This window comes from Candoia aspera, chromosome 1 (assembly GCF_035149785.1).
Source record: "Candoia aspera isolate rCanAsp1 chromosome 1, rCanAsp1.hap2, whole genome shotgun sequence".
Taxonomy (NCBI): Eukaryota; Metazoa; Chordata; class Lepidosauria; order Squamata; family Boidae; genus Candoia; species Candoia aspera.
Window position 1 is genome coordinate 76601581 of NC_086153.1, and position 72089 is coordinate 76673669.

The 72089-nt window shown below is 40.4% G+C and overlaps 1 protein-coding gene across 1 annotated transcript; it reads left to right on the forward strand.

The window, feature by feature from the left end:
• The first annotated feature begins 20722 nt into the window (after positions 1 to 20722).
• On the forward strand, positions 20723 to 39152 carry DACT2 (dishevelled binding antagonist of beta catenin 2). Its single transcript, XM_063307468.1, has 4 exons — positions 20723 to 21022; positions 31370 to 31502; positions 34132 to 34416; positions 36540 to 39152. The coding sequence occupies exons 1-4, from the start codon at positions 20792 to 20794 to the stop codon at positions 38360 to 38362; spliced, it is 2472 nt and encodes an 823-aa protein (XP_063163538.1). The 5' UTR covers positions 20723 to 20791; the 3' UTR covers positions 38363 to 39152.
• The last annotated feature ends 32937 nt before the right edge of the window (positions 39153 to 72089 follow it).

Here is a 72089-nt window from a genome sequence, read left to right on the forward strand (position 1 = left end):
ACCATTGCACTGGGGGTGGAGAGAGAGAGCACTGGATGCACTTGGATCCCAGATGGTCCCCCCTCCCACAAATTACATATCACTACCTCCAAACAAAAAGGGACGCAGTGGCGCTGTGGGTTAAACCACTGAGCTGCTGAGCTTGCTGATCGGAAGGTCGGTGGCTCAAATCCGCGTGACGGGGTGAGCTCCTGTTGCTAGTCCCAGCTCCTGCCAACCTAGCAGTTCGAAAACATGCAAATGTGAGTAGATTAATAGGTACCGCTTCGGCGGGCAGGTAACAGCGTTCCGTGTAGTCATGCTGGCCACATGACCACGGAAGTGTCTACGGACAAACGCCGGCTCTTCAGCTTTGAAATGGAGATGAGCACCGCCCCCTAGAGTCGGACACGACTGGACTTAATGTCAAGGGAAACCTTTACCTTTACTACCTCCAAACAAGCAGATCTTTTTAAAGCAGAGGCTCATTCACTCCTGGGTCCCTACGTGACCCATACCCTTTTTTGTATTAATCGGTTCGCGCACATTTTGGCCAGTGTGCCAGAAGCCTAACCAAAGCCCAGGTTTACCCCAAGCATGCAAACTGGATGAGACTGCCTGAAACAATTACACTACAAATGTACTGGAAATTTTTGAATTCACAAGTACACAATCAGTGAAAAATAACACACGGTCTGAAAAAAATAGGAATGCAGCATTTCAAGAGAAGTATCTGGACTCTGCAAGGGGAAAAAAATCTAGCAGTTCACTGCCTTGTTGGTAATTTTTGTAGAATTCTACATGGTATGCCACTTATTTACTGAATCCAAATCCAGTATAGGTAAGATTTGAATTATACTGCTTATAAAATTCTTCTGGATCAATTCAGTATCTTATTACCACATTAACCAATCAAATAGCTCTGAGTAGTTGGTTTAATCTGAAATCATTCTAAATTTGAAAGGGTTTACTTGAAGCTACCCATTTAGGCATGTTGCAGGGAGTTGAATGGGGAAATTCATTTTCAAGTTCATATTTTAAGGCAGCCATTCTCAAACTTTTGTCTCTGGAAGAACCCTTGAAATATTTTCCAGACCTCGGGGAACCTCTGCACATTCAGGCTCAAATACAGGCCAGAAGTTACATTATTATTATATTTGTTTCATGGGTAGGCCTGTATAATGCATTAACAGTGTTGATAAATAAAAATAAAGAATGAAACTTACATCTTTAATGTGAAATTGCCCAAATTTGAAATAATTTTTTAAATAAATTGTGATCTCCCAGGGAACCCCTAGTGATCTCTCGCGGAACCCTAGGGTTGCAAGGAACCCAGGTTGAGAAACCCTGTTTTAAGGTGAACAAAGGCACTGATATGAAAACCATGACTCCAGTTGCCAGTGATCATTAACTATTTGTTATCAATATATAACATGAGATAAATTTGACTTACACAGCCTTAGCTGGGAAGATTTACACAAGGCAATCTTTTTTGCCATTTGCTCATTAATCAGTGAGCTAAAAACTTTCTTTTCCTTTCCTCCAATTGCTTTGCTTTTGTGTTTCTAATAAGAATGGCTGTGGCAACCCTTCAGTGACAAAGACCTCTATCTGCTTCCTTTCCCCTTGGTTAAAGGCCCCCCGGGGTTTTCATTACAGTATTACAGAATTGCAATACAAATCCATGTGCTGCTCTTACCTGGCAAGGGCTCACAGTTCCCTTATCTAGCCTGACCACTCTGCAATCCCACCCACCCCCACCACTAGAAATGCAAATCCAGGCAAGGACCACCTAGCTGTGCTTGCCACGCTGCACCCTGTCACCTGGAATTGGGAGAGGCTGAAAACGGTGGGCTGAGCAGCGTACAAGAAGACCAAGAGACAGGAAAGGAGAGCAGGCGTTTTGCAGATAACAACCATTTTGCATGCATCAGTCAGACCCTGCTTCTGCAAATGTGAAGACGTTCAGCAAAGAAGATCAGACTCAGGCAAACATGTCTACAGCAAGTGCCAGGCAAGCTTTTCCTTCCTGGCACAAAGGGACCCATCAGTCAAAACTTCAATCAAAGTGAAGTATCTCTTTGATGTTTGGGTGTTTTTGTCTTTTGGCATCCATATTTGCCTCTCCCCCTTGTTTATATTCTACCACAGGGATGCAGTCCTCCAGATATTGCTGAGTGATATCTCCCAGAATCCTTCCCCATTGGAGAGGCTGGCTGTGAGGAAATGTTGAGAATTGCAATTTAGCTACATCTAGATGGTTCCTCCTGGTTTTTACTTCTACTGGTTGCTTTGGTGATGTCCATGGTAAAGTACCCAATACCTTGCCATATTAAAAAAGAGTTCCATTTAAGGTCATGTGTAGTAATATGAAAATTATGGTTATGATACTTGATCTACAACCATGACTTTATACCCACAAGGCATCTTTCAGTCCTAGGGCTTATCTTCACATTCTCCTGGCTTCAGCACAAGCATGCTCCCGGAAACAGATTTTTTTATGCCAGTCCTCACGACATTGCCTTCGTCTCAATTCCAGCCCATCACTTAAGGCAGCATCAAGTCTTATTTCACTGTTCCACTAATACTTTCCCTGTTTCTTGACACAATTTTTGTCAAGAAAAAAATAAGGCGATTTCTTCAGCAATGTCAGGTTCTGCCTACCTCCTCTTTAAAAAAAAAGAAGTTAAATAGTGATTATACAGTGAATAAAAACTAAATACTGTTATAGGGATTGAAATGAACTAAACATAATAAAAAGAAAGAATTAACAGAAAGAATGGTAAGTATAGATACCTATATAAATAAATTCAATCATTAGGCTTATTGTTAAATAGAACACAAACTAGTATCTTGGATCTATTCCTCAAAATCTTTCCAATTACATAGAATTGCCATACTCAATACAGCCAGAGCTTCAAGAGATGACAAATTCCATGTTTTAAGAATATTAATTCAGCATCACACTGAGATCCTTAACTATGATATTTCTTCCCAAAATTAAATTAACATATGTATTGATTTGAAACCAAAACAAAGCTACAGCAGAACAGAATCAAATCATGTTAAGTTAAAGAGCTTTCAAATTTCTTATGCTACCAACACAAGAAAGCTAATCTTCATCCCTCCACATTTTCTGAGGGATCTAATAGATCCCAAATAATATTTTCTGATAAATTAATTTTATTTTTAAATTACAGTGTACTTCACATTTTAACACCATTTTTCAACACCAGTTGATTTTCCAAAATTGGATATTTTAATTTTTCCTTCCACAGATTATATATCTATCTGATGCTAACTTTCATTTCACATTTTATTACCTTATAAAATTGAATTGTTGTATTGGTTGTATTGGTATATTATGGACAGTATTACATAAGAACAGAAGGAGTGCCTTGCTGGATTGGACCCCTGGCCCATCTAGTCTGTTCTCACAGTGCCCAACCAACTGCACAAGGAAGCCCGCTAGTTTCCCAGCAGATGGCAGGCACACTGCCACCAAGACATTGATCCCCATGATTTCCATGAATTGGTTCAACTCTTTTTTGAAGCCAGCCAAGCTAGTACCACATCTTGTGGTAGTGAATTCCAGAGTTGAATTACTCATTACATATTAAAAAATTTCCTTTCGTCTGTCCTGATTCTTCCAGAATTCAATTTTACTGGGTGACCTCTGGTTCTAGCATTTTGGAAAGAGGAAAATAGCTTCTCCTTGTCTACTTTATCTACACCAAGCATAATTCTGTGCACCTTAATCACATCCCCTTTCACTCACCTCCTTTATAGACTAAAAATCCCCAAAGATCGCAACCTTTCCTCATAGGGAAGCTGATCCAGCCCCTTGATCATCTTAGTTACCTTCTTCTAAACCTCCTCTAGCTCCACTATATCCTTTTTGAGATGCCATGACCAGAACTGCACACAATATCCCAGATGCAGGTGCACCATTGATTTATATAAGGGCCTTAATAATATTGGAATCTCTATTTTCAATACCATTTTTGTATTGTATTGCCGTAATGTGCAGAGATCCCTCTGGAGCTCTTCACAATCTCTTACTGTTTTTACCACTCTGAACAATTTAGTGTCATCAGCAAACCTGGCTATTCCACTAGTCACACCCGATTCCAGATCATTTATAAATATGTTAAGAATCACCAGTCCTAGGACAGAACCCTGGGGGACCCCGCTAGTTATCTCCCTCCATTGTGAGAAATGACCATTTACTCCCACTCTTTGTTTTCTATTTTTTTTAACCAGTTGCTTATAAACAAGAGGACCTACCCTTTATTCCATGGTTATTAAGCTTACTGAGAAGTCTTTGATGAGGGGCTTTATCAAAGGCTTTTTGAAATTCTAAGTAGATGATGTCTATTGGCTTGCCCTTATCCACATGTTTATTAACGTCCTCAAAAAAACTCTAGTAGATTAGTTAGACAGGACCTTCCCTTATTAAAACCATGTTGAGTATCCTTGAGCAAGGCCTGTGTCTCCATCAATCAATGAAAGCTGGCCTATTTTTATTCAGTGTTACTGCTTAACATCCACTGATGTTGTTACTGTTTTATTAGACAGCCAGAAGTTAAATCATCCAACTGCAGTTTTACTGTACTACCAAGGTTTGTTTTCTATTTTATAAAGTCTGTTTAATGTAATGCAGTGTTTAATATAAATGTGCAGTTACACATGTATTTATATTTATAATAAGAAAGAAGGTTAAAAATGCAGCTATATATGAAAATGATTCCATATGTTAGTTTTATGAACCAATCAAATTAAAATCCTGTAAAAAGGAAATGAAAATTATTAGGAAGCAGATGGATATCTTTTAATCTTCCCTAAAAGCATGAGGGATTTGCTCATGTTTTTTCACAATATTCTTCATTAAGTAAAATATGTTTTCCTAACGGGCACTGCAGCTGTCTGTCAGCTATTTGTGGATTTCTTCATTTTTTTTCTCCATGATTGTGCCATGTCATCTTTGCCTGTAACATCCCCACTGCAGTTTTAGATGCCATTTGGAAGGCTGTGTCATTTTTTTAACCCTAACAGGGAACTCATAAATCCTTGAGACACCAGTGTTTTCTAGAACTGCTATAAAATACTCAGCGGAGATTATAAGGCTTCCTTAACAGTCATTCTGTAATGCAATAAGTGGCTAGATATGACACATCTGAAAGATCCAGATATCTTTCAGATATCAGGACAGCATGACACCCCTGAAGTTCTTTGTGCAGACATTCTGCTGGTGGAAATCCAGCTTCATCTACTGAGGTCACTTCCCTACCACCAGCTTTTCTATCCTCCCCACCCCAATCTTTTACAAAATGATTTAAAACTGAGTTACACTTGTCTTCACAGATTTCTGCCAACTTTGAAACACAGAGGACACCGTAAGCCAATCAGCACGCATCCTTTCCCTCCAGTAAACAACAAGAGATTGCAAAGAATGTATCTTACCACCTGAGCTATCAATAGTTATGGAGTAATTAAAAATCTCTTCACCCACATTCTGCACAAAAAAGAAATACTATAAATTAACCCAGTACAGGTATTTATATGTGTTGATCAGATGGTTTATAAAATAAATCTGAGACTGCTATAAAGGGGAAGCTATGTATAGGGAGGGCAGTTGTAAAAAATGCAAACAAAAGCATCAAAATCCCCCAGAATCTTCCTGGCCACCATGAGAACTTTCTTCTTTTTCATTAAGAAGCCCCTGTGACTTGGAAAGGTAAAATGACAACATGTTAATAATGTTGCCATTGGATACTTTTTCCAATAGTTGAGACTGCGGCTTTATATTGCTACAGCAGCAGGATGCTAAACCTATCCTAGGATTTATTTATTTATTTTATCTATCTGGTCAGTTTCTAAGGCCACTGAATTGCCAATGACTCTAAGCAGCCTACAGAGGATTAAAAACAATAAAAAGTAAAAACTACAAAATAACAACAGACCGACCACGCTTGGTAGGCAAAACAACCTCCGTGTTAGCCCTGAGAGGTAGTCCAGAGAAGAAGCACAACCAGAAGTACTAGCTCTATCTTTATTGTAAGGTTACATTAACAGAATCTTGCAAGACTGAAAGTATTTCTCCCCTCCTTTGCTTTTACTCTCTGGAAAACTAGGGAGGCTCCCTCCTGAAACCTTTCCAATGCCCTCCCTCCTTCTGTGGGCTGAGATATCTCTTACACACCAGTCATCCAGTCTGCAGCTCTCCCTCCTGTCTCTCAGGATCATTCTCACATAACCGTTACACTCCATTACATCACACTAATTATCTGGATGGCACTTGGTCCCTAACCTAATGCTTGTGGGAAGAGCCTGGTTTTTAATGCCGTTAAAATTCTAGAGCAGGGTCAGATCTGTGGGGACTTTGGGGGCAGATGCTGTCCCAATGGGCAAGCATGGCCTCAGAGAAGGCATGCCTCCAGGATCCCATAATGTGACACTACTTTATTAATGGGACCTGAAACATGCCAACCCTGTCTGATTTTTCAGGAAAGGCAGAGGCAGGTAGAGAAAGGCTATCTTCATAGACCCTGCACTATGAAGGGCTTTATAGATGACCACCAGAATCTTGAATTGCACCCAGAAGCCCACTGATTACTAGTGCAGCTTGTGAAGTAGAAGTATTACATGGATGTACTCATAATTACTTTTGCTGCTGCATTCTGTGCCAGCTACAGTTTCTGAGTGGTCTTCAAGGGCACCCCCATGTAGAGCACATTGCAGTAATCCAAATGAAAGGTAACTGAGGTATAGATGATCATGAGAAAGGCTTTCCAATTTAGAAATGGTTGCAATTGGTGCATAAAACAATTCTGTGAAAAGACCCTCTTCACCACCACTGCCACCTGTTCCTTGAGCAGAAACTGTGAGTCTAGAAGGAGCCCCAAATTGTGTACCAGGTCCATCTAGGGAAATGCAACCACATCTGGAACTGAAATTGGGAAATCCCTAGAAATGGTTGGTCCATGAACCCACAGCCACCCAGTCTTGTTAGGGTTCAAGCTAAACCTGTTCCTCCCCATCCAGACCCCAACAGTCTCCAGGCACTATGACAGAATCTTGACAGGATTACTTAGTCAGCCCAAAATCATGATATGCAACCGGTATCATCAGCATATTAGTGATAGCTGACTCCATGCCATTGGATGAACTTGGCAGCTGCTTCATGTTGATGTTGAACCAGAGTGGTGAAAGTGTCAGTCCCTGTGGTTTTATCTCTCCTCCTGTCATGAGTACGGATGGTGAGCAGGAGGTGACCCCTATCCAGGGGGGAAAATGCATGCGTTGTTTAGAGGCTTTGAACTGTCCTTCAAAGAAACTCAGAAGAGAACCACCTTGAGTTTTGGGGTTTATCTGTCTGGGTTTCCCATGCTCCTTCAGTTTGGTAGGATTTTCTGTCTACCAGAGCACTTAATAAACACTAGTAATAAACACCAATTCTTTGTCTCAGCATGGGTTTTTGCTTAAGCCAGGACACCTCCTACTAACATTGACTGAAACCATTAGGGATGGGGGAGTTGGGGGAGAAACAATAGTGGCTTGGATCCTGGAGCTAAGTAGTGGAGTGTAACAAGAATTCCCATCAATAGGAAGACAGCATATCTGTAAGGGATGCAGTACTATAGTAATCTAACTTTGCTATGGTTTCCAATAAACTGGAGCAAAGTCAGAAATAAATCAATTCTTTTCTTCAAAACAAGTAATATCATGATACATCAAATTTAGAACCTGTCCTCTTTCTCTTTCTCAAAGTATCTTTCTAAAATTAAAAACAAAGCACTGAACCAGAAAATATGGGGAAAAATAGAGACAGGATACAAAGATTTATATGAGAGGTGGTCTGGATATGGAGTACCTGTAGTGGTCAGATCTCTGTCTGGTCTAGCAGTGGATCATAAGCATCCTGGGCCTCTGCAGGGGTCCAATTAGGGTGGTCTGCTCCAAGCATTTGATGGATGCTGAGGCTTTTCTGAGGATGCACAGGAATTTTCTCAATGATCTGGAAGGCAGTCATGAAATATACCTGGCAGATCTCTGGGAGAAACAGAAAACCTGAGCACTGAACAAGATTGTTCCTGCAATGCTTCTTTCCAATTACTAATCCCAAGCATCTCTTAGGTTTTCAAAGGAGTTTTGGGAAATGAAGTGAGTGAAAACATGCCTAGAAGAACAGCGGTGTAAGGTGAATCTGTATGAACGCATGTTTGTACTTACACAGTTGTAATAAAAGCAATCTCTCTCTCTCTCTCTCTCACACACACACACACTTTTCTGTACTTATTGCATCTGCAGATTGCCACCCAGAAACCTTGTTTGGTGTAACCGTTTAAGGAAGGTCAGGTAGAATCAGGTAGTTTGTGGCCAGCTGGATGAGTGTGAACTTCTTTGAGGATAAAATCACTTAGGTTTGCATGCCAGTTGAGCAGGCCAAGCAAGGTAAGTGGGCAATAACTTTCATGGCAACCTGAAATTCTTCTGAGCTTGTGAAACCTGAGGAGGTGGCTTCTATAGAGCGTGCTATATATCAGGAACACCATATTTGTGGGTTGGGTCCATGCCTTGCCTGGCTCCTTCAGGCAGCTGAGCAGGGTGTGTGATGCTGTGTTTATGAGGTGGTTAATGTCTCTCTGTGGGAGGGCATGATGCCTCCTGCCTCAAAATAGGCAGTGGTGTGCCTTGACTTGAAGACACCATCTCTTGATCCCTCTGCATTGTGATCGGGAATCATCTGTATCCCAGTCAGGTTTCAGATCTGGGACATCAAACAACTTTGGTTGCTCTGGTTGATAACTTTTGTTTTGCCATGGATATAAGCAGCATGGCCCTCCAGATCCTATTAGACTCTTGATGGTGGCTGATAAACCAATGCCATGGAATCCTTCAGGACTGCCTTCAAGGGTTGGAGGTTGTGACACTGTTTTGCAGTGATTCCACTCCACCATGAATATGTGGTTTCAGCTGATAAACATGGGGGGTGAACAATTGAGTCTGTTGTTGATCCAGTGTGGAGTACCCCAGGATTTGTTCCTCTCCCTATGTTGTTTAATGTCTATATGAAACTCTTAGGAGATGCAATCTGTAAATTTGGGGTAGATATCATCAGTATGCTTATGATACTAAATAGTATATTATCACCCCAGGCTGGACCAGAAATCCTATTAACCCTGACTGATATACCTGGCCCTTATACTTCTGGCATTTGAGAAAGTCATGAAAACCATAACTTTTAATGGGCTTTTAACAGCTAGCAGTTTTTCATGGGTGATCTTTGATTGATTGATTGATCAATTGTGTGCCATCAAGTCAGTGTCAATTCTTAGCAGCTCCATAGATAGCCATTTTTCCAGGATGATCTGTTTCCAGTTTGGCTCTTCAGGTGTTCCAGTGAGAAACTCATTGCCACTGTAATTGAGTTAATTCAACTTGCTACTGGTTGTCCTCTCCTTGTCTTTCCTTCCACCTTTCCCAGTATTATGGACTTCTCAGGTGAGCAGTGTCTTCATATAATGTGTCCAAAATATGATAGTTTGATTATTTATACCAAGACTGAGAACTCTTGGCTGATTTGTTCTATGATCCATTTGTTTGTGCTTTTGACTCTCCATGGTATTCTCAGGAGTCTTCTCCAATACCCAACTTCAAAAACATCAATACTCTTTCTTCAAAGTCCAACTTTCACTTCCATACAGTGTCAGGGTGAAAACCATTGCCTGATCTTTGTAGGTATACACACATCATGGCATCTGCATATATTTTCCAAGTCCTTGACGGCTAGTCTATGGCATATTTCTTGACTGCTGGTTCCATTACTGTTGATAGTTGATTCTAAAAGGCAGAAGCTATCCATGACTTCAATAGTTTCATTCTCAGTTCTAAGGCTGATTGTTGTGTTGTCATTATTTTGGTCTTCTTTATATTCAATCTTTGTCTCATTTTTTCAATGTGTTCCTTGACTTTAATTACTAGAGCTTCCAGATTACCTGCATTTTCAGCTATGAAAGTAGTGCCATCAGCATAGCACAAGTTATTAATGTTTCTTTCTCCAGTTTTAAATTCATGCTCATCTGCTTCCAATCCAGCCTCCCCCAATATAAAGTCAGTATATCAGTTGAATAAATAAGAGTATACAATCTTTTTTTAACTTTGTTGGCAACTAGGAGGCAGCCTATTTTGCCATGTTCTTTCTGGATTGTGGGCTTCCTGTTTCATGTATAGGATTCTCATGAGCACAAGATTTTTCTGGGATTCCCACTTTGCATAGCTTGCCATGATCAACACAACTGAAGGCCTTTCCATACTCAATGAAACACCTACTGGCTTCTTTTTGATGTTCTTTGGCTTCTTAAATTACCTAGCACAAATTAGCAATAATGTTTTCTGTTTTTTGGGCTTTTCTAAAGCTAGCTTGAACATCTGGCTTCTCTCTTTCCTTGTAGGGCTCTAATCTGCAGTGGATAATCCTAAGAATTATTTTGCTAGCATGTGAAATTAAATATATTATAGTTTGTGCAATCTGTTAAGTCTGCTTTCTTTAATATGGGTCTGTAGACTGACCTCTTCCAAACTGTCAGCCACAGCATGCATCTCCATATCTGCTGGCATAGTTGGTTAGAACCTTTACTGGTTCTTCTGTTGCTTGCCATATTTCTATAGATTTTTCATCAATTCCTGTAGCCCTCCAACTCGGTAATAACTGGAATTCTGATCTAACTTCATCTTCTAGTATTAGATTTTCTTGCAAATAGGCAAAATTTTCTAAAATGCTCACATTTCTATTGTGCAGAATTTCAGTATACTCCTTCCATCTTCATTTGATCTTCTTTGAATCAGTTACTATTTGTCAATTGGTGTCCTTTAGCATACCAATTTAAGGTTGGAACCTCTTTCTGGTTTCAGACATCTTTTGGAAGACTTTCCTTGTTTTTTCCATTTTAGATTCCATCATCAATAACTTTACAGATGCTATTGTAATACATCTTGTTTAACAGCTTTCTGAAATACTTTGTTAAGTACCTTCCTGAAATCTTTGTCTTTCTTGGCTTCAGCTTCTCCTTTCTCCTAGGGTTATAGTCCAACTACATTTTCCTCCTTCATATTCCCAACTTTGGCATTCCACTCTCCAGAGACAAGCAGCACATCTTGCTTACATGTTCTGCCAATTTCAAACTGAACTTGACCATAAAACTCATAAAACCTTCTTCTGCATCAGTGGTTGGAGCATAAACTTAGATAATCTTCATATTAAAAGATTATCTGTGAAGTTTAATTGATATTATTTGGTCATTGATTGCATAGTACCCGAGTACTATCTTTGCTACATCCTTCCTGATTATGAAAATGGTGTTGCTTTTTGTTTTTCATGTCCTGGATATTAAACAGTATGATCTTCTGACTGAAAGTATCCAATTCTAGTCCATTTCAATTTGCTGATCTCAGTGATCTTTAGCAATATCTTTTATGAGTATTATGAATATTATGCTGTTTTACCAGATAAAGCTGTTAGGGATTGAAGGCTATATCTTTTGTTATTGTACTGCTTTGAACACCACCCTGAATCTTTTGAGAGGATGGTATAAACATTGAATTAATAAAACAATGAATAAATATTTAAGCACATAAAAATATAAAACCAGCCCTTTTCTTCCATCCCCAAATGATACAGCTTTTCTTCCCTTTGCTGATCAATAGCATGAGATTAATTAATATTAATTTATAGCTAACAATACTACATAGGAGTATATATCAAGGATGTGCAACTTATCAGGGCCTACCCCAGGTTTTGCATAGAATGCCAAGGGCTAAACTAAAAAAAGGGCTTAAACCAGTCAGGATCTCAACTTTTAAAGTTTCAGAGTTCTGAAATGGTGCCCCAGGTCTTGACATTCTGCTCCTTAATCTTCCCCAAACTCCCCAAAACAAAATAAAAGAGTGCTGCTAGGCCACAAGAAACCCACCAGCCGCACTTCTAGCACCCCTCATAATACATTGTTATGCAGGTAAGAATATTCTGCATCCCAGTATACATGAATTTGAGCTATAGTTGACCCATAGTTGTCAGGCTGGGAATATAGACCAGAAATAAACAAAGGAAGCAAATAAGTACATAGACAGATAAATAAATAAATAAATTGAAGCAGTGCGGATTTGTGGAAAGTAAAGCAGGTCAGTGATTGATCAAGGCACCTAGGCATCTCTTGGACACTGCGTAACTAATATATAGAAATCAAACAAACAAACAAACAAACAAATAAGGCTGCTGGGTAAATAACAATGCCCACCGTAGTCATGGATCTCTGTTGGAAGATACTGGAGCTTGTAACAACAAACATTGCATCTTCTCTCCTTCACATAATGAGAGTGTTTTATAACTTGTTTATTTAACTTCTGTAATGGCACTGCAATTCAGGCACTGGAATCTTCATGTACAAAGGGAGGTAGAACTGAAACAGCACCAATAAATATCACCAAGAGAACAAGTTCTCTCAGAGAATATTCACAAATCAGCATTTCTATTCTTGAGACTAAGGCCTTATTTGGACATCTTGGGGGCTATCAGATGGGGGTTTTGATGTAATGCACTAACACATAGCAGCCCTAAATCTGTATAATAAAAGCTCAATGAACTTAGTTAGTTTGCAAGTTCTGTTCTGCAGCCAACATTTGAAAAGATCTTTTGTTATTTATTCTATTCTTTACAGAACCTGCAACTCAACATATACTGAAATATGGAGCAGCCTTGATCAAAACTTGATTTTTTAGCTTATACTTACAATATTAATCTCAATTTTTGCACTGGACACAGTCCATTTAACAATGGGTAAATTGAATCTTCTCATCTTTGCATCAGTGAGTTTTCCTTCTAGTCTCTCCTTAATGTTTATTGCATATTAGCTACTACCTAAAATAGTTTCATCTATATTTTCCATTTGGCCACTCAGTTTTCTTTGGGGACTCTACTTTTTTTTCCTTGTAACATCTTTATAAGATATAAAATTATCTTAACAAACCAATTAACTCCATACAGAAGAATAGCTACTTATAAAGTCATGGACCAAGATGAGGTAAGAATGAATCTGTTTTAAGATATCTGTTCTCCTGCATCTGTATCACCAAAGCATTTCCAAGAGAAGCTGCAAGGTTCAGGAGTTGTTGGACTTTAAAATTTGTTAATTTAAAGCATTTTTAAATGAAGGAAGATATTACCCAAGTCCTTTGGAAGTAAGCAATGGATTTCCTTGCTCATATAATCAAGAAGTTTCTCTTGACATCTAGCCTAAAAGTACTTCCTAGTAGTTTTAATCAACTGGTTCTCATCCTGCCTTCTGGAGCAATAGAGAATAAGTACACTTCCTCTTCTATGTGAAACCCCTCCAGATATTTGAAGATCACTGTTACATCTCCTTGTGGTTGTCTCTCCTAAATGTATGTAGTACCTTTATCTGTTCCTCATATGATTGGGTTTTCAGTCCTTCACTTTTCTGGTAGCCCTTCTCTGAACTTCAATTTGTTACTGTCTTTTTGAACAGTGGTGCTCTGAATAGGAGATAGTCCCCAGTGCAGCCTGACCAGGGCAGAGTCAGGTAGAACAATTACTTCCCTCTGCTCCTGCTGATGCACCCAGGACAGCATTTGCCTTTAGTCCATTTTCACTCAACACTGGTGCCATCTAGATATGTTGGGTTACTGTTCCCTTTATTCTCCACTCCCCACCTAATGAAAGGAAAAGTGACTATATGGCTTCAGAAAAAACCTAGTACAGAGGAGAATTGATAGAGGTGTATAAATTCACCTATGTGGTTCATACGGGTTTATCTAATAAAACTGTACAGTAGGAAATCTAGACTTACTCATTTATACAATACACATTTAAACTATAGATCCCCTACCACAAGGTGTATTGATGACCATCAAAGAGGATTAAGCATATTTATGAAGGTAAGATTATGAATGTCTGCTTGTTATGATAATTGTACATTGCCTTGTATGGATTTTTTTCGATGCCAGTGCATGGGGAAAACAAGCAAGCAAGATGCCTTGCTCACAGGATTCCTAAAACCATCTGCTAGTGCATAGTAAGAGCTGAATTCCAATGACCTTTGCTCTGATTTAGCAGGTTTCTCCCTATCTTCTTAGGTTCATCTTCATAGCACATAACTTTCTGACTAGCATATTTGGCTACTATTTCTATGGTGGGTTTAATCATCTTCTTTGATAACTACACCTGTCATGAGCATAGTACATTCTTTTCCATTCTTGGAAATATGCTACTCAGCTCAACCAACTTGACATGAACTTTTGTCCCTAACAAACAAATGCTGCTTGTTTGGGGCTGCTTGCATCTGAAGCATCTTTCCTTTCTCTTCTACATTTTGTAGCCCCCTATTTGACAGACAACTACATTCTCTTTCCTAATGTTGGAATGCCAGATCATGAGATCCATTGCATATCTACTATAAAGCCAAGTGTTTTGAAGCTCTAGAGGACAAGACCAGGGCATTTATTCCATTATGTAGACCATTCTTTTTTTAGAGCTTCATACCAGTCAAGATGGACACCAAAAAAAGTCTTTCCACATTTCTTAGGAATTAGATTTTTGGCATGTCTTTCATTTATATTTACATCCCAATTACATCAACCCCTCCCACCCTATCTGGCAGCAAGGGCATGTTACAGACCCTATCAGCTAAAGCATTCCAGTTGGTGGGGTCGAGGAGGAGAGCCTTTTCTGCTGTTGCCCCTGCCCTGTGGAACATGCTGCCCCCTGAGGTGAGGTTGGCCCCCACTCTTCTGGCCTTCAGGAAGAGCGTCAAGACCTGGCTCTGCCAATTAGCTTGGGGATCCAAGAGTAATAGGCAGCCCTGTGGGTGGTTGCTAGTTTAAAGATGCTCTCTCCGCCTTTTAGTTTCCCTCTTTTATCATCTTCTATTTTTGTACTTTTTCTAGTTTTATAATGGTTTTATAACTTTTATTTGTAAGCTGCCCAAAGTCACTTTTATAGTGAGATGGGCAGTGTATAAATTTAATAATAAATAAATAATAAAATTTGCTGTTCACAAATAAGGACAAAGCCACAAGTATCTCTCCACATGGCTTCCACTAGAACTGGAAATTAAGTTCATAGCTTTTGCAGATATTTGTCGTCTGTCCACTAAGGTTCTCATTCTATGCTAGACATCAGTTCTGCAACTACGATTTTAAGCAGGACTTATGCAGAAGTGCTATTCACCCAACCAAGCTAAGGAGGAGAGAACTACAAAATAGCCAGATGTTTTAACACAAGAGGCAGGAATCAGTGGCATACAAAAACTCAAATAAAATAACAATGAATATGCTGCCCTTTCATGACCCCCAAATCTGCAGCACAAGGCAGCTATCTTTCACTGCCTATGGGCCAAGCTGGTGCTGATCTTTACTGTGCTGCCAAGCTGTTCAAGTTAAAAAGTTATTTGCTTACAACAACTTATGACTAATTTAGGGCAGCTTAAAGAATGGTGCTTTAAAAAACAGGAAGAATGAGCTGAAATCAAACACTCAATGGAAGTGCGAAGAAGAGCTTACATCTCAACCAAGACACTGAATCAGGTCTGCACAAATTTACTTGTGGGCTCCCAGCCTAACCTCAGAATTGTTGGGAGTGACCTCTCAGACAGTTTCCAGATGGTCAAGCAGAGTCTAGTAGGAGAAAAGGGACTTGCTATTGATGAAGATGCTCCTGCAATGTTTTTTGTGGATTCTACCAGCAGACTTGAGTGCAGCACCGTTGATTAAGAACCAGCTTGAACATCAGACTGAATGGTAGCAAATAGCAATGACTGTATTCATTGTCATTCTATTTTTACTTCTAGGAATGAGAAGAGGTGCATTGGGGAACTGTTTTCCTGTTGTTAAACTAACTGGACTAGCCTTGGGAACCTTGGACCTGGCCTTACAGTAGGAGAGGGGTCATGATACTCTGCTCTGCCTCAGGGAGCAACATGTACCAAATTGACCCTGGAGTGAAAGTAAAAGAGGACTTCCCTGAATTTGAAAAGGACAATTTCTTATTTGATTTAATTTGAATGTAAATCATTCGGCACTTATTCCTCATATCAGCCTACGGAGCAATTTGCAACAATTATTGCTTCTGGATTTAGTCACATCTGGCCATATTTTAAATGTTATATTTTTAAGAGCCAGGGAAAGGAATAAAGGAATAACAGCTTTAGTGATGACAGACAGAGATTAGCTCAAACGTTTAGTCATCTCTTGGATCATAATAGGCTCCACAGTAAGGGTTGCAAGAAGAAACACAAAGAGTCAGAGTTTCTGGATAGGGAACTTCTAACCCTACTAAAAATTAAGCTATCAGGGAGTACTTTCTTGTCACCAAGGCTCTCAGATTAGTTTTAATGGTGCCGGCTTCATAATGGCCCACACATACATGAATAAAAAACACTTCAGAAAAATAGTAAGCAGAATGACTTCTTCCATTATGACAGGCAATGGCAATTACTTCTTTTATCCCTGCATGCCTTTAGCAGCAAAGATTTCCATAGAATAATACACTGGAGGCAAGAACATATTTCCTGCTGGAATATCTGTTTGGAATTTCCCTGTTGGAATTTCTTCTCTGATTTATTATTCCTGAAACCAACCCCCAACCATAGGTTTGGTTCTGCTCAATATCTCTCTTGTTTCAGTTTCACAGACTTGCAGACTTACACACATTGTTAATGAGTTATGATTGCTTTGGTGAATTGCTCATTTGGCCAGGATTCATGCCACCCTCTGAGCATGATTTGCTTAACTCATGGTTTGTTTGATAAGGCACAAATGGCTGGGTTCACACATAACACGAACCATAAATCCTTGTTTACAGATGACAATAGCTGAATTCAGACAACACCCTAAGCCAACATCATGGAAAGTACATTATAGTTTAGAGAAATGCTTGCAGCCCTTCTTCACACAGTATGTAATTCACCTGTGGAACTCATTACTACATGCTATATGGATGGCCATTAACTTGGCTGGTTGTAAAGGGGGACAGAAGAAACTGATGGAGGGCAGGCCCATCACAGACTACTAACCTTGAAGATTCAGTGTTATCTCCACACCTCCAAAGAACAGGTGGAGAACAAACATCTAGCTGGCCACTGCAAGAAACAAAATGCCAAGCTAAGATGAGCCTTGGCCTGATCCAGCAGGTCTATGTTTTTATGTGAACCCAGCCAGTACATAGGCTCTGCTTTATGCTTTATAAAACACAACATTATCTTTTATGCATGCTTCCTTGAGTTAAACCATCCTTGCACTGGCTATAATTCCCAGAATGAAGCCTTGTTTTAAAGATTGAACTGCTAAACAAGAATGGAGTTTGATCCATCAACTCAATTCTTATACAAGCTTTATAATAGTGCTTCCTTTCAACTGACTTGCAAAATACTCACCCCAGAAACTACTGGCTTATCTAGAAAGCTGCAGCAATGAAAAACAGATGAATCTCATAGATCACTGCTCCTGCTCTTTCCTCTCTGCTTCCACAAGCTTTTACTGTATTTTAAATGAAAACTCCCTGAGATTAAAGCTGCTGAAACATCCTGTAATCACTTTTTCTGCTGGATTTATTTAGCCTAGACATGTTCCTTTTGTGGAAAAGCAATAAACTTCCTCCCTCCCTCCCTCCCCTCTTCCCCTCTAGGAGATGGCGTAAGAAAAGGGGGTTGTTTTAGCTGCCAAATCAACGTTTCAGAACTAACAAACACCGTGGAGTGAAGCTGAATGAACTGATTTCAGGATAAAGTAGGCTTGTTTGGGGTGAAGAAAAATTATCGTAGTGGTGTAAGCCAATTAAATAAACTCTTTGTTTAGAAAAAGTCCTCATTGAGTGACTGCAACATCAACTGATAATTTAAGATAGGAGCCAACAAGTGATTTCCCCCCCAGATAAAGCTTTCATGCTATCTTGGGTTAATCTTGTGTTCTTAAATCAAGACAATCCACACATTCAGCTATACATCTTCACTAAATAAATTGTCCCACTTTTCATACAAACGGTGACCTCCTTTATAAACATGATTTCCAAGTGGGGAAATTTCTCAATTCACCCTTGTGCCCATGAAGCAGATCCTTGGACATACACCACATGGTGAAGAATTGTTGAATAAGGCCACTGGGAGCCCAAGTTGCAATTTTGTTAGATTCACAGATCAGCTCATCATATCGGAGACCATACCTTGGTTTTTAGGTTAATTCACATTGATTTTGCCATTACAAAACCATTGCATTAATTGCCCCAGTTGGCCGATGAATCAGAACTCTAGGACTGGTGTCTGAACAAAACTGTATGCTATTTAATTTGAAACAAAACCTAAGGGAGATATCCCTTGCTCCCAGCCCAGTAAGATACGAAAATAAAGAAAGGCAGGAATGTAGCATCATCAAACCACATCTGCAGTCCACTAGAACCTGGAATGCCTTGGATATTAAGATCCTTAGTACTTTTTTTGGTCACATACAAACACAACAAAACATTCCAAACAATGGTACTTGCCTAGTGAGTTAATAGTCATGCTTACAGCAAACCCACTGAAATCTATAAGACATCAAATAGTCATGATTTTCTTGTCTCACTGATTTCAATGGGTCTTTTCTAAGCATGATTAAAGCTGAATCCATTGCAATGTATTTAAAAAAGCTGTGCTGTCTTTTGGCTTTCTTCAAGAAGGGGGTTTTATTCCTGCCTTGCTATACTGCTATAGAAAGGATTGCATGTATAATCTCTCAAAATGGGATGTGGAATGCCTTGTTTGAATGTCAAGAGAAGACACACAAAAAACTTTTTTTTTTTTGGTAATGTTTCTAACTTCTCCTCAAAGACTGTTGCTTGTCCCTGAGAGAAGCAACATCCAGATTTAAATCCTAAAATATAGTAAATTTATTCTTTGATTTGAATGGCTCTGTACTTGAGAAAAAAATGACAAAGAACATTCTGGCAGTTGAAAGGCTAACAACAACCTAAGTTTCATGGGCTGCTATCCATTGCAACAGCTGGAGTGTTACCCTGAGAGAAGAACACAAACACATCCATAGTAGGGTAGAAGAAAAGAAATAGTAAAAGGAGAAGTCAGAGGACTATGAACTATAGGTAGAATCCTTCTTGATAGAGGCCATTCACCAAATATTAGGACAGTTTAATGAAGCATCAATTAACGCATGTCTCGGAAGGGAAGTGCCGAATCAAAGTGGTGTCATAGATCAATGCTGAAGATTTGAGAAGGCTTGCTGGTTGAGTTGAGATGATAAAAGTGCCTTCTGTGCACATGAATACATGCACCAAAGACTTTCTTCTTCAGACTGAAGCAGTCAATCAAAGTGAAGAGCCCCACCTTATTGTTTCAAAATGGAGCAACTCCCTTTTTCTAATCAAAACACCACTTTGAACCAGATCAGTAGGTTGGCCTAAACTGAAGCAACATTTTGAATTAGATGATGGCCAATCTGTACTCCCCTAAAAAAAACCCAGTCATTTTTGCAGTGAGCTGCTGATAAACCAATGAAGTGTAATAAATCTCTTTGGTTTCTGTTCTGTCCCTAGGAAATAATATTAAATCTCTTGATTTCTAACTCAACCGTTTTGTGACGGAAAAAGTCTTAGCTGATTCTTTTCAAGGATAGCCACCTTGAGGAGGGAAAAAGGGAAGCATGGCAGCAGATAAGCTGAGCTTGGAATTGGAAATCTGGATTCAAATACCCACTGGGTTTTGTTTGTTTTTAGTGTGCTCAGTACAATCAGGGATCATTCTTGGTGTTCACTAGATAAGTGTTTGCTTATGGAAAGGTGTTACATGCTACAGTAGAACTCCCACTGAAATCAGTTGTTGCTTGGCTTGTCAGCTTCCAAATGACTGCTTTGAGGAGAGGGGAGATCATATGTAAAACCCACTATTCTCTCATTTGAGCTGGGACTGCTGTTTCAAGCATGCTGGATGCAAGACTAAGGCAAGAAATGATGCCAGGAGACTTTGTTGCATCGACTATGAATTCAGCTACTCCTTCCTCCCAGGAAAGATTGGAACAGAATGCGTGGTTCGCATATTTCAGCAGTTGGCTGGACTAAAGCCACCTTTTCTGGGTTCCGAAGCTAAGCAGAATACACCTGGACAGTATGTGGAGGGGAGACCCCTACGGAATCCCTGTAGGATGGACTGGGAAGCTGAAAACATCCCGAAAGAGGGAAACACACTTCTTTGCTGCTGCAAAAAGAAAACTGCTTGGATGCGTCCAGGTAGTCACCCAAAGCCGAGCCCCACTTGAAGAAGCTGCAAGCCCTATGAGGAACAGGGTCTCTGGCGCCTATTTCTTAAATCGAAGCCTGACTTCACCGGAGGGAAGGAGGAAGGTGGGAGGGGAGTTTGCCCGGAGGCAGACACGGTCACCCCCACTTCTGCCCGTCCTGAGAAAGTGGCTCTCCCCTGGATCGCCAGACCTCTTGCTGAACCTTCCCCACGAGAGGGCGGGGACTCCTCGGCGGGGTGGGGGAGGAATGAATGAGGCGGGCCGCGGTTGGTTCGCCCTCGCCGGCTCTCTGTCTCCTTGGCGCGGCGGTGGCCCAGGGCTGCCCCGCGCCGGAGAGGGCGTTGAGCCGCAGCCTTGCCTCCGCCCGCTCCCAGCCGCAGTGGCCGCTCCTCCGCTCCATTCCGTCTAGCGGAGGCGAAGCGCGAGGCCACTCCCGCTGCCTTTGCGCCGCTCCTGACCCTTCAGCAGCCGGCTCCGGCATTGCCTGGCATGGCCTTGGCTTGAGCGGCGTGGAAAGATGCTCCTGGGGAGGCAGCAGCAGCAGCGGCTAGGCGGCTGGGACCGCTGCAGGGTCAGCGAGAGACTGCAAGCCGCCCTGGCCGGCCTCCAGGAACTCCAGGTGCTGCGGGAAAAGCAGCGGGCGCTGGTGAGCGGGGCTTTGGCCATGCAGCGCCCGGCCGAGGGGGGTCAGGCGCAGAACAAGGAGCAGCGCTTGGAAGCCACCCTCACCGCCCTGAAGGAGCAGCTGGTAAGAGACCCGCTGCGGAGGCGCGGCGGATGCTCCCGGGTCACGGACGCCCTTGGCTCCCGAGCGGGGTGGGGAAGGAAGGCGACGTGCCCAGGACCAGCGCAGCTCCGCTGCCTTTTGCAATTCTGGACGAGCAGGCGCGCCCGGCTGGCTGTTCAAGGAGGCGAGCAGATGCTTTCTGCGCGGAAGGGCGCAGGTTCTGTACCCGGGCAGCTTTGGTGGAGAGACGCCCGGGGGAAAACCGGGGGGTCGTGGTCGGTCATTGTTCGCTTCTCTTGGCTGTCTGGCTCCCTCCCTATTCCGTCTGTTGCCCTGCGAGATGTTTTTGTGCACAGTAGATCCTCACCCCGGAGGATCCAGTCCCTGCTAATCTAGCCCTCAACAAATGCATTATTTCTGGGCTGAACAGGAGGAGAAATAATTCATTCTTGTTTCAACAGACGGATTTTGAGGGAGGTTTTGTTAACAGCCCTGCACGAAGTATCTGTATCTCAGCAGCAAGTTTCCTTCCTACCTGCAGTCTCGCTCTGCCCAGTTGCACAATCTTTGTCCTGATCGTCTAATTTAGGCTTTATCTGTTTCATATATATATACATATATATATATATATATATATATATACACACACACACACACACACACATATATATATATATATACATATACATATACATATATATATATATATATATATACACACATATATACACACATACATACATACATACACACACACACACACACACACACACACCATTTTAAAAAAGGAAAGCTCTCAGACATGTTATAAAAGAACAACAGGGTATGTTCTCACACGTTCAGAAAGGGGGTATATATGTCTGCATTTGAAGTTAGGAATATTCAAATTGTTCAGTGTAATAATGCATGATAAGGAAGCATTATTTAAATTAGAAACTGATCTCTTAAAATTGCAGACGTATAACAACCCTGAAGCAGTCCCTGTATCTTTCTTCTCAATCTAAGAGGCAATTTAAATATTATACATTTCCAATTAAATATATAGCAACATAGTCAATATATGTGATTGCCATACGTAACAACATGCTTCCTGTTTGCTTCATTTTAAAACACAAATGTGAATTCTGAACAAGAAAATATTGGAATAACTCTGAATCTATGTAGTAACAGGGTTCCATTAGCTACATGTTTTGACTTGGATCTTGCAGACTCTTGATGTCAGTAAGAAAGTACTTATGGGTAAGTAGACTTGGATGCTAAATTGCCCCTTTGATCTACTCCACCCATTACTTGGTGTCTTTTTTTTTTTTTTAAAGTTTCAGACTGCAATCCTATGGGCATTTGCCTGCAAGTAAGACCTACTGTATTTAATGGAAAGAAGTTCGCAATCTGAGCAGTCAAGACACTACTGAAATGGAATATGAATGTTGTGATACAACTTTCAAGAAAAGGATATTTGGGAAATGGCTGTTCTTTGCGCTGAAGTGAGGTGGGAAGGGAGAGTTTTTGTTCATTTTATGCCATTGCCTTAGCAGCACTGAAATCTAAACATGATTGCAAGCATCATCCTATGAATGCTAACTCAAAAGTAGATACAACTGATTGGGGCTTATACCAAGTTACCTTGTGTAGAGTCATAGCCTTGCTGAGAATTAAGATTCATTGGGTTATTTCTGAGGAAATAAGCAGGAGACTGAGCTGAAAGTCTCTCTCTTTCTGAGATGTTTTGGCAGTTCCAAGTCTCTTATTTCTCCTTCCATAGCCATACATTTAATTGAACTATAAAGTTGCCATTAAAAATTCAGATTACAGTTTTAGTTTTGAGGTTCCAGAGGACTTGTTTGCTTGTTTTCTAGTTACCCCAAGTATAATTTGTGAGTAAAACAGAATATATGAAGCTCTTTTCCCATTCCCCATTCTGATTAAATTATTCTCGTGCATAAAATCCTCTGGATTGACTCCAGATCATGCTTACATTCTGAGTTTTAAATGCACATATATATCATCTGCCTTCCTTTCCATGCAAATATATTTTATTAATAAAATAAAGGTATTTTATGCACAGGAACAACAACCAACCTTTTTTCACGGAGATACCTTTTTCCCTACTTAACAAAATAATTATATATAACTATATTTGTATATGCATTTCTAGTAAGATTTCAAACTGAGATGTTCCTATTTTGTGATAGAATTTTTTTTAATGTATATTCTTGTATCTCGTAAGTATTTGAAGAGGACATCTTATGATAATTGGAAAAATTAGGAAGCAGTTCACATACTGAAGTCAACTATCAAGCTGCTAAAATGCAAATGTCACCCTTTGCTTTTTTGAAAAAAAAACATATAAAATATCCTCTCACATTTTAACAGACTGGCTGGAGATTGTTCACTATCCCTGATTCCCTGAAGATGCTGCACAGTATTCCAATGCAGTGACAATCTGCACAGTTTTAAAATAGAAAAAAAGGATTTGGGGTGATCTAAACTTAATTTTACCATGGGTGGAACTTCTCAGGCAGCTTTTTCCAGTGTGGTGCCTTTAGATAGATCAAAATTATAAACTCCAGCATATTCAGCCAGCTTGGGCATAAAGGTAGGGGGGAGGTGTCAATCACATCTGATAGTTCTAAAGTGACAGGCTCATCCTGTGAAAGAGAAGAGTGGCCTTTCATAGCCTGTAGAAATGTAAAGTAGCCTTGGACCATGACTTTTATTGGAGAGACTTGATCAAGTCACTTACTCTCCGCGTAAGAGAACACTGGGTTATTCTGAAACAAAGCCATTTTCAGCAGCATGAAAAGGACAGATTAAAATATCTCTGCTGTATCATCAAAATCAGGCAATTCCTTGATTAATATCAACTAAGCATTCAAAAATTTGTGGGTAAATTGTCAGAATCCCTGGATCTCTGAGATGTTACAGCATGCAGAGGGGAAGAGGGTGGGATGGAACAGAGAAATGGCACAAACTTAAATGGATTAGTGTCTATCCCTAGGTGTTGTCATGCAGGTTTTGGGTTACATTTAGAACTATTGGGAGAGCAGTCAGCAATCAAATTCACTTTGTGTCAAAGTTCCTAGCTGGCTTCAAATAAAGTAGTGAGTCAGACCAAGAATATGAGAACAAACCCACCCAGCTGTTGGATCTTTTGAACAGGTAAACAAGATCATGTAAGATTTCCTAGTTCTTTTTTTTTTATCAAGTCTACTTATCTGGAATTTCATTTGTATATTTAGGGTGCAGTGCAATATTCCCAGTGCAGTGCTGGGAATATTGTTCAATTTCCAGAGTTTTGTTTTATAAACTGCACTTGTGTATTATTTTAGTGTAGAGTTTCATATCATTTCACATGCATCATTTTGCTCAATATTATGAACATCACCATATGATAACGTGAAGTGGTAGTGAAAGATCACTTAATGAATTCATGGCCAAAGCAGTATAAGGTATGTTTGGCTCACACTCTTATATATTATATGCAGTGTTTGGGGCTAGCACAGCGGAGACTGTGGAGCTAAATGCTTTGCACTGTTGGTAGAGTCCACTAGTTTTTCAGACAGGTGCACAAATAGGGGGTGTGGCCTTATATTTATCCATATAATCTAGCTGCCTTTGTTTACTGAACTGTTTTGGGTTCTCAGCTGTGTATGCTGTGTCCCTCTCTCTATATACTACATGATGGAATAGGATCCCATGTTAGCTGGTTGGGGAATGCTGGGAGTTGAAGTCCACACATCTTAAAGCTGCCAAGGTTGAGAAACACTGGTCTATTAGAAAAAGTACAAAAACAACAGTAATGCAATGTGTTAGTTATTGACTTAGAAGCCAGCCTGAATACCTGCTTAAAACCATACTTTTCTGTGCTTGTCTCCTGCAGAAAAAAACATATTTTATGTTGAGCTTTCGCATCATTTTTTTCTTTCTCTCATATATGCAGTTTTCAGGGTTTGTTTGTTGCATAATAGTCTGATTACAAGTTCTGAAGAACTCTAAAGCTCACCTATTTCTTTGTGATCTTTTAGTTGGTTCTACTCTGCAGTTTGGAAGAGAAACACCCCCTTCCCCAGTTTCCACAGACTTAGATGTAAAGGAGTGAATTTGTGCAACATCTGCTTCAGTTGTTTCTTCCTGTTTCATATATGGAATGTGTTCCTGAAGGAAGAATTCAATTGGAATGTTATAGACTTTAATCTCTCCTATCCTGGCAATTACACACTTCGGTAAACATTGAGCTAATTCAAGTCTTCCCAACCCCTCCCTCTTTATTGGTGTTAGACATGGTTATCAGTTATCAATCAGGTGTGACACATGCAAAGGGTATTCACTACAAGTAAGTAGCTTATCAGAAGGCATCAGGGAGTGAAAATTGGCTTTAACCTTCATGGGATGCTTAAATCCCACTTGGGAAGCCTTGAAGCAAGCATATCTTGATTAGAGTCAAAATGGCAGCACAAGTGTACTGCCAATCCTTTGATTACCTGTCATTGATAATATTAACTAATGACTCTACTTTATTTTATTTAACACCCCCAAAAATATGAGTTAAAGCATCTATTGCTTGCTCAAGGCCAATGGGTTAATAGAAACACCCAATGACCTCCACCTAAAACATTCCATCCCTATCTGACACCTGTGTTTTGGGCTATAATAACTCATTCATGCCATGTGTATAAGATTTGAAAATAGATGGTTAGTTGATGAAGATTGAGCAGACAGTTAACTGAGAAAGGGGTTGAAGGAAAAGAGTTCATGAAGTTCTCCTTTAGAGGTTTAGAAGGCAGAAGTTTCTATATGTATCAAAAGATATTATATTGAACGTAACCAATCTTCAGATATCCTGATCAAAGGTATTAATAGCTTAAGGCATCTGAGATCCCCAAAGTTCAACAGGGATCTTTTACTAAATGCATATTTACTTAGAAGCATGTCACACTCAGTTTGAAGAGACTTACTATTAGATACATATGCACAGAATTACACGTTGCCTTCTAGTTCAAGTGTGTCTAGTCTCCACTCCACTTTTCCACAAGAATAAAGGCAATAAAATGAAGTCTGCATTCCTAAACATGGTTACCAAGTCCCACTATATGTGCAAGTAAGCATTTAGTTTCACCATAATATTTGTGTCTTTACTTTGATGCAGTCATTCCTTATGTTTAAAGAGTGAAATATTTGAGAATATATCCAGCTAAATAAGGTATCTGTATTGGTAACCTTCGCCACATCTTCTACATTGTAATTAGGGACTGAGTGCCTCTGCTTGGCCATCCAGGATTCCCACCGTTGTAAAATTTACTTTTTTTTTTAATCCGTTCAATTGTGTCCAATTCTCGGAGACTGCCTGGACAAGTCCCTGCAGTTTTCTTGGCAAGGTTTTTCAGAAGTGGTTTGCCATTGCCTCCTTCGTAGGGCTGAGAGAGAGTAACTGGCCCAAGTCACCCAGCTGGCTTTGTGCCTAAGGCAGGACTAGAACTCATGGTCTCCCAGTTTCCAGCCTGGTGCCTTTACCATTACACCAGACTAGCTCTCTAACTTACCTAACACTTGCCAATATCATTGCTTAGGAGACAGGGTGTTAAAAATAGGAATTTAGCTGAAATAATCTGATTACTAGACAGCAGACAATATTCAGGAAGAGCAGGAAGGGAAGTTAAATCTGTTTGCCCTCTGGGCAACAGTGAGAGCACAATGGCCAGCCTTTCAGCACTAAGATCCCTGTGCCTCTGTAGATTTTGGCAGGCGCTTGAAAACTGTACAGCACTGAAAAGACAAGTTATTCTTGCTGAAATTCCATCTAACCCTGAAAGAGTTGGCCATGCGTGCTCCCAAAAAGGTAAAATGATGCTAATGTGAGATGTCTTCAGTCTTTGCTGGATTGTCTGTATCAGAAATATTTGTGAATTTCTAAGAAAAGAAGCTTAATTTTTTTTTAAGCAAAGGAAGGTTTTTCAAAATTACAGTTTTCATAGTCTGCTGTTTTGTTTTTTGTCTGTAATGGCAAAGCCTCAGCTGATACTTTTTAAAATCAGTTACTAAAGCTACAAGTAATCTTTCTGCTTTGATCTAGTCCCCAACATTTCTGCTTTGCATCCCTAGCCTGTCTTCTCTTTGTCCTACTGTATGCTTTCATACAAAAGCCTGTTGCTTTTAGCTTTTGCTCAGTGCCTAATACCTTGAGATGCTTTATAAATGAATAAAAATATATTGATATTTTGGCTACCGTACCAGGGAATGGTTTTTTATAATGTTGTTCAAGTATTCCTTGTGATTTTGTTTGCATATCTCTCTCCCATGTGCTTTGTGGTAGAATACCCTGGGGGTCAGCACTCGGGCAATATTAAAGAAACAATAGCATCTTCCCCCCTCCAGAAAAATCAGAGATGAGCTAGCAACTTGGAAGACCCCAAGCTCTTAACAGCATAAAGAGCTCTAATGAAGTCAACCCTGGGAGAAAATAAAAGCCTTATAGAAGCTTTCAGTACAGAGCGCTTTCCAAGCATGTTGGACTGCAACTCAGATAGCGCCAGTCACTACAACAAAAGGCTATGCTGGTAACCATGATGGAAGTGGTTACTCCAGTATAGCTGATTTATGGGACTCTCATGGGAATCCCAGTGCATGTTTGATCCTTTTGATGTTAGCTTCAACTCTTCATTGCTTGTAAGGATCCCAAAGCATTTTCATGGCCAGATGCATCAGGTAAAGTACTCAAAGCCACTCTGTCTTTACAATACTTGACTGGAGCAAACTGATTTGGGGATCATGAGGAAAAACTGAAGTCTCAAGTGAGCAGTTTGAGCACAAGAAATAAAAGTCAGGAATGAATGAGAGGCACGAAGCCAAAATAACAATGACGAAGCACATCAGGCCTCATGGAAGGAGAAGTTGGAAAAGAGGAAGGGGTTTATAAGGCTAGTGTAAATTGTCTTATACTGGTTAAAGTGCTGTAAAATTACAAACAGATCCTGGTACAATAAATTATCATTGGATACCTGAGAGTCCTGTGAATGCTTTGTGGCCTCTCTGCCATTAATCAGAAACCACAAAGGGAGGGAATGGCTGGCAAAACATTAATCATGAAGCAATTAATTCCATCCATGAAAAAAAAAATCAGTTACTTCCTGAATTGGTAAGACAAAGAGAAGCCTAAAGCTTTTCCATTCCTCTGCATGTCAGAAGAGCAGTGCTCAGACACAAAACTGTATTGTATTTGTTGAAATGCTGGTGATAAAGGTTATGGATTTGGATTTGGATTTGAATGGATTGTATTGTAATTGATGCAGTCAGAGTTGTTGGACTAGGTCTCCTAAAGGAGCCTGCAGGAAACTTGGGGAACTGCATCTCTTGTACAATAGTATGCAAGTGCTAATAGGGGTATAAATCATTTTGGTAACTGCTTGTTGAACAAAGAGTCCACAGAGATAATGCTTTTGCTGAACAAATGCACCTGGCCCATGGAAGATGGTCCTGCTGCTCAACTTAGCAAAACAGACTGTCATATTCACTGTTTCAATGTGCACTGTACATCGTAATGTTTCACATGCCATGGCGCTGACGCACGTTTCTGTTTGGGAGGGAGCTGCTGTGAAACCTTGTGCCAAGCTCTGTATCTGTGTTCATTACAATGGAATGTGTTTGGGTTATGTGCTCTGCTCAAGGACTTTTCCCGCGGACCATCAGAAGCCGTTAGGAGCACCTGGGATTGTGAACTTGAGAAGATTCTACGGGGGGAGGGATCTCATTTGCACCAAGGGTTTTTAGTTTGCATTTGGCGCACTTTTATCATTCTCAGCTTTCTTTGTGATCCTGCATACTATTCTTTAATAAATCAGATATCTTTGAATTTCTGCTCATGAGTCTGATAGTGTTTTAGAATAGGCATTCATTACATAAAGCTGAGAATCACCAAAGTTGTACCGTTAGCTCCTACCAAGATCAGTTTCTTGTGAGGGAAAATAGTTAATGATGGCTGAGTCGAAGCTCATGACCAGGGGACTTGAGGAGCTGGCTAGCTTGATGCCCAAGTCGACGGTCAAGAGCGGAGAACTGAGCCTCACCCCAGAACCTTCAGATTTCCAGCAGGATTCGAGTTCCAGTCCTGAGGTGGAGGAATCTGATGATGGGGGAGAACCAGAGCAACCGGCACCCAGCGAATCACCTGCAGAGTTGATCACCTGGGATGAAATGGGAGAACCCCAGCCAGGGACGTCCCAGGCGTCCTGGAAGTATCGGTTCCCGCTGACCCCAGACGTGGAATCTACCACGGTATCAACGGAGAGACAGCCTAACACGCAAGGGAGGGAGGAATCTCAAACCCCTGAAAGGCTAAGAGTGGTGGAGGCCAAAATAGAATCGATGGAGTACATGTTAAGAAACCTGTCTCTATCATTGGGGGGGCAGGGGAGGCACGACGGAGGTCCCAGCTTCACACAACCATCCCCCATCCTCCCACCCGGACCGCCGGCAGAGCAGGGCTAGAGACGGCTCCGGGATGAATCTCCACCCCGCAGAGCTCAACCACCAGTGTCCCCACCCCGAAGAGGGAGAACTACTGTAACCTGGGGCCCAACCACTCAAGCAGCCGCCGATTCTGCTCCAACAGGAGTGGGGGTGAGAGACTTTTCTGTCAAGTTTGATGGGGATCCAACCAAGTTATCTTTCTTTCTAACCAATGCTAAAAGTTACTTGAGGCAGTTTGGAGCATACTTCCCTTCCGAAGAGGCTAAGATAACTGCCATTGCCACTACATTGAAGGGTCGAGCTGCTGACTGGTGTGTTCAATTAAGTGAGGCTGACTCCCCTGAACTTGAGTATTTTGAGGACTTCATGGGGGACTTCAGTATATCTTTGAATTCCTGCTCATGAGTCTGAGAGTGTTTTAGAATAGGCATTCATTACACAGACTGTGAAAACCTGTTAAATACACACTTACTCTGCTGTGCAGGCCTCTGCAACTAAGAACTCAGCTTTTATCAGAATCCCTGATTATATGGAGGTTATTACTCATATAATCGGGGTAAGCCACAGCAAGTATTCTACAGTCATTCATGTGGACCTAAACAGAAGCCCATTTCAGAGCCCACCTCCAGTTAAGGAAGGAAAGAGACTGCAGGGATTTCCACAATGGTTGCCTACATCTAAGCAGTCTGGATGCTTGCGTAGGGATTTAGTCTGTTAAGAATCAGTGCAAAGTTCTGAAGCTTTTGATCCCCCAGCTATGCTTCTAAGAAATATTTGCTGGCTAAATATGGAAAGTGGGGTGGGGGGTGGGTGGAGTAGTAAATTAGAGAGGAAAAGGGGAGTTAAAATTAAGTGCTTCCTAACCATCCTCTGCTGTTCCACATGTTACTGCTGCTTTGCACATGAGTGAAAAGCATAGGAGTGTCTGAAAATTCCAAGTTTACTACCAATCATTTCCAGCAGGCATTACTCCTACAACAGTGGGAACTGAGAAGCTAGTATATGTATTTAGGCTTATGAACTATGTGAGCACGCATACCCTCATAGACAAACTAAGGTGTATTCTTTCCCTGGTTCGATCAACAGCAATCTCTTTTGGATAGTATGTTTGTTAAAATGGAAGCAATTCTTTCAATGTAAATCCAGGATTTTCCTCAATTTGAATGGAACTTTTTTATTTTGGAGAAGGGAAATTTTCTAAAAAAAATTATGCCTCATAGCAGATTTATCTTTCAAGGAAGGCAATAATGGAAGCTTTTCATCTAAAATATATTAAGCAAGTATCATTGACTGTAGGGATTTAGGATTAGTAACTTTATGGGCTTTCTCAGACCTTTTGAAATCAGTGAAAGTCTTTCCTTTGCATTTTCTTAGCCGTTGAAAGGACACTGAAGTGCATGAATGAGGAAGAGGCCATATAATCCATAAGGATGGAATTAATAGATTGCTTAGTGAGGCAGATAAAGGAATATTTTGGTATCCGTGTGGTTTATAACACTGAAGATTTTGAGACTGTCTCTCTCCAGCCTAAACAGCCTCCCTTGTTAGCTTCAGATATTCAGTCTGTCATCAAGGTGGTTCCCAAAGTCCCTAAATTTCTGAAATGGTTTACTAATTGACACAAAGATCTACAGAAGTAGAGTTGCTGCAGACAGAACTTCAACATCTATTAATATGAATTACTTGTATGATCCTTGCACACTCAGTTTTGCCATCAAGCTCATCAATTTAAGCTCTCATAGGCTCCAGCCAGCATGTTGTGACTAGAAGCTACTAGTCTTCCTCTTTCGTTCTGCCTCTGTGCCATTTCTTCAAAGATCAGTCTAACCTTAGAAGATGGGAATACTGAGTTGGTCCTGAAGAGCCAACAGAAATTGACCATCTTCCCTTTCCCCCTGTGAACAGTCACGGCTGAGGAGACAAGATGTGGGACTGAAAAGTCACCTGGATCAGCTGGACCAGCAGATCAGCGAACTGAAGTTGGATGTTGGCAAAACTTCCATTGAATACCTTGATAGTGATAGCAGGCCCAGTTCAGGTAATTGGGGGATTTCTCCTTTTCTTCTGTTACGAATATTTTTATTTTTTACAGTGGTAGATATAAAGCAGTAATAACACGAAACATAATCCATACAAAGGAACGTTATTGGTAAGGAACAGGCTGCATATGTTTCTCTAGCTCCCTGTTCCAGCCCCTGAGACCCTGCTGATTGTGCTCTTGCAATTAAGTGACAAAAGTCACCATTTTGTGGGGCACAGTGTTTAGCCAAACAAAAGGCAAAAGGAGACCTTCACAAAGGGCTGGGCACTCATTGTACCTCTTCACTCACCCAAACCCTTCCACTTCTGTTAACACCATTGTGTCCCTTGCCCTCCCTTTGCTGCAACTTGAACATGAAAAAGATGGATTGATAAAAAATAAATAAATGCCTCCTTTAGAATGGTACAGTATCCCACTTTTGTCATAAACCCCGCACAAAAACATTGAAAGAGAGATGAGATGGTAATTGACTTCAATATATACACAAAGCTGGGTTGTCTTCTAAGTTTCTGTTTTTAGTGTTCTGTTTCTTTGAATTCTACCATCTTTCTAAAAGTGGAATCCTGTGCTCTGGATTTCTGTTCTGTATATTTTGCATTGATGAATACCAGCCTTCTCCAATCTGGTACCCTTTAGGACTGTTGAACTACAATTCCCATGGTTTTTCTACGTATGCTGAATGTTATAAAAGGAAATAAAATTTCCATAAATATTACGTTTAACCATCCTTCTCAGTCTATTATGTGTTGTTATTTTTTTAATTGTGGCTACTTTTCATATGTTTGAGAATCATCTGCCCATCGTAGGTAGTCTGCTTGCTTTCCAGGAACTTGTTATCTCCATCCTGACCACAGCTAGAAGTAACACAGTGACTGTCTCTGCACCTCATCCTTCCTTATACTTATGATTAAGCAGCAAATACTGGCTTAAGGAGCAAATACTGGCTTAAGGAGACCTCTGGTTCCTTCCCAGAAGGAGACCCATTAATAAATCCTCCATGGTTCTTTAAGCCTAACTTAGCTTGAAGTAGTTTGACTGTGGGTTCGTTTGTTCAGAAGAAGTTTGAGAATAAGCACACTGAAAAAGAAATGGCTTTGTGCTTTATTTTTCTTCTGGATGGACAAAGCCATGGTTAAGCATTCTTGAGTCATGCTAAACTAAATTAAGCAAATCATGGATATTTCACTGTCTCTACCCACCCAGGAGGGAGACAGCAGGCAACTTGTAGAAGTCATGCAGCACAAGAGGGTATTCTTACTAGATAGCTGTGGGTGATGTGTGAACTGACTCAGTGAGATTCTTACCAAACATCTGCTTTTATGTGAAGTGGGAAAGATATAAAACATGGAGTGTGTCAATCAGTTTTTTGGGCTTTAATTTTGTTCTGAGGAGCATGGACATGGATAGTCATGGGGAATGACTACTAACATTTAATAATAAGTTATTAAAATGTAGGTGCACAACCTGCAGCCTACTGGTTGGTCACCCACAGCCCCATAGGACCCCAAATGTTGTTGCTAAATTTCATTGGTATTAAGGGACATCCATAATCCTCCCAATTGCCATTGGTACATCTCTCAGCCTAGTCCTATCGCCTTCTCCACCATCCAGTCTTTTCTTCATTCTCTTTGAAGCTACCAACCTTCATGCCACTGTTGTTTCTTTCTGCTTTGTCTTGCCACCTTCCCCACCATCAACCAACTTTCCAATTTCACCCAACCCATCTCCTGTTTTCTCTTCCTGTCTGATCCATTTCCCTTTTACTTTGGCTTGTGCCTTGTGCCTTTTTCATCCTTCAGTCCTTTTATTCTTCATTTCTTTTTCCTGACATCCCAGACAAAAAGCCAGAGGGTCCATCATAGCAAGGTCTTTTATGCTTGGTTGACCCAGGAGGTCAGTCATCCAAGTAATCTTTCTTTACCTGTTCTTTTGCTTTTTGAGATCTGTGGTTTTAAATGTGTACTATGTGAATTGGCTTTAGTACAACTGTAAAATAAATGGCATTGATTTTAAGATAAGGATAATTCAGATAACAATTATGTTCTGCTTAAAATGAGTATAGAGAGGAAATAGAAAAGGCAAATCCTTCCATGGATGGGGAACTGTCTTTTTCAGTTCATTAACTGAATACAATTAATACAACTGAAATAAAACAAAGCTAGTTTCTGTGCTTTACCTGTATCATTCACTTGACTTTCACACCAATTCATTTATTTCCATGGGTCCTGGTCCCACCCATGTTGAAGCACAGGCTCAAAATGCTGTTCAGTCTGCTGGCGCTCCCCTCGAAACTTGTTCACCCATTATAAAAATTTTGACATTGCCAGACAAAGATATAGCTCTTCAATCTTTCCCTCATGGACAGATCTTTAATGAGAAAAGCCAGAAGCAGTGAGAAAACCTGGGAGGCTTACAAGTATGAGATGAGAATGTCTACATAGCCACTTCAAAATTCTGTGAATGAGGGATTGCAAAAGCTTTGTCTGGAAGCACCTGTTTTTTTCTCTCAAAGTACTGCCTCATCTATGAAATGGAAGAGAAGGAGATCCTCCAACTGAACCTGCTATGCAGTATATTTGTTCTCTGTAAACCAGGAAATACTTTCTATTTCTTTTTGATTCTTCAGGTTTTTATGATCTGAGCGATGGCGGTTCCTGCTCTCTGTCTAATTCCTGCACATCTGTCTTCAGTGAATCCATTTCCTCCTCCCATGCCAGTTTGTTACCAAGTTCTCAGTTCTCCAGAACCCATCTTAGCATATTTGACTACCGACCCAAATCTGCAGATGAAACCACAGTCCACAGCCAGTTCCAACAGCAGGGACCTCATAGCAGTGATGGATGCCAAAGCAAAGCTTGCCTAGATGTTTCAGGCACTCCAAGCAGGTCCAGACCAAGGCCTGTTTCCACCGGTAAGTATCTCAGGTGCTTTAGATCTTGATCAGAAAGGGAAGTATCTTTCTTGTTAGCCTTCATATTATTTCTGAAGATGCTAAGGCACACGGTCACAGTGTTTATTGCTATCTCATCTACTTTGTATTGAGTCTGTAGTCATTTAGTCTTTTACTCTAAAGAAGTAAGTAGACATTGCTGAAGCTGCCCGGGATTGGACAATGTGGAAAGTTATCTTTCCCATAGCAGTAGTGTGGATGCTTTTTATCCAGTTAGGGTGTTTATGCCTTTAATAGTTATACTGTATACTGCAGACTATTTTAACTATTTTAGCCTCTCTTGAAACAGCAGTGGTGTATTGCCCCGTTGAATTTCTCTCTGCCCTTCAGTTTGGGTAACGGGCTTGGAACTTCAGTACTCCTACCCACCAAAAAAAAATGATAAACATAGTTTGCAGCCACACTGGATAGTGGAAACTGTTGACATAGTTCTGTGGTATTCCTATCATGAAATAAGATGCAGTTCTCGATCTTACGCCAATTTCATCAAAGCAGTATACTTCGAGTTGAACTTAAATCTGGTGATTTTATGGACATGACTTGCCATTGCATTTTCCAGATTTTTTTGTTTTTACTCCCAGACTCACTCACTGTGCCCTTGTATCTCCTGGTGGTCTCCCATCTGAGTACTAAGAAGTAAATTCTGCTTTTCACCAAGACTCCTTTGTCTCAATGACTTGAAAACAGCAGGTGCTTTTGAAAATAGTGCCTGTACTTAAGAAACCACACACCTAACTTTAATCACTCTAGAGGAATTTTAAAAACAGGGTGCACATTCTGTCCTAGATGTAAGGAGAATACCTGATTCCTTGCTGATAAGAGGCATGCATTGGTGAGGTGTGTGTCCCTATTGGAGATGAGCAATATCTCATTTCGTCTGAACTACTTTGGAGGTCATTAAACTTCCAGCACTGTGCAGGAAGTAAAAAAGTTGGAGGGGCTGTTCAGTTCAAAGTGTTTGCACTAAGCAGCTAAACAATCCTGAAGGCACAGTTTCACTAGAGCTGAGTGCAAAAAATAATAAAAAGGATGCATAGCCAGAAAAGGAGATCTCTGTTTTTTTAAGTTTAGTCTTCCAACTGACTTGGTTAGAGCAGTCTGGAATTAATTAGTTCCAGTATAGTTTTTACCCACCCTGCCCTGTGAAAAAAATAATACAGCTGCTGCCCATATCAAGAAACTTCTTCCAAAATTGGGCAATACTGCCATGAAATGGGGCTATCTGGGGATGCTTCCTGTATCAGCTAAAGCATTTAACTCATATAATATAGAAGTTTTTTGTTGTGTTGGCTCCTTCACCACTTGAGTAACGCCAGAATAGAATTTGAGTTTTGCAGTCTTGAGTGTAAGGAAAGTCAAGAAAGCAGCTGGCCTGGGTTAATTCTAATGAGATTTGCCATCTGGCAGCTAAAGCCACTCAGATTTGCTCCGACTTGGACTGTGACTGGGCAGGTCCACCTGAGGTGCCTCAGGCCTGGCCTTGTGGCATGATCAGGGATGAGTTCGAACTCAGTATAAAACTTTTGTAGCATTTCTTCACACTTGGTTGAGTCATTTCAGACATTTGCACATTCCTCTGGTGTTGAGAGATACGTAATATGCACAGCAAAGATGAGCCAACCCTTAGTACAACTTGAATAAAGGTTTATCCCATCATTACTATTCCTGTGGAATAATGGATGTTTGGGGAAGGGTGTTACTTTTATTTAAAATGATTCAAATGTATTATTCCATTTCATTAGTTTGTGAAGGTTCATACTGATGTGTGCTGCAATGGAGTCATGACAGGGATGGATTGTCTAATGAATTCCACAAGTCATCTTGAATAGATGGGCTTTGTCGCAGATGAGGAGCATCCATGCTTGGATGTCTTCTGGAAAACAGAGGCATGAGCTTCATGCCTAAGGAGGAATCTTCTACATGAAATGCACTGTAAAACTGTATCACCTACAAAGATCATTGACATCAAAAGGAGCATTGTGTCATTGTCCTGTAATGATGCTCACTTAAAGGGATGGAAACACCTAAGACAGGCTTGTGTGTTACTTTCTGTTAACTTTTCTGGAATTCTGTCTTTTCATCAGGTGACCTTGAAAGACTCAGCATGGTGGATGCCGGATTTCCAAAAATCACTGACCTCAAGGCCTTTCCTCAGCTTTGTCCAGGAGGGGAAATCCAGTTCTATTGCATGGACCCCAAATACCAAAGCAATTTGATCTCTAAAAGTGGGAATGATGTGTATCCTTACCCTAGTCCCCTTCACGCAGTTGCTTTACAGAGTCCCCTTTTCTCCCTGGCAGGGGTCCCCTCAGAAACAGAGGGCCGCCCTTTACCTAATAAAGGTGCACCTCATGTCGCAGGGCCCAGCCTGATTAAGACTCGGCCACTTATGGAACTCAGGCCAGGGGGTTATATCAACAAACTGTTGCAGCTGACGCGCAGCAAGGGAAACCATCTTGCGGAGCCCAGTGAGAAGGGTCCAGCAAAGAGCCAACCACTCACAATGCTCCAGAGACTCATTATTATCCCCAGCCCTGGTGGAGTGAAAATTAACAGCAGTAGCAGCCAGCTGGAAAAACGGGGGACCTCCCTGCCTTGCAATAAAGGCGAGGGGAAGCCGCCAAGGGACATGCCTGAAGGGGAATGTGCCAAACAGCTGGAGACAGTGCACTGTGTGAGTATAGAGCAGACAGGTTCACTGGTTCACATGGAGTCTTCACCAGTTGTGAATGGCTGTTATCCTGCTAAGCCATCTGTGTGGGAATCTCCTGGGACCGAAGCTGGGGAAAGCAGCCTGGAACACAGCTCTTCCAGCTCACAGTTTGGAGTTGAGGATTCCAGCTTGAGCCTCCCAAACATGTGGGTTGCTTCAGCTAAAAAATCTCACAAGAAATCTAGAGCCATAAAGCCTGGCGATCACGAGTCCGTGCCTCAGGAGGAGTTGGTTCACCCCAAGTTTGTCCCAACCGAGTCCCATCAAGTTCGGGTCAGGTTTGCTAACTCTAAAATGAAGTCTGTGAAGATGAAGAGGAGGAATAGTGAGAAGATGCTGAGGCCGGGGAGGCAGGTGCTTTATGTGGAAAAGCCGCGTGGGGTTCACCAACTTGCTGCCAAGTTGCCTCTGGAGTGGAGTCTGTCTCAGAGACAGCTCAGGGGAAGGCATCTAGCTCGGAGGCCTACTTTTGCAGGGGAAAGCACCGGGAGATCTTGCTCAGAGTCCAGTCTGTATCCTGTGCCATTTGGGGTCCCTCAAGCACTGTCCAGGTCTGAACTCTACAGAGCATCTGCTAATGCCATGTATTCTCTTGAAGCAGCTTATTCTGACCCAACCACCAAGAAAAAGCAGCGCAAATGGCAATCCACAGTGGAGATCTCAGCAAAAGCCCAAGTGTCCAGCCTTTCCAGCAGCCTTGCCTTGGGACCACCAAAACAGCAGGGAAGGAGAGCTGGGATTCTGCGTACTGTAACCATGAGGGCCGAGTCAAAGAAAAGCCACCCCCTTCATCCAGGGGCTTATGCCAAAAGTGAGTCCGACCATTCAGAGTATTCTGCTGAATGTGCATCGCTCTTCCACTCCACCATTGCAGAGACCAGTGAAGGAGAAATTAGTGACTATACAACCAACCGCTTTGGGGACAGTGAATCCAGTGACAGTGACTCAGAGGATGGCAGTAGCAGCAGCAGCAGCAGCAGCAGCAGCAGCCTGACTCTTGATTATGGTGACGAGATCCATGAGCATGAGATGGCCTGGCCCACATCTACCAGCAAGCAGGCAGCAGCCACTCAAGTCTTGGCCAAGCCTCTCCCACCAGTGCCCAAACTCTGCCGCATCAAAGCATCAAAGGCTCTCAAGAAGAAGATTAGGAGATTCCAGCCTACCTCCCTGAAAGTGATGACCATGGTTTAAAAGGAGAGGGAGACTGCTTGGTCAGCTGCTTGTGTCCCTGTTTGCAAAGCCAAGGAAGATTGGTGTTGTAAAGGATTCTTGGATCCTAGGTTTCAAGTCAAGGTTGTTGGGTTTGTTTGGGGGTTTTTTTGCATTTGTTAATGCCTGTCTAAGTGACACTGTGTCCTTGATCTCCTTTTTCTGTTCTGTAAGTGTGCTTCTGTGGCTTCATACCCACCCTACTTCATCCCATTCTAATAGCTACTAAGTGTTTAGATTATGTGCCCCATTCATCCAAGTCCTGATGAATTGAGGTAAGAATGCATAGCCTATAATGCATGGGGGAGTTCCCAAGGTTGCCAGGTGTGTTTGTGTGTGTAAGATGGCTTTCTTGTCAAAGGCGGCATTGCAATATCTTTCTTGGAAGACCATTCATTGTCAACAGAGCTCATCTTCTCATCTTCTCTTTCCCCACAGTCATCCATGTTAATGGGCAGCAAGGCAAGATACAGACTGGGAAAATAAACAGTAATAATCATTATCACTTAACATTGCTTACTCAGTAAAAAAATTGTCTATTTGTTTCCGTTTTCTGGGGTCAGAGAGTTGTGCGTGGCTCAGAGGAAGGCTTGGATACGATTCTTGGCCATTTCTACATTCAGAAGATTAAATGATGTTCTACACTATAGAATGCCATCTTTTGATACTGAGATGTTTGCATCTTCTTGACTGGGTAAACTGCACTCCAAATGCTGTGCCACAGCACATTACCGGCTCGGATTTATTGCAGGCTCAATAAATGTTATGATCTACAAATGTAAAAAGCTGTCTCACTTTCTTTAAAAGAAGGATTGTCCTAATTTTGTTAAGAGGCTGCTAAGAGTTTCTTCAGTGCACCAAGCTTTTTCTAGGTGTCTGTTTTGAAATGAATGGCGGGGTACCAGAGTGATAACAGCTGGTCCCTCAACTGCTAAAGCCACATGTACTCCTGGCATTTGTATTCTCTTTAGAGGAGTAATATTACTAAAAGTTGGATACTGCACTGAAGGACCATGGCTGGCTTCAGTGCTGCAGCAAATATTTTTCTTATAATGCACCAATAAAATGCATGGACAAATGTACCCAAACTCATGTGATAAGTTTTAGATTAATATCCCTAATTTTTTCTGATTTATGGAAGGATTTGGAATTTTAAAAGTGCCTAACAGGCACTTCTCACCATGTCTGCAGTGGGCGAGATTTATCCATTCATTGAATTGGTGCAATTGGCCATTAATAAGCCACAGAACTCTAGTATGCTAGAAGACTCTTTACCACTCTCTCTAGTTGTCTCCTCACACTCAACCTTCACAAGGATGTTCCATCAACATTTATATTTACTTTTTGGGGGAAGGGATCTACTTTCAAACAAAGCACTGGTTTACCTACAGAGAAGCCCCATTTTATTTTCAGCAAAAACATATGGGCCCTACTTGGAACACAAGGGCAGCATCAAAGCTGGGAATAAACCATGGTGCCAGAACTTGGTACTTTGCTTGACAGCATGCCCAATTCCTATTTGTAAGCACATTGAGGATCAACAGCACTGATTATAGCAATACTTTGAGCAAGCTGAGGCTCTTCCTTTTTCATAAAAGTATCTATTTCTTACAAGGAACATTTTTTTTTGTAAAACAATATGTAGGACAGTTGTGAGAAGATTTGTAATCAAAGCCAGGAAACCCAAAAAGATTATGTTCTTTATAGAGGGTATAAAATTCAAGTAGAGGTAAAAGTGCAGACTATGCAACATAATACGTTGTTAGTTTTCTTTTATTTTAGCTGCAATAATTCTAGTAAACTCCAAACTGCACAAAGTGGGGCTGCTAAGAAGAGAGTAATTAGCCTTTTCCTCCCATACCAATTCCCAAATTAAACTCACCTCTTCCTCGCTTCCTAGCTGGGCTACAACTGCTTGGTGGAAAGTACGTTGAAAACATCAATCAGAATGATCAAGGAATTGAAGCATCTTCCATGCAAGGAAAGTTTAAAATAATGGAGGTTATTTAGCCTGCAATACACTACTTTATTACCTAAAAGAAAGAAATGCACAGTTAGTTAGAGGGAATAAAATATTTCCCATTAACCAAATGGAAAGAAACTGGATAAAGGCAGTTTGTATAATAACACATAAGCCCAGGGATATTCAGTAAAAGTGTCTGATAGCAGACCATGGATGGAGAAATGTATGGAAGATACATTTATTATGACTACTAGCCAGTGATAGAGCTATCACTGGCTAGTAGTCATAATAAAACCTCCAGGCAGAAGTTTATCATTGAATATCAAATGCCGTTGAGTACTGGATGATGAGAGCAACTATGTGAAGCTGGAGAAGAGGACCTATTGCTTTTGGGTTATATTTCTTTTGTGTCATAAGTAAAAAAACCTCACTTTTCCTCACACATCTAACAAGATGCCCAATTCATGGGTCTCCTGGACATCATTCCACCATGAGAGGAAAGAACAAGTTGAACAGGTTGTCATTTTAATAATTGATTCTCATCATCGGAGGCTAAGAGCTGGAAAATTAAGTTGTCATCTTCAGCCACTTCAACACGGGTTCATGATCCATGATCTATTACTAGAAATAGGAGAGAAAATATGGGGCAAATTTAGTTCAGCTTCTTGCCAACATGGTTTTTAATGAGGTGGACTTCATTGAATATACAGTATGTCTTAAGGCAGGGGTGTTACATAAATCTGGCAACATATGGTTTGGACAACAGTACTTTGTGTTAACCCATCAGGAATTACCAAACTGTATTATTTTAACAAAAAATTACAAAAAACCACTGGGTCACAACAATGGCCATAAAACAGGTTCTCAAACTTTACAGTGTGATGACCCTGTAAACTTTCAATTAAGACTGACCTCTCTCATCACCTAGACATTGATGTGAATTGCTACTAATATCAATATCAGCTGATACCAATATCACCTTGATATGAATCACATATTCAGGAATCTGCTCTAAATAATACAGTTCAGAATTGTATTATTAAGAAAACATCTTGGAAGTAATTCCCTTTGAGATGAGTAGCATTTTTGATAATGAAAAGTTAGAAAAGCTGCTTTAATCAGAACTGAAGATATAAGAAGAAATAACATGATGTGCCTCTTGAGTGTGTATGGTGAAGTATGAGCCTTCAGAATTCTTTTTCTTATTTAAGTTGCTTAAAGAATATTGCTGATTTACACAGATAATTCAAATCAGTTACAGTGGCAAGGGGGAACTGTTGGAAGAGTTGAAGGACCAGGTTAGAGACAGATCACCATTGAGAAAGTCTATGTGGCCACTAAGAGTCAACAATGACTTGATGGCACATAATCAGAAAAGGCTTTCCTAGTTAGGAGGCATCAACTACAGTCCTAAACTAACTTCTGCTTAGAAGTGGGTTGATGTTGTAATATAATTTTGTGGCCAGAGTCTCACTGGATGTGTTCATTCATAAAACTTAATTATGCACATCAATTCTATTGAAAAGGAATCAATAGAGATTGAATTCTTTCAGGTGTTTAAGTCTGAGTATTTTCAACACCATTAGAGCAGTTAAGTCAGTACCTCACATTTTTCCCACTCTGCCTGAAAAAGCAGGAAAAAGATGAAGTTTTGGTTCAGCTGCCCAAATATATGCATAAATTTAACAGGTTGCCATTTACTGGAACAGCAAAATAACATTCCTGTCTTAAGATCAACCAGTGAGCTTCATGTCAAGAGATTTCACTCTGTGTCTTTACTCCATATTGTTGTCCATATATAAAATACATTGGTTTATATTAAGGACCTAAAGCAACATAAAAAAGTCCAGGCCTGCAACTGCCTTTATCTCTTTCTGGTAGTGTCACAGGAACTAGTAGGCATTGGTCTGAGGTGTAAGGAGCCATGGAAATGACCTTGGAGAAGACATCTAGAAACTGTTGGGACAACAACAGCTGCAGAAGAAGCATACATTAAGCCCAGGAGGGTAGGAAAGTATTAGAAAGGGGGGATTCTCTGGGGTATGATGGGGAGGGAAGGAAAAACACAGATTTGCAAGATTCTGTTACTATAGCCTATCTTGATGAAGTCCTAGTCATCCCATGCAGCCAGTTTCCTGGTTTGACTACTTTGTAGGGCTTATAGAGGCCTCTAGAGCCCAATTTTATCCCAAATGAAAGTATGACAAAGGTTAATACCTTTCTCCCCCTTTCTCAACATCTGTGCTGCATAATAAAGCTCTAGGTATATTGCCATCTTTATTGGTCCAACATATCTCTGGACCAAGATATCAACAACACAATATCCATGGGTTCCTTGGCCTCCCAACAATCCTACATAGATCCTTTGACTGCCATCTATTCATCCATTCACTGAGGCTTATCGGCTATTTAACTGTAAACAACTCTTAGGAGCAGACCCTCAAATACAATAAGCAAGAAAGATTAAACCAATAAACAGTAGAAACAATACAAAACAAGTAGTAAAATTAGCACCATTTCCATCCCACTGAGAAATATCACTCAGTAAAAATAATTCTCTACTGCAAACAACATTCTCTCAAGGACAAGCTGAAATAGCCAAGTCTTGACAGCTTTTTAAAATGCCAACACAGTGGGTGCAGGTCTGATCACAGGAGGGCCACTTGTCCAAAGGAAAGGGTCAGTAACAGAGAAGGCTGACCCTCATTGCCCCTGATAACATTTCTTTAAAGAAATTCAAAGGATGCCCTCCCTGATAGATCTTACTGGATGGGCAGAGACTGCTTGGAGTAGGCAATCCCAAAGGTGTCCAGGTTCTGAGCCATGTAGGGTTTTGAAGGTTGATAACCAGCATCTTGAATTCCAGCAGGAAATAATAAAAATAAATAAATCTTGTGATATAGTTACACTTGGAAGATCTCTATTAGTGTGACTTCTTGGTTGATTTTGTGCATTTAATTCTTGAATTAATTTGTTTGTGTGTTTGTTTTTGAGATTTCTGCAACATTTCACAAAATCACATGATGCATCCAATGCTGGAAAAAGGTTGTAAACTCCTGCTCTGGACCTGAAGCAATTGTAAAAATTTTGAACCAGACCTGAGGGAACCCAGGTTCAAATGAATCCTGGGTCATGGAAATCCATTAAATGGATTATCTCACAGGCCAATCTGGTGGTTGTTGTGGGGAAAAATTGGAGGAGGGAGTGCTATATGTCTGGAGGAAAGGCTGGATATAAATCTAACAAAGAGGTAATTAACAATGGCAAGCACAAATGACGTCTTGCTCTGCAAGATTCCCACTTAAAAAAAAAAGTGAAAAGAGAGACAGGAAAAGAGAAGATGTAACCGCTGCTGCAATCACTTGTCAATAGAAATGGAGATGGAGGATCCAGGTGGCAGATCTCTCTCTTTTTTTGCCTCTGTCTCTAGAGCAGTGTTTCTCAACCTTGGCAACTTGAAGATGTGTGGACTTCAACTCCCAGAATTTCCCAGCCAGCCAAGAAACACTGCTCTAGAGAGAGGGAGAGGAACAGGGAGAGGAAGAAGAGAAAGAGATTGACATTTGCTTTGGGACAGGGGAGGAGATTGAGATAGTTATGGAGGAGAAAATCAGGAAATGAAATGCCTAGGAAAGAATATGCCTGATAGGGAGAAGACAAAATATCTTCAACCCTGACAGTGCATTTGTCTCTTCCATGTCAATCAGTCTCCAAAGATCAGTATGGGGGCTCTGCCTCTGCCTCAGGCTTAGAACCACGGACAGAATTACTTGAGTAATCAGTATTGGTGCCAATGCATTAAAACAATTTTGAACATGTGAAATGGCAAAGTGGTTAAACTGCCCATTGTGTGATGCAGAATGTTGATCTAGATAAAACTTGGGTTTGATCCTTCAAGGCTCTCTGTTCCCAAGAAACCTTTCATAACTTCCCAATTCGGGCCAGGAGTCATGAATCTGAAAATCCACAAAAGTTGTTTAGGAAATGCATTGTTCAACTGAATTAGGGATTCCTTTGCTATGTCTAGCACTGAGCCAGTCAGATTTCAGGTAGCATTTTTTGCAGCCATTTCATTAACAAATGCCTATGGAAGACATGAACTTTGTGTCATAAACCATTCTTTTGCAAGAGGCCACATCCACTGAGCTGCCAGACACCACCAAGGATCATCTATCATGAAATGCATCAGGTAGTTAAGTGCTTCTTTTGTTTGAGGCAGCAAACTGACACTTTACTGAGAGAGCAAATTGCTTCCAACTCTCAAGAAGGAAAGGAGCAATAAAAGGGAATTAAGGAGGAATCTGCTAGTGGATTGCACTGTGCTGTTTGACAGCTTTGAGAATGTATGTAGAGCTACAATGGTGGAAGTAGGTAACAATATAACCTTTTGATCTTGAAAAAAAAACAGCTATATATTCCTGCCCTGAGAGATTTATGGTTTAGGGATTAAGGTTGTAACTTCAGTCTGGGGAAATGCAGGTTCAAGTCCCTACTCAACCATGGGGTTCACTGTCCCATATGCCTCCCCTCCGCATAATTCTACTCTGTCTGTGTATTAAATATGACCACCTTATTCAAACACTTCTGGTGCAGAAAATATGTAGACAGCCTTATTGGTCCAGAGGGGGATCCAAAATTTAGCCTGGGGTCCTGGAGATGTTAAATAAGTGCCTTGCTGGATCTTCTCTAGCATTCTGTTTCCAAAATAACCAATCAAATGCTTTTGAGAACTCCACAAAGAGGATATGAGCAAAATAGGACTTATTCCCTCACAATGCATAAAGGTCCAACAGATTTGTATAGCATCAGGCTGGGGAAGGATATTTTAATTGGTCCTGATGAAGGTAGAACCTTTCTGTAAATTCTTTGTGTACTACAGTAGAAATGATTACCCTCAATCAGAATCGTGTGTTATTTTAAGAAAGTGAGAAGACATAAAGGCATTTATACTGTTTATACTATATAGGTTTGGAGAGGATATAAGCAGGATATAAATATAAATGGCAAGCCAAAGGGTTAAACCCCCATCACCAAAAAGTTGATATAGGGAGAGCCAGTTTGGATTTTTTCCTTTTTTTTAGTGAAAAACAATATTCCTATTTAGAACAGTATTAAGATGTACTATTGCTCAACAGTTCAGCCACCTGTTTCTCCACAAAGTGAATGTTCCTAATGGAATCGTCAGAGACAATGCAGCATCATTTATCTTAAAACTTTTTTTAAAAAAAACCTGTCAAAATCAGCAAAATTTCTTAAAAGTAATACAGTATTATCCAAGTTGTCAGTGTTCATCTTAGAAGGTTAAAAGATACACACACATACACACACACACACACAACGTGACATACATTTTTTGATGAAGAGCCTTTAATCCTAAAAAAATATATTAGCCCTTGTACACATTAGAATAAGTTTGTTTCATCTATTTGTTTGAACAAAAGATGGGGAAGTAAAGGTGTAAAAATCGAAGTACTCCTGTTAGCTTGCAGATTTTTTTTAAGTTCATTCATTTTCTATTCTGAAAAGTTAATGTTAAAATGAGTCATCACCTGAGTATAATGGGATTTCACTGTGTTTAAACAATGATCTTTTTTTAGATGAAACATGTTAGTATTATTTTGTGAGTGTGTGTCCTTCTGTTTAACTTAGCAAATATAACATTGCAGTATCTGAAATAACACACTTATTTATCCATTCACCAGGAGAACTCAATAATCTCTCAGGACTTATATTTATTTAGTTCTGTTTTAAATCTCCATATATTTCTCTCAGGTATCAGTTGGCTCACCATTCATAATTTTGAACTTGGTTAAATACAAGCCCTTTGGGCCTAAATTCATGGCAGCCAGAGGTCATACCAGCCATCTGATTCACCCAGTAGTGTCCCATCATCAATAGATTATAGAATCATTGAGTTGGAAGGGGCCACAGACCATTGAATCCAACCCCCAAGTCTGTGCAGGAATACGGATTAAAGTATCTGTGTCAGATGATAACCCACATTCTGTTTAAACCCATCTGGTCTCTGCTTGAACATGTTCATACATTCAAGGGTGAAGGAAAGGAAGGGTGAAGGAAAAGGCTACCTGAACCTTAAGTTCTTGAACCCTTCTCCTAGATCTCCCAAGTTCACGGTTATAAGGTTGCAGTATTATTGCCCTCACATGGATTAGCAGGAAATGATAATTATCAATGGACTAAAAAGCTTTGGAAGTTGTTTGATCATATCCCTGATCCATGTACCTGGCAAAGAGCACATTACATGACCCATTTGGTCTGGCCGGTATATATTTGTTCCAGTTCCTGCTAGTAGTGAATTACTAACCACCATGACACTCATTTTCCTGCAGGGCACAGCTCTTTAGGGAACCTTCTTCCAGCCTCGTTTCACACTTACTCTTTTTTTTTCCTGAAGGTTCAAAACCTGTTTCTTCTGCAATAGACTAAAAACTGTTTCTCAGATCCAGCAGTGTGAAGTATCTTCTACATCTTTTCCTTCTGGTTGTCATTTTCATCCATCAGGCTTGCTTCTTTGTTTAATTCTCTTCTTTATGGAAGAGAATTGCTTCTTTTATCAATTCCTGTTATTGTGGATTTTTATTTAATTATTCTTTACAACTCAACAGAATGGGGGAAAGAAATTATATAATGGGAAAAATTATGTACTGAGATTCAGAACTCTGTCCATCTATCTATCTGTCCACAAACAAGAAATTTCTCCCAAAACACAGTGGATCAAATGTGATATGGTAGGATCAGCTGGCAAAAAAAAGGTTGAGTTTGGTAGTTGGACAGATCTGGTTTGGGGCCATGGAGAATAACATTTAAAAAAAAAATATCTCCCAATGCATCCATGGGGAGAGGTAGCTGGGCTCACTCAGAATACTGCAGACTCCTCCATTCTAAGCTCTTTCTCTCCTGGTCACATGGCCCAAGGTCAAGTGCATGCACCCTGCCCTATGCGTTCTAGCACATGCATAGACACAACCTAAAGGGAGAGCAGATGCCCATGCAGAGATGCAACACATAGGCACCTATCCTGATTGGACTCTGACACTCTCTGTCTCTCTCTCTCTCTCACACACACACCCTGAAGAGGCAATATATATGCGCCTGCCCTGTTAAGATCCTCACACATACACACAGAGGCAATACTACATGTACCCACCCCAGTTATACATACTCTCTTTCACAAACACAAACAGAGGCTATACATATGCACCTACCCTGATTACACACACACACACACACACACAGCCCATATGCACACAACCTCATTAATCCCTTGGGAGGAAGTACACAAACATGCAATACTTGTCTACATTACACAAAAGAAAATATAGATGCTTCCTATGGCCACTGCTGCTAAAGTAGTTGGGAAAAAATCAGAAGCCATGCTCTGCATGCTCTCCTTCCCTTATTTAAGTTAATCAATGTTCATCCTCTCTCATCAGCTGAAGCATGGCCACTTCTCCAATCTTCTGACTTTTTCTTCAAGTACTGCTCTGAGCTTCCACTTGCTGCAAATTCCTCTGCTAATTCCCATGCTGAACTCCTATCAGGTCTCCCAAACAATTTAGCATTCAGCCCCTTAGAATACGCAGCTCTCTGGATGGTCCCATCTCTTCCTTCTGCTGATCTCATTGGCCAACTCTGCTAGCTGTCCCTGTTTGCTCACTCTTGGATGAGACAATTGGAATGATAGAGGGAAATGGGTACGGGAGATTTAAAAGGTCTCTGAAATAAGCTTCTCAGTCTGAGGGTTTGTTTAACGCATTCATTAAGTTCATTTGAGTGTTTATGACAAAATCATTTTCATGTGTTTATTTGCATGTATATATACAGTGCATAGTCTATATGGTAGCCACTTCCCCATTTAAAATGAAGGCACATCAGGGAAGCAGGGCTGATATATTAGCCACCAGAGAAATAGCTTTCTGTCTGTGGAGGACTTCTAATCTCTGTAAGTTCAGTGTGATAGTAAAGGAAGATACAGCTGAACACACATACCCTCATGAACAGTTGATCTGTTGTTTCAGGAATCCCAGTTGGAGGGAAGAGTCAAAACATACTCCGCTGAACACACTTAGAATCCCACACCAGACCTTGGTGTCTTCAGGAGTGGAGCTGCTATGCATAAGAACATTAAGGCAAATGTGTATGCTTTCACAATACTTCTCCAGTCTAAACTTGCATGCATTACATGGAACACCTTGAAACATATGATGATAGATGATAGATAGATAGATAGATAGATAGATAGATAGATAGATAGATAGATAGATAGATAGATAGATAATATTCTGGATAGAGGGATGTCAAATAAAATAAATGCAATAAATGAACGTACTACTAGTGCAAACCATATAACCCTCAAATGTTCTATGATAGCTTCATGACAGATGTCACACTCCCATAATCACTGCATTAATTTTAGAAGCAAGAGAACTCTCCATTTGATAGTGCAAAGCTCTTTATCATATACTTGGCTTTAGTTCCCAGTGAATAACTTATTTCCTTTTTTTTTTCCCTCTATCAAAGTGAAGAATGAGAAAAGGTACCTTTAGTGATACTTATTGGAGAAGAAGGAAGCTTCCTTCACCAGGAAGAGGAAAATCTTCTCCACTGAATACACAGGAATTAAAATAACCCTTTTCTTACATCTGCCATAAAGTTTTATTTTTTACAGCAGAATTCCTAGCTGGAATTTATTTTATACCATAGAAGGGTTTTCCTTTCCACTTAGACTGTTGCATATCTTTGTTCTATGCAACTGCATTTTGAAAAACTGTGCACCTTATTGTTTAAACTTTAACAGGATACAGGCTGAGGTTATATGACACACTGAATTGCCAAATATCCAATCAGATTTTAGCTAGTGAGGTAAGCAAGCTCAAACATGTTGAGCCATGTGGTTGGTTTATGGCTCAATATAGTGTGCAAACACGGAAACTTGAGTAAAGCATGGTAAATACGTCAGGGGAACACAGCCATAGGGATGCTACCTGGGCAAGGGAAAGCAGTCTCAATTTTTAAGTTATCTCAGAGCTAATGGATAGACATATTTAGAAATACTTATTTTGATTTGTAAATTGCCACTCTGGATATATAATGGCAATTAGTAATCTACTATTGATTTGCAAATTATTTAAAATAAAATCTAAAACACTCCAGTAAAAATATTCATCTCGCTAGTATATCCTCTTCTGATTTGGGTGCTCTCCAGATGTTTGGGACTATAATGCCCATCATCTCCAAAAAGTAAGATATGTTTATCTGAAGGGTATCAGGCTATGAAAGTTTGCTCTACCTTAAGGCACCTATCAGGACTATTTTTAAAAAATTATTTATTTATTGGTGCCTTTGAGTCAGTGTTGACTCCTGGTGACTGCTTGGACAAGTCCCAGCAGTTTTCCTGGCAAGATTTTGGAAGGAGTTGCCATTGCCTCCTTCCTAGAGCTGAGAGAGAGCAGCTGGCGCAAGGTGACCAAGATGGCTTCATGCCTGAGGTAGGACTAGAACTCATGGCCTCCCCATTTCTAGCCTGATGCCTTAAGCACTACACCAGACTGGCTCTCCGGACATTATTGCATAGGAATACTTTGCATGAGAACACTTCCCCATTGATGCCTTTGCATCTGGAACTCTTCCATGTCAGAGAAAATATTAGGCCAGTCCATTTACTGCCATACTTTTAAGCAAACAGTCCTCATGTCTATTCTCATTTAATCTCAGACTGGAACTTTCCAGATATGTTATAACAGCTCCAGCCAGTGTGCCCAGTGGTATGGAAAGCTGGACCTGGTTAATCCACCTAATTCCTCTACTGCCAGTACTAGTTACAGCAGTAGAGAAGGAGCAGCCTATGCAGTTGCTTCTCTTTCTATCCTCAGTGTCTGGGTTTGGGGCATGGAGGCAATGGAGGCTTTCAGACGATATGTCGATGAAGATTCTCAGTCATCCAGGTGGAATTGTCTGTAGGTTGAGTCACAGCAACTGGATTTCTTTCTTTTTGGTTGAAACGTTTCGCTGCTTGTCCAAGCAGCGAAATATTTCAACCAAAAAGAAAGAATCCAGTTGCCGTGACTCAACCTACAGACACTTTCAGATGACTTTAGTGATCACAACAGAGCACAGGTAAGGAAGCAGGTTTAAAAGTATGGGAGCCCAAGAAGAGGAAAAGGGAGAAAGGAAGGAAATTTGTTTTCTTTCCCCATCTCTTACCTTTCAGTAAGTTATTATGACATGGAAAGGGTCAATTAGATTGGTCCTCTCTTCTCTACCCCCTTTGGATTCCTCTGCAAAAATCTACCACCCCCTGACTTGGAAACAAACCCCATTGAATTCTAAGTGTGGAAGTGTTCTGCAAGATACGAACTCTAAAACACTCAAAGGTTCTTCCCTCCACCTGAGCCATTAAATCCTCAACATATAACAGCAGGGTGGGGAAGGCTGTCCATGAAAGGATGCCGTACCTAGAAGGAGAGAGCACTACTGTATCACCTACTGTACTTCGGTTAATACCATTTAGGTAGTAGGTGGAAAGTTGCTAGGTAGGTGTTTTGGGCTTTACTGTAAGGGGTTAATGATTCTCAGCCTTCAGAGCATCTGTGTAAGCCCTGACAGCCTCCCAAATGAAGTGTATTGGTGTTGTTGTCAGGCTGCCTTGTGTGTAGCATAAATAAAAAAGGATTGTGAGTGAAGTATTTGGAGTTACAGAATGACAGATGTTCTTGCCTTTTTCTAGTCAAGGGTGGTTGTTGGTTTTTTTCCTACATACAGTGACAGCTGCTCAAGGGATTAGATACTTTCCCTCCCCACTCTTAATACACTCCTAGGGTACACATTCAATCAACCTGCAGCCAGCGACTTTCTCTGCAGCTGACTTGGGGAGGGGGTGTGATTGGCAAGGGGATCACCAAAGGCATTTTCACTCCTTCTCCAGAGGCTCATCAAATTGGATGGATTAACCTTAGTGTCTGCACAAAATGTTAATAACAGAATGTTTGAGCATTTATCTGCCCTAGCTGACCTTTCAAAACTGCAGTTGTTGATGTCCCTGGAAAAGAGGGTGTTAACACCCCCAATTAAAAGACATAGGTGTTAAACTCTCCTGATTCCAATGAATGGTCAGAAAAAGAAGGAAGCATTTTGAGGAAATGTCAAGATACGAAGGTCTGTGTTGATAAGACTAAAAGCTAAATAGTCAAGCATTATAAAAGCAAAAGCACCCTCTTTCTTGTCTTCCTCATCAACAGATATCTAAAATCCTACTGCCTCTGCATGGCATAGCTATTGTGACTGGTAGCCCCTGATAATCTTAGCATCCATGAATTTGTCATAATATTGACAGAACCATCCAAATGGTTGATTACCACTAACCTTGTGAAGCAAACTCCACAACTTCACTGTGCACAATAAGAACGGCTTCCTTTTGTCTGTTGTGAATCTTCCAATGCTACCTTTTATTGAACAACACAATAGCTATGATGAACATGAGGATCTTTTCCTTATCTGCTATTTCCACACCCAGAAAACTGTACACATACATCTCTCTTCCTCCTTACTCACTTTTTTTCCTAAACTCGGTGTCACTTTTTTAATCAGAGGGGAGATGCCCTTTTCTGCACCTTCTCAAGCATTACCAAACCTTTTTGAGATACCTTGGAAAGACTATGTTTCTAAGCAAAATGGCCCATTCTCACCTGGAAAGGCATTCTTTATTATCATTATCATTACATTTGTTTTCTTATTTCAGTTTTGTCCCTTAGGGAGAAATCTCAGATCTTTCGTAGAAATGGCTATGGTTTTTATATTCTTTATTGAATGGAAGGCAGTCTCATCATTGTAAGGTATGAAATTAAGATTCCAGCCCTATGCATACCCGACTAAGTCTCACTGAATTTGCTATGACGTACTACTGAAAAACATCTAGGATTGCCATGCATGAATGATAATAACCTTACCAGGTAGAGGTTGCTTTCAGTAAGATCCCTTCTAAAATATTCTCAAATCCTAGATTCAAGTAGTAATACTGTAAAGTTATATTGATGGGAGAGAAACTGAGACTTAATAAATTTCCAATAAGTCTTCATTTTTCTTTCTTGAAGAGATCAGGATTTTCTAGCATTTTAAAGGAGATGAGTAAACTTGCAAGTATGCAGTAAAGTTTGGAACCATTAAATTGTATGTGTAAAGGTTTTATGTATCAGTAAATAACCTGCTCTTCTTTACATAATTTCCATCATTTTCCCATGTGATCCTAAACTCCTCAAAGTTATAGTACCAAGGTTGAAGTTTCCTGTATTCCTCCAGTGAAGCAGAATGCTTCCTTTGGTTGACAGTTCCTCCTCAGAACATGCACTTACATTAATTAAACAGCAGAAATATTACAGTTCATACATGACAAGAAGCTTTCTGATCTCCATTGGCTTCCAGACCGCAGGAGCAGTTATGCATTACAGGAAAGAAGGACTGATTTTTGGCCTGCTTTATTAAGGACATTCCTGTGTGTGTGGATGGCTATCTGGAACAAAAACCATATGAAAGGAGAGGAGAAAAAGAATGGCTTGAGGATAGCCCTTGGGTGGCAGACAGATGGGCCAACTGGTCATATTTTTCCCAACTATGATGATAACTATTGCACTTCTATTATAATAATTATTTCCAAATTTACTTGACTGTACTATGGCCACTGTATCTAGGCTGGGAAAATATGGGCAGCTACTCAGTAGACATGCAGAGGACTTGTAGCATTACATCTCTGGGAACAAAGATAATTTGATTGCTTTGTTATTTTCTTAATCATTACTTTCAGCCCAGAGAAAAAGGTGTACAATTAATTAATACATAATTATATGGATAGTTATATATTTATACAAATGCTGTAAGTGCTTATATGAAATGTCTCTGTAGCCTTTGAACAGCCCGATCTTATCTGGATGTACATGAAGGATTCAAGGCCAATATATAATCTCTTAATTAAAAACCTTCCTTCTTGAGAGCCCTCCTTATTATGCATCTGCTGCCTGGTATTAAGTGGAGGAAAAAGAGCTTCCAGATTCAAATAAAGTAGTCGATTGGACCTTCATTTAAAATCATCGTCATCTTCTCTTGAACACTTCAGTTTCACACTACCTGATGTAACATCTCCATGTTTATTCCCACCTCAGCAAATCACAGAACCGCTGGAGGCAAATTATTTCTAGTTCAGACATGATGCAACCAAGAAATGGTAGCCCTTTTTATATAGCTTTATAAATGCTCATATTCTTCATATAAAATTGACCCCAAAGCCTTTTGTAGGCACTCTGAAAAGCCTAGGTTTGTAGTAATCTAATGTAATTATAACTTAATAACTTATTTATTTAGTTATTAATAATTATAACTTAATAACTTAATTATTAAGCATAATAATTAACATAATTACATCATGTTAATACAATAAAGGGGTTGGTGCCAGAGGTTCTCCCAGTGCTTTTGTACTTCTTGACCAGGACAAAACTCACCGAGACAGGAACACATTTAATCCCTGATAAATAATAGGTAGAACATCGCCTGTGTATTATACACATCAAGGGCCTGGTAAATTTTAATTTTTATTGTTTTAATGACAAGTGAAATTTTTAGGAGAAACTTGGAATATCTTTGAGGCCCTGCTATTCAAAGCAAAGACTCTAGCCAATATATCAAGGTGTATTTCCAGCTAACTCTGCTTTTCAGTAGATTTTTTTTTCATTTTGGTATAACAGATCTCGGCTGCAAAAATCCAGATGGCACTGTATCTCTGATGCATCTAGTGATTGTCTGGATTTTTGCAATCCAGATCTGGCAGACCTAATTTTAAAGCTATGTAGCTGTGTATAGATTATTTATTTTTTAATTTAGAAAATGCATATGCCATCCATTCTTATCTATTGCTATAAGTGATTTGCAAACAATATACATAAAATCCAAACTAACCATTAAGTATCAACTAAGAAATTTAAAAGACTCTAAGTGAAATGTTTTAGGTTGCCTCCAGAACTCTAAGAATGACAGGTAAGCCTCAACTTATCAGCATCCACTTTTTTGATCAAAAAAGTCAAAATGGTGGTTATGACCATGCAAACAAAGCCCCATCCCATTTGTACATTTGTCAATGTATTGAACAATGCTCAATCAAGTGGTCATGACCACCATCTTAACCCCTGTCCTGGACACCCCCAGCTCATCTACCATAGCAAAATCTTCCATAGTTTACCATGGGAAAAGCAGAATTGTATTTTTGATGGTACCTGCAAAAATACATTGCCTTGTTGAGTCTAATACTGTGATGAGGACTATATGGATAAAGGCAGTCTTGCAAGTATTATCAACCCATTCTGTGCAAGGTTTTATACACCACAATGAACATCTTAATTTCAACCCCAACACCCACATCCAATGTTTATAATCAAATCATTAAAGCTCAACAATTTAAAATTCACAATGTTTTTTAAATTATTGACTAGGAGCACATTAACAAGAAATAAATAACTGCATCCACCACTTTATCCAGCAATGAAATTGTGCCCTTTCTCCAGATAAGTTGGACTACAAGTCTCATCATCTCCAATTATTTCATGGTAGCTGAATTAATCAGAGGTACGGTTTAAAACAGTATATCCAATGAGAGAGTATCAGATTTAGGTAGACTGACTGGGAATGACCTGATAAGTCTTGTTATTAATTGACTACAGTTCCCGTCAACTCCATCTAGCCTGGCTAATGACTAGTGATGATCAGGGATTAGCAATGCAAAATTTCTAGAAGATACCAAATTGTGTGCCCTGCTGTGCATTATAGAGATTTTAGTTTTTTAGCTGCCCCCCTCTTCTTCCTTCCCTAGAGTTTTAACATATGAGAAGTAAGCAGATATTTCCTACATGATATAAAAAGCAACATTTCAGCTGTTCTATTTAGGGCAGTATTTTTTTTTTGAAATCAATACGTATGATTTCAACATCATTGTTTTCCTCATGCAGGAATCTGGAGAATGCAACTTAGTGGACTAAGGAGAGCTAATCCACATTATTTAACTGTGGATGCAGCAGAAGCTGTGAAACCCATCTGAAGCTTAGTTGTTGCTACATTCCAGTGCCCAGAATTGCTCTTATATCAAGTCTCTGTAGGTCCCTTTTGCTCTTACTGTACATAAGAATGGGGAGATTTGCCAAATCCTGACTCTCCTGCATGACAAAAGAGGAACATGCCTTTTGATGGAAGGTCATTCAGCTACAGGGTGCCACAAAACAAAACTGTACCCCACTGAACAGAAAATTTCCTCTGAGTCTTAATGAAAGCTTCCCACTAGGGAGCCTTGAAGGATCACCCTCTAGTCTTCCCATTTTGTTTACCAGACAGTGTTTGGTTGGCCAGCTAAATGCATCTGTTTCCACAGTGGGGGAAAGTTCTTTTTGTTCAAGATGGAATCCAGGAGAACATTAGAAACTTCCCTTGAGCCTGGTCAAAAGGTCATTTATTGTAAGCAGCATCTTTTCAGCGTTGCCTGCCATTTCTTTGCCCCTAGGCTGAAGCTATTTTACTACATGTGGTAAAATATGGATGTACCCACTGAATGCTTCTTGATCAGATAAGACGTAATCCTTGCAATTACTTTCCCCATCAAATTCAGTTTTTATCTTCTGCAAGTGGTGAAATGTGGATATGCCCACTGAGGTTTCCATATCAGATAAGAGTTAATCATTTAATAGGCCAACTTTCCTTCCCTAATCCAAGTCTACATTTTTAATGAGATGGAGCTGACAACATTATCACAGAGATTAACTTCAGCTACCGGGTTCTTTACCACTCAAATCCCTTCTTCCTTTTTCTTCATCTCCACTGTATAATTGTTAGTGGTATAATGGGTTCCTGCAAGCAGTAGAAGGCTTAGTTGAATTCTATTCAGAAAACTCAGGATGTTCTCTTTCTCCACTCTCTTTCAGGATGTTCTCTTTCTCCACTCTCTTTCTTGATAGTGAATAAAATAAATAAAAGCAAAAAAATAAAGAGAGACAGTGCGGTGTAGTGGTTAAGGTTCTGGATTAACTGTCTCTTAATCCTACACTGGAAAGTTGAAAAACATCTTGGAAGAAAGTAATAGTAAATCACTTCCTCAGTGTTGCCAAGAAAACTGCATGGGCCTGTTTTTTGGAGTGAGCAGCTACAATAAATGAGGAGGAGGAGGAGGAGGAGGAGGAGGAGGAAGATAATGCCAGGAGATTGAATCCAAAGGGCTGCATAGCAGAGTACTCTCTGATAGTTCTTTCTGTTTCAACTGATAAAGAATCTGTGCATTTCACATAAGTATGGAGATGAACTGGACTATCACTGGATTTTATATATGTGTAAGTAGCTGAAAAGATGAAGCATCTAGAGGAAGTCCTGGGTTCAACTACCACTGAGCGAGGTATACTTTAATTTTAATGTATGCACTCTCCTCCTATACAGGTAGTCCTCGCTTAATGACCACAATTGGGACCAGAATTTTGGTTATTAAGTGAAGTGGTCATTAAGCGAATTGGACCCGATTTTACAACCTTATTTTCAGAGGTTGTTAAGCGAACCACTATGGTCATTAAGCAAACCATGTGGTTGTTAATTGAATCACATGAGTCCCCACTGAGTTTGCTTGCCAGAAGCTGGCCAGGAAGATCAAAAATGGCAATCACGTGACTGTAGGGACACTGTGATGGTCATAAATGTGAGGCCCGGTTGCAAGTAATTTTTTTCAGCACTGTCGTAAGTCTGAACCATCTCTAAACAAATGGTTGTTAAGCAAGGTTGTTAACCTGTACCCCATTTTGAGGTTTAGATCACTGAAACTCAAGTCAATATTTTTCTCTCCCCTCCCACTGCTGTGAAAGCTTGCACATTTGAGTGACTTTTGTTTTGGCCTAATAAAGTTATTGTCTCATATGGATTTTAGAATTTTTTTGATGGCTTCATTACCTTTCCTGTTTAAGTTCTGCTGGTGTATTCTGTCAAGTACACACAAAACAAACAAATATGCACACTTTAAAATATCTGAAGTGACTTAAGTATTTACCAGTTATGTCCCTATTAAGATATTAGAAGGAATTGTAATACAGTCATGTAAGGGTGAGCACATGGTTTAAAGTTTATTGTATCATTGTGTGGTGGACTTTCTTGGAGCACAGAATTTAGTATCTCTCCTCAAAAATCAGCCAGTTTGCAATTACTTTCTTTTTAGAGCATGCTTTAAAACCATTTTATTTTCAGATCTTGCTTTAATGTAGAAAACAGTTGGCTCCCAATACTGGCCTTTGGTCTTAGAGGCATCATGTTCAGTGACAATAGCCTTCCACTGCTAATTGTAAAAACAGAATTGTTTGGCTGCTGGCTGATGCTTTGATAAATAATAAGCAGCGTGACCCAACAGATACTGAAATGAACAGGAAGTGGGGAGGGGCAACTTTCAGAATAACAGGGGACTCTGTTGAAAAATATTAGTCAAGCATCCATTTGAGATAGCCATTGCAGTGTCAAAAGTAGACATTGCACCCATCCTTTGCTTGTGCTTGACAGAGAGGCTGCTGGCTTTGAAATCAGGTAGAATCAGTTAATGTTTGCAGGAGTGGGGAGGGAAGTAATAAGCATGCAGAAGTGTAGCGTTGAGGCCTACTTTACATTCTATAGTTAGAATTCCAGGCGCTGAACTGGAGAACTTCTTTTGGGAATATGGGTTGGAAGCATATTTAATTTTCTGGGGAGGTCCATGAGTAAGCACTGGTGCAAAATGGTTGGGTATGCATCATGCATATGGGCAAGGCTGAGATTTTCTGGATTAAGGGGAGGGGAATTGGGATTTTTGGGATGTGTCGAATCACAGGTGTCCACAGTGGGGGTCAAAAATTCAAGATGGTGACCGCAACTGCTCAGTTGAAGCCCACTCCTTTTTTACCATGCAAGTAAAAAAGGGCAGGGCTTTGATCATATGATCATGGCCACCAACCTACATTTTTGGCCCCCCTTCCTCCTGCAGATGCTCCTGTTTTGAACTGTTCAATTTACTATAGAGACTAGTGTTTGCTGGTTAAAAATGGGAGGGAGTTGCAGAGTTCAGAATATACATTAAAGGATTTCTGTTCAGCCCACCCCTGCTTTAAAAGCTCCAAACATAAGCACCTATGGCAGGTGGGGGAAAGAGACAAAGTGTGTGTTGCAATGCCATGATGCAAACCACAAGTGGGACACAAGTACAAAATGCCAAAGTTTGCATTGTAATATCACAACACAGGTTCAACATGTTTTCATTACCTTGGTTTGTAGCGGACACATGTAGCTCTGAAGCTGAGCAAGTTATTACAGTTATTGCATCTTGCATTTTCATGATCCGCAGAGGGGAAAAGCTCTCATTTTGTTCAGCCACCAGATTTAAGGTAAAAGAAAGTTTCTACCAAAACCTGGGTAGATAACAAAACTAATGGGAGGTTCTTTCTGACCAATATAACATATTGATTCTAATTTGCTTGCTTCTCCTCTCTCTCTCTTATTCATAATTAAGGTAAATTAATTATGAATATATACCCGTGATTGAGTCTACACTTTTACAACTTTGTAATAATAATTAGGCTGCAGTCCTATCCCTGATTAACTAGGAGGAGCACCTAATGAACTCTGCAGGATTAACTTATGAGTGAGAATGCATAAAACTAAGTTTTAAGTCTATAGGACGAAAAATGAATAGATTGCTTTGTTCTTTTCTTAATCATTACTTTTGGTCCAAGAAAAAGCGATGTAGTTAATTAATGCATAAGTACATGCAGATTCCATTAATGTTTTTGAGATATGTCTGTAAAGTCTTAGGACAGCCTGACCTCATAATAGCCTAACTTTTTATGGATCTGTTGCCTGGTGTAAGTAGAGGAAAATGTCCTTCTGGATTCAAAAATAATAGTCAGTTGCAATTTCTTGAGATATAAATCTTCAACACTTCGGTTTCATTCTTTCTGATGCAACATCTCCAAGCTTGTTCCCATCTTAACAAATATATAAATAGCTGAAGGGAAATTTGTTTTGATTCAAATGTGACACAAGCAAGAAATGGATATGCCTTCTGTGAAACTTTTGTCCATGTTTTTATGATCTTATGGTGTGAGTACCACAGCTATGAGCTGCCCAGACTCTGCAATTGGGGCAGGTTATAAAGTAATCATAAACAAACAATTTGGTAGCTCTACTGGTTGCAAAACTCTGCACAGCCATTAGATGGTAGCAAAGAGATACAGTAATACTTTTTGCTGCCATCTAGTGCTTTCCTGCATTTTAGCTGCCCAGATATGGTAGCCTCTGTATATAGTTCAAATAGTTATTCATATTTTGTACTCAAAGGATGGTTTTTGCCAGAGTTTTTCTGCCCAGGGCCATGTGTGTGCAATCATGCATATTGTTTCCTCCCAGTGAGCAGACATTAGATGTCCAAATGGAGCAGTAGTGAGGAGGCTCTCTGGCTTTTCTGATCAAGGTTATTTTGTTCTGTTTCTTTAGCTAGCTCTTGAGACCATCAGCCCTCGGAAATGAATGAGCAGTATCAAAAGTATGCATGCATTGGAAAGAGACTTCTCAAGTCCTAATCATCCCCAAGTGTAAAGCCCTGTATAGTTAGGAAGCAAGGGCAGCAAAGGTTAAGAGGATTCATGGAGAAAAGTGCCTTTCATGGAGAATTGCAAATGTTTATTTTCAAAAAAAGTCTTTAGAAAGGAAAGATCTTGAAAGAAACCATATGCTCCAATTTTGAGACCAATTAGTCTGCCTCATCCACAATATATGCCGTGGACTTATGCCCTCTTGTCTTTGTTAAAGGCAAAAAGTCAAGCACTAATGCTCCATTGTGTACTTGAACAGAGCTGAAATATGCAAGGCAAGAGAATGAAATGATTTGGGGGTTATCTATGAAATACATGCTTCAAAGGAACCTGTATGGCAGAAGAAAAACAACAAAAAGACGACTGACTAGTTAAAATATGATGCTGTGTTTGCATAGTAGAATAGCACACTATCATAATTAGGCAGGCCATACGGCTTGTTTAAAAAAAAAATAGGTTAATGGTACTGCTATTGCTGCTGATTTTCCAAATTTCTGAGGGTTGGATAGATGATAGATAGATAGAGATATTCAGAAAATGGCTTTTCATTAACCAGGAAGTCATCGCATGACAGTGGGGACCATCATGATCACATGATCTTTCTGGCCTGTTCAGCCTGCTCTTCAGAAATGACTGCTCTATCTTAACCAAGTTTGGATCTGCCAACCTTCAAACGGAGGGCTACCCTTCAAGAGCTCCTCAAATAAATAATAATAACCCTCCCATACCCTGTAGAAAATAAACCAATTCCATGATTCAAAAGAATCTGGAGACACAAAAAAGGAATAAGGCCATGTGTGGAGAGCAGATCATTGTCAGCTAAATAGCTAGAGGAAAACCCCAAGCCCTCAACTTTATTTTTATACATGTAGTTTGAACCTCATATTTCTATATCACTGCTCTGTATGTAGGAATAGTCCATATTTTTTATATATATTCTTGGGCAGGAATACCCCATCTGCAATTTATTCAGAACTGAGATAGAGAGTTCAACTAAGACATGGTCATGTTTATTAGCTCTTGTCACTCCCAAGCATTGATCACAGTTGATCATGGAGACCCCAGTTACATTCAATCTTATTCCACATTTGTTGAACTGGCATCTATGGGGTTATCCAGTTTTATCCTTGCAATAAATCTGTATAGGAAGCTAAGCAGAAAGATCATTACTTACCAGAGACCACCCACAGAGAGTCAAAGCTGGGCAGAGATTATGATAAAAATCTCCGTGGCTCATGTCCAGCAGCAAATCTATGCAAACTAAATACTCCTTCTTAATGAATAGGAGGGCTGCACTGAATTTTTGCCAGTGAAGTAGTTTCAGGGTAAAAACTGGAATGAAGAAGAGGGCTTTTGCAGAAGAAAAGAAAATTCAAAACTGCACACCTTTTTTTCACATGCTATTTGCTTCTGCCTCTTCTTTCCTTGATCCACAGCCCTAGAAACAAATTCTTTTAAAGTGGGTCTTCTTTCTTGAAGCAAGTTTTTTTTTTTAAAAAAAAAAGGCAATTCTAGTTCACATGGAAGCACTATAACGGATGGCACACCTTCACAGTGTTTGCAACAGTTATTTAATCATTTATTAGATTTCTGTATTGCCAGTAGGCTGCCCTACTCTAGATAACTCTAGGCAGCTTCACAAAATTTAAAAACAGCAGTAGTAAACAATGAAAGCACCTATAAAACAGTGACTGTTGAGGGAACAAAATCTTCCCTCCATATTCTGAACTCAGGACCTGAGGGAACAACCAGATTTTAAAGAATGCTTAAAGATGGGCAAGATGGAAGCAGTGTGGATCTCCGAGGAGCATCTTATTCTAAAGGGCAGATGCAGTGACACAAAAGGCCTGCTTCTTGGACAGGGTTACCAGACGTCTAGGAAAAGGAGACACACCCTCCTCCTCATGTCCTCTGTCTGGCAGGCATAGCCTTAAAAGCATTGTTCCCTTTTTGTTAGGCTGACCATATTTCTTTGAGACAAAAACAGGACATTGGGATGGCAAAACGGGGCAGGGCTGGGTGACGGATTGGATCGGCAGGCAGGAACTTCTCCAGTTTTCTCAGGCTGGGAATCTTCGGATTCCTTCATTTGCGAGAGGCAAGGCTGGACTGAAGAGTCTAGTGAACGGTTGTCCCCAACAAGCCGTTCCTCCTCTGGCTTTGCTTTTATGTTTTTTTCTTCCCACCGTTTCAAGGCAGGAGCCAATCGGCTTGCCCTTTGATCACTGCTGATCCTGTTTTTTTCTTTTTAGGTTTCCCGCCGGGTTGAGCTCTGCGGTTTTTTCCCGCCATTTCTGCTGAGCTCCCCCTCCTTCCACTCAAAGTCAGACTGCATTCTGACAGGTTCACAGGAACTTTCACATTTTTAAGTACAGTTTTTAAGAAAACAGGACAAAATGGACATTTATATTAAAACGACAGGACAGTCTGGAAATGTTAAAAAAAGGGGACTGTCCCGTTCAAAACGGGACATATGGTCAGCCTACCTTTTCTGCATATAATAATCTTGAAGCAGTTATCATACATAAAAATAATCTTCCATAACTCTTTCCTAATTGTCTGTCCATCAGTCCCAACAAGAAAAGTTCTGGCTTCAACTGAATATTAATCTTTAAAATTCTTTGTATCACTGTGTGTATTTGAACCCAACATTTTCTGGTTTTTTGCAAGTCTACCCATCATGATAAAATGATCCTTCATATTGTCCACCTTTCCAACATAAATTTGAAGTATCTTTATACATTCTAGATAATTTTTCTGGAGTCATGTACAATGGTATATCATTTTATGAAAGGTCTCTTTTAAATTATAACATAATGTAAATTTCAGTCCTTTTGGAAACATATTGTCATGTTCACTGTTTCAATGTGCACTGTACATCGTAACATTTCACATGCCATGGCGCTGATGCGTGTTGCTGTTTGGGAGGGAGCTGCTGTGAGACCTTGTGCCAAGCTCTGTATCTGTGTTCATTTCAATGGAATGTGTTTGGGTTATGTGCTCTGCTCAAGGACTTTTCCTGCGGACCATCAGAAGCCATTAGGAGCACCTGGGATTGTGAGCCTGGGAAGATTCTACGGGGGGAGGGACTTCATTTGTACCGAGGGGTTTTTAGTTTGCATTTGGCGCGCTTTTATCATTCTCAGCTTTCTTTGTGATCCTGCATACTATTCTTTAATAAATCAGATATCTTTGTGATCCTGCTCATGAGTCTAATGGTGTTCTAGAATAGGCAATCATTACACATATTTTCCCATTGTTCCATCCGTATTTTATGTCCAAAGTTCTTGGCCCACACTGTTTCACTTGTTCTTCCATTTCAAATTTCCACAGAAGTGTATACATTTTAGCAATTACATGTTCATCATCTGTATATAGTTCAATTTCAAATTCTGTCTTGTGCTGTTCAGTTCCAAATGTCCTGTTCTCTACCTTAACTCTTTCTCTTAACTGTGCATATGAAAACCATTGAAAGCTAAATCCCTCTGCAGTCAACTGATCTCTTGATTTCATCTTATATTCTCCATGCTCTTGTAACAGCTCTCTACATGTTAACCATCTCTCTTTGCCTGCTGTTTCTTTTCTATAAAATGCTTCTCGTGCTGAGACCCATAAAGGCATTTTTGGCACAGTCTAGGTTTATATCTATTCCACATTCTCAATATGGCACTTCTGATATAGTGATTTTTAAAAGCTACATTAACCTTAATTTTATCATACCACAGAAAGGCATGCCATCCAAACCTCAGGTTGTGCTCTTCTAGTTCTAAGCTTCTCTTATTTCTCAACAATACCCACTCCTTCATCCAAATCAAGCAGCAGGCTACAAAACAGAGTTTCAAATCAGGTAGTCCCAATCCTTCTTGTTCCTTTGCATCTTGGAGGATTTTATATATGGAATCCACACAGGACTCAAAGCAAAAATAATCAAGGCTGACTGCAGTGTTTATTGATACAGTGCACACTGGAGGGGTCCACACCAAGATGGTGGGTGCCTCCCCTGCAGACAAAAGAAATGCACTAATATTATGTAACTAACATTACATAAAAGGAAATGATGTAAGCATACATATTGATATGATGATGCAGGCATACATACATATTCATAAGCAATACATCTGAAGCTACTTTCTGTCCTACTTATCTACTCTGAAGAAAGCTATTGTCTTAGTGGGAAGAAGTATTCAAACTTCTTGAATACAGGGATTTGTGGGTTACTATAGGAATGTCCTGATAAAAGTTAGCAAAAGCTGCAGAAGCTGGTGTGAGATAACTTCCAAGGTTGTTGTCACCTACCTTAATGTTTCAGTTTGGTTTAAATGGGACCATTCATCTGAAAACTTATTTTTTCTCACATATATATATATAACCCTTGATTTTTTCCCTTGCCATACAAACCTAGGTATATCTTTCTGCCATTGCTTAAATGGTATATCAGTTGACAAAATAGGTACTGTTTGAAACAAAAACATCATTCTAGGCAATTTTTGTTGTTTATTCATTCAGTCCCTTCTGACTCTTCGTGACTTCATGGACCAGCCCACGCCAGAGCTTCCTGTCAGTCATCAACACCCCCAGCTCCCCCAGGGACGAGTCCGTCACCTCTAGAATATCATCCATCCATCTTGCCCTTGGTCGGCCCCTCTTCCTTTTGCCTTCCACTCTCCCTAGCATCAGCATCTTCTCCAGGGTGTCCTGTCTTCCCATTATGTGGCCAAAGTATTAGGCAATATGTTCATTTTTATCACAGAAACTCTCCCCAACAATGACAATTGTACTGTCTCCCATCTTAGCATATCCTTGAAACCAGAGATCTAATATTGTAAATTTACATTCTAGTACAGACATTTCTCCTCCTGATGTCCAACTGGAGAACTTAATGCACAGGACTCTTTTGGTAAATGCATCATTTGAAGAATACTAGTGTGAGGATAAAAATACAGCAATCTTGCTATTCTCAAATCCTCTTAGTTCCTAAGTATATCAGAATATGCAGGGTGAAAACAAGGAACTACAGATCCTTTTCTACTGCAATACCTGCGAATGTGTTATATAAGGTTAGATGAGTAAAGATGCAATTTTCTCTCAAACTAGTTTTCTGGACCTTGCTGATGATCTGAACATGCAACTCATCCATGTAAAAATTCAGTACTCATCATTTATATATGGTATCCCCCTGAATATGTTTCATTCTGGACTTAGCCCTGGATTCAAGAACCTCTTGTAGGTCCATGATCACCTAGGGAAGATGTTTGTGCATATAAACTCTGAACTCAGGGGGGCAGACAGCTTAGCTTTTTCATTCGTACCATAACTTAACCAACTAGAACTCCAGTAGTGCATGAAGGCTGGAATTTGAGGCCAGAGATGAAGAGACCTGAGCCCTGTAAGTCCCAGATAAATATCCAGAGGACAATGACAGGTGAAGGAGGCAAAAAATGGGGCCGACACTGCTCATATCCCTTTTTTCTATTATTTTGAAAAACATGTTACAGTCGACTCTCAGTTAACCGGAACTCAAGCAACCGGCACTCTCAAGCAACCAGGAAAAAAAAAACCAGCACTCTCAAGCAACTGGCAAAAAAATCTATTTCTCTCTGCTGCCATCTAGTGGGTATTAGGGTTTAATAGTAACTCTCAAGCAACCAGAAACTACATTTATCCAGCATCTACCAATCCCCATGGGCACCAGTTAACTGAGAGTCTACTGTATATCAAGGAGAACCCAGTCAGGCAGGAACACATATGTTTGCACTGTTATTTTAACTTTTAAAGAATATTGTCCTTTTCTGTAACAAGTAAGTGGATGATGAGTTTAACATCAGAGCAGGAGAAGCCAGGTCTAGGTTGTTCTTATGGTCATGATAGTGCACATATTCAAAATGTCTGCCCCTCCCTCCTTCCTTCCTTTCCAGGTGGGGAAAGACCTGACAAATAGGTCTGTGTTAGTTTGTTTTTATTTTATATAACAGGAATGTGTCTATGAAGCGTGAGGTGGAGGGGCGGTTAATGGAGGAAAGATAAATGCTGTTGTATACACAGGGCTGTGTAAAGCTACACACAACTGTAAGACCGTTCAGTTCACAATCTCTAGCAGCATCACTGGAAAGCCATCCTACAGCTGGAGTGGAGCCATGCATATTTGTATTGGGGGTGGGTGGGAAGAGTGTTAAGGAGGGAGGTGCCAGTAAATCAATGCTTAAGAAGAGAACGGACTGATTTCTCCAACATAATCATTTCACCATTCGGTTTGGAGTAGTATTATTTTTATAAAATGGGTGAGAGTCCTGCCCTTTGTAAAGTGTTTCAGCTGGGGTTTAATTTCTGGTTAAACATTTGGTTGCCTTTTTTTTAATGTAAGCCATGCCATCTTACACAGCAGTACTCGGCTTGTTGGCTTATTCTACGCTTGCCTGGGGCAGAAATTTGTCAGCTATTTCAGAAGATGCGTGGAAATCAATACACCTTGGAATGAATAGGGGCTGACGCCTCTTCTTGAAGCCTCATTGGCAGGCTGTGAATGTAAATAAGTCTTGATTTCACAAAACTGTGAAATAATCATCCTGCAAATAAGCACTATCGGAGCTGATAGAAGCATAAGCTCAGGCCATTGATAGCTTGCCCACAAAGGGAGAGTTCAAAGCCAGTCTCAAGAACCTATTTGTGTTGGGCTGACTGCTGGTTTTAAGTATATGTTTGCTCTTTTCTTTTTCAAAAGCCTTTCTTTTCCCCCTGCAGACCAAACCATGTCTGAGAAGCCTATGCTTGCTTTTGCTGATTAAAATTAATGTGAAGCTGCATACCCACGTGGTTCAGTATAATAAGGTTGATTTACGTTGTGCCTCTTTGTCCTCGGCAAGGTTTGTCACCAAAATAGAATTGTTTATGAAAGTAATGATGTTGCTTCTTTCAAATAGATTTGCCTGAATTTTAAAGAATTTTAAATCAAGCAGCAGATGTTTTTAAAAGGCAGAGTTACATGTTGTATCGTTCTGTCCCAGGGATTAACATACTGCAGTGTTTCTCAACCTTGTCAACTTTAAGATGTGTGGACTTCAACTCCCAGAATTCTCCAGCCAGCATGGGTGGCTGGGGAATTCTGGGAGCTGAAGTCCACACATCTTAAAGTTGACAAAGTTGAGAAATACTGACATACAGCTTTACTAAAATGCTGAAGCCAAGCATTACCCAGACAGGCTTCAAGGAACCAATAGCTTCCCACAATTGCTGCATTTCCTGTTCTTCTTAAGTGTTTTTCATGGGTAGCTAGTCAGCTGAAAACTAGAGGCAGAGGCACCTTCCACTCCTGTCAACCTGCTCCCATGATCAATGGCCTCTCTTTTATTGAGTTTGCGCTGCATAGCTTAGGGAGCCCCCCTGAGTCACCTGGACAAGATGCTGAACATTAAGGGATGCTTACATGCATGCATACTTTTGTGGCATTCTAAAGGTGAAAAATGTGAAACCCCAACAAAGTACAACCCAGACCCACAGGCTGCGTTGATGTCTGGATAGGGGAAGTAAGAGCTTAATTTGTCTGCCTTGAAAACCTGACCTGCCGACATTCATCTAGACTATGCTCTGTTTCCAGGTAGCAAAATGTTTTGGATCGTTGCCATGCTTAGAAATGCTCAGAATGGTTGGTTGTATTTTGTCTAGAGCTGGGGGATGATGGATGTTAGTACTTTGGCTTTTAACAACCACAACTATTCTTTACACCCTAGATCTACTTGTCTTAATGCTCCCTCCTTTATTTGCCTTGTTGAACCACACAACTAACATGGTTTCTCTTTGTCCTTTACTGCTCCATGTACTAAGATTCATTTTGCACTTCTGTTGCACTACTGCAACCTTGTTCCTTCAGATGTTTTGACCTGCACCTTCACAGGCCTTAAAGATTGAGAGTTGTAGACCAAAATATTTGGAAGGAGACAAAGCTACCCACCACTAAAATGAAAATCCAGACTATGAAGAAAACTCTTCTACCCATGCAGGCTTAAATTTTAAATTCCTGTGTAGTGTACATAACACCACTGTGAATGGAAGGGGATAAAACAGAGTCAACAAAGTTAATTGGAGAATAAGCATCATTTTCTATTTTTTAAAAAAAGGATAGTATCTATTTACAAGGAAAACCATCAAATATGTCTATATAACCCTGTCTATGCCTTTTATCTCCTCAGCGATTTGAAGGCCCTCTAATCTGTCAAACTTAAATCTCAGCCTTTACTTCATCATTGCATTTTGTGTGTTTGTATGTGTGTGTGTGTGTGTGTGTGTGTGCCTTTAAGTCATTAAAGTCATGGACTAGTTCCTGCAGTTTTCTTGACAAGGGTCTTTTTTAGAAGTGGTTTGCCCTTGCCTCCTTCCTAGGGCTAAGACAGAGTGACTGGCCCAAGGTCACCCAGCTGGCTTTGTGCCTAAGATGGGACTAGAATTCACAGCCTCCTAGTTTCTAGCCTGGTGCCTTCACCACTACACCAGACTGGTTCTCCATCACTGAATAGCTATGGTTTAATCTGGAGCAAACATTTGGCTATAGGTATGGAAATGGGCAGATGATGCAAAATTAAAAGGAACCCCTAGGGATGAAACCCTAAGGAGTAGATGCAAGTCCCCAAGTCACTCCCCAAATCCCTATTTACTACCATCTCCTTTGTGGTTAATTCCTTAGTGTTGCAAAATAAGGGGCTGACATACCAAGAAAACACAAACTTAGGTTGTGTGTGGGAGATGTGGCCAATCTGTAAGGTTCCTACCCCTCAGCCCTCCATTAGCCAAATGAACGGGTCTCTTCCTTTTCCAAATGGACTGCCAGTTTTACATTTACTTTATGTAACCAGTGAGCACAATAGCTGGATGGAGTAGAAGATTCAAAGTAGGCATTTCCAAAAGCCTTTTCAAATGGATATCTAATATTTCGGCATCTTTGTTTCCATAAAACATTGTCCCCCCACCCCTGCCCACCCTCCAATCCATAAACCAGCTGATGATTCAGCCTGTTCAAACAGAAGATCTGTGAATGTATTAATATTCATAGTCAGGCCTGGCCCTTCTCTTGAGACCGTCACCATTAATAGCCAAAAGCAAGCTACTGGTGAGTTTCTGACAGGTAATATTGGACACAAGGAAAAACATCTGTGCCATTCTCAATTTGCTTGACAGAGTCCCCTTGGAACTGGCTCCTGAATGTTCTCTAAACCAAGTGGCTCTCATTTCAGACCTCAAGTACCATCTTGCTGCCTCCTGAGACATCATATGGAAAATAAGAATTACAACTGCTTCCTGGGGAATATGCATACGTACGTACACAAATACATACACAGTGCTGAGAGGAAGAAAAAACACATGCCGAATTAATATATTGTATATCATCTGAATGTAATAACTTTAGAAATCAAGCAACCATCAATAAGGCCAAGTTATTTTTGTTATTGTGCACCATTTCTTCTTTCAGATTTGTGTGTCCTCTGGCTTCCCCTGTTTTTCCAGTTTTTCCAACTCTTCCTCCTTTCACCTGTCATGAGAATCAAATATGGCTGTCCAAACTGTTATATGGAGGGTTGCTCTATCTCAGAATCAGCAGATTCATCCCTGGGGTGGGAAGGGGTTTTCTTCTTGGTCCAGCTTTGTTACCTGCAGGCCAAGGAGCTTTGATGATACAGTGTGCCTTTCAGATGAACCTTTCAGGCTGATTTACAAACTCTGCAGACTGAGATTGTTACTCCATTAACCTCTCCGTTGGATTACTGCAGTATGCTATATTAGTGGAGCTGCCTTGGAAGATGGTTCAGAAAATCACATTTGTGTAGAAGAAAAGGTTTTTACTGGGTTTTTACAGTCATCTAAATCAGACCTCGGTTCTCTCTGAAAGACTTCCATTTGCAATTATATCCAGTCTGAATCCAAGTTAGGGATAAAAGTCACATGAACCTGAACCAACAGGGCCCTTGCAGTTGCCCACCATCAGGTGAGACTAGAACAGGCACACTGGTCAGTTGATCACAGTCTTCTTCCTATGGAGAGATGTACTATCCATCACTTCCAATTATAGTCATTATTTCTCAATTGGCACCCAGGCACACACATATTGTGTAAATGTGCATTCTCCTTCTGAGTGAAGTTTGCATTTTCCTTGATTTAAAATATTTTGAAGTTGCCTTTCAGGGCAAAAACAAGCCTGCCAGTCTGCAAGAGAAATCTCCATGGGACATGCTTTTGTGGGTCAATTCACCACAGGATTATATCAGCCTGGCTGAACTTTGCTGGACACAGAGCAGAATAGTGCAGGTTCAAATATATTTGATTTTGCAGATGTACTATAAAGAATAGACTGGCAGGCAAAGGTGCCAGCGTGAGCTTTACACTTGCTGAGGCTGTGAAGGAAAACATTACCTTGGGGATGCTTGGGAATGACTTAATCTTGTTACTGGGCTTTTAAAAATAAGGGTTGATACACTACTAGACAGGAAGAATTGACTCCCACTCCCAGCCTTGAGTTATTGGTGTATTTTCAGCTGTCTTTTAACCAGTTAATGATTTACCAAACCAACTGTGGCATTCTGCTCTCTTTGAGCCCTCCAAGGTATTCTCCCTCTAACAGGAGTCTGGTTTTCTAGTAACAGCTGGGGAAGTCTACAGTAATACCGAGCAAAGGTCAGGCCTGTAGCCTTTAATTGGCAGTGAGGGCTGAGTGGATTTTCACATGTTCAGAGGCTGCATGAAGACAACCTCGTTGGAGCTTTCCTTGAAAGAATAAGCACTATTCAGTCCAAGGCTGAAAACAAGGAATGAAAGAAATGGATTGATAATATGTTTCAGCTTTATTTTTTGATCAAATTTAAATTGTCTCACTTGTGTTTGTTAATATTGTCTCACCAATACAATCTCATCTTATGTGGATGGTAGGTCTAATCCCTCTCCAGGCATTTGCTTGAGGACTTGACATCAGATAGATGCCAGGGCTTCACTTGTTGGTTCTATACATATATGATCTTAGCTCTGTATCATTGGATCTTGTGCACTCTGTCCCTTCCCAACCTTTTAGAGAGTTCTGTAGAGGAACTATACCTACATTTTCCCAGTCAAGCACAATTCACTGTTCTGGTCTTCCCTGGAATGTTCTTTTGGAATGTGGAAGGACATATATAATCAGAAAAGGGCAGGGGGCCCGGTGGCTCAGTGGTTAAGTCGCTGAGTCAGAGGACCATTAAGGTTGGCAGCTCAGCAGTTCAAAACCCAAGAGTGTGAGCCACGAATGAGCTCCCGTCAACTTGTCCCAGCCCCTGCTAACCTAGCAGTTCAAAAGCATGCAAATGCAAGTAGATGAATAGGTACCACTTTGGTGGGAAAAATAACAGGGACATGAAAGGAGCCCCCTCAGGTGTCCCCCGGGCAATGGTGACATCACTGGCAAATCTTTTCAATACAGAAGCGCCTTGGTAGGTGCTTCTGACACACACACACACACACACAATCAGAAAAGGGCAAAGAAGTCACAGATCTCTCTACACATTGCATGAGTTAACTTCTATCAAGGTTAAGGAACACATCATTGGTCAGAGAATGCAGCCTCCCAACCTTCTGAACAATCAAAGTAAGCTTTCTGAGGCTGGGCCAATTTTTTCAACCATCTTGCTGCTGCTGCTGCTGCTGCTGCTGCTGCTTCCTCTTCTATTTTTTTTTCTTTGAGGCTTTTAAGGGAGAAAATGGGAAAACCATCCCCAAATTGTAGAATCATAAAGCTGGAAGGGATCATGTAGGCCAATGAGTCCAATCCTCTCCTCAGTGCCGGACTTCAAATCAAAGCCTCCCCTTCTGATGGCTGCTAGCCTCCCATTTGCAAACATCTAGTGAAGAGCCCACCACTTCTCTAGGTTCCACTGTAGAACTGCTCTCACTGTTAGGAGGGTTGTTCCCCCCCACAACCCCACATTCAGATGGAATCTACTTTGCTCTAACTTAAATCCATTATTCTGTGTCTAGCCTTCTGGAATGAGATAACAGATCCTGACCTTATTCTATGTGACAGCCTTTCAGGTATTTGAAGGGTCCTTTCATACTACACCCCCAGTCATCTTTTCTCTATTGTAAAAATATGCAGGTCCTTCCATCT

Coding starts and splice junctions, on each gene's coding strand:
- DACT2 (XM_063307468.1), top strand. CDS start 20,792: ATGCTCCTGGGGAGGCAGCAGCAGCAGCGGCTAGGCGGCTGGGACCGC. Junction 21,023..31,369: donor CCGCCCTGAAGGAGCAGCTG/GTAAGAGACCCG, acceptor CCCTGTGAACAG/TCACGGCTGAGGAGACAAGA. Junction 34,417..36,539: donor ACCAAGGCCTGTTTCCACCG/GTAAGTATCTCA, acceptor TCTTTTCATCAG/GTGACCTTGAAAGACTCAGC.